The sequence below is a fragment of the Gigantopelta aegis genome, chromosome 1, assembly GCF_016097555.1.
Source record: "Gigantopelta aegis isolate Gae_Host chromosome 1, Gae_host_genome, whole genome shotgun sequence".
Classification (NCBI taxonomy): domain Eukaryota; kingdom Metazoa; phylum Mollusca; class Gastropoda; order Neomphalida; family Peltospiridae; genus Gigantopelta; species Gigantopelta aegis.
This window is the reverse complement of record NC_054699.1, coordinates 3,420,477-3,486,538: the sequence shown is the minus strand read 5'-3', so window position 1 is coordinate 3,486,538 and position 66,062 is coordinate 3,420,477. Positions and strand designations below refer to the sequence as shown.

General features: G+C 37.4%; 3 protein-coding genes and 1 non-coding gene across 5 annotated transcripts in view; 2 read left to right on the top strand and 2 right to left on the bottom strand.

Annotated features, from left to right (window-relative positions):
* LOC121386091 (lymphotoxin-alpha-like) overlaps positions 1-1,910 on the top strand; it is a 10,387-nt gene extending 8,477 nt beyond the window's left edge. For both annotated transcript variants that reach the window (XM_041516921.1, XM_041516987.1), the window contains one exon: positions 466-1,910. In XM_041516921.1, coding sequence (XP_041372855.1) covers positions 466-872 — 407 coding nt within the window. In that variant the 3' untranslated portion in view covers positions 873-1,910. The remainder of the gene's footprint in view (positions 1-465) is intronic.
* Positions 1,911-4,238: 2,328 nt separating this feature from the next.
* On the top strand, positions 4,239-19,010 carry LOC121385997 (lymphotoxin-alpha-like). Its single transcript, XM_041516825.1, has 5 exons — positions 4,239-4,646; positions 12,354-12,632; positions 15,276-15,312; positions 16,029-16,139; positions 18,478-19,010. The coding sequence occupies exons 2-5, from the start codon at positions 12,372-12,374 to the stop codon at positions 18,882-18,884; spliced, it is 816 nt and encodes a 271-aa protein (XP_041372759.1). The 5' UTR covers positions 4,239-4,646; positions 12,354-12,371; the 3' UTR covers positions 18,885-19,010.
* Positions 19,011-27,343: 8,333 nt separating this feature from the next.
* Trnaf-gaa lies at positions 27,344-27,416 on the bottom strand. The gene has a single exon. It is a non-coding gene; the product is annotated as a tRNA-Phe (tRNA).
* Positions 27,417-36,774: 9,358 nt separating this feature from the next.
* Positions 36,775-37,536, bottom strand: LOC121368598. The gene has a single exon (XM_041493340.1). It carries the CDS (start codon positions 37,534-37,536, stop codon positions 36,775-36,777), a length of 762 nt encoding a protein of 253 aa, XP_041349274.1.
* Between the last annotated feature and the right edge of the window lie 28,526 nt (positions 37,537-66,062).

The following is a 66,062-nucleotide window of genomic DNA, read 5'->3' as shown; positions in this document are numbered from 1 at the left end:
ACTATTGTCAGAATAAGAATCTTGGCACATTTTGTAAAAAAAAAAAGCTCCAATAACTAGTTATGCTCAGCTATGACAAAGGTGAGATTTAAAACGAATACAACGTAGTTTCGGTCTGTTTCAGACTGTTGTCACAACAACAATCTTGGTACATTCTGTATAAAAAGCTGCAATAACTAGTTACGTACAACGTAAACAAATGAAGCGATGTTAAAAGATACCAATAAATATCATTAATAATAACAATATATGTAGTATTACGAAATATATTATTTGAATAAGAACTATTTTGTTTGGTGTATAAATATAGGCAACAAGGTGGGCAATGTGCATCGATCTACTAGTCCGTAAAACGGTAAAGTTATTAAATAAAACGCTTCACTTCATTTATTTTACGTATTACGTAGAATTTCCTGAAATCCCCTAAATATATAATTTAATAATACTGGGTGGGTTTTTTTTCAGATAAACTTATCTCGACTCTCCGGTGGAAATCAGATGGGAAGAGATCGTTTGTGAAAGACGGACTCACTGTCGTTGAAGAAGGGATTCGGGTGGAGAAAGAAGGGAACTATTTCATCTACAGCAACGTCGTGTTTTACGGTAAACAGACTAAGGAACTCGATTTCGCCAGACTTTGTCATTACCTGTACAAACGCGTTCCCACGACAAGAAGGTCTAAAGTCCAACAGCTGTCGTCCAACCCCCAGTCGACGTGTAAAATCCGACGAGGGAAGCCCGCCTTCGCGCCATCCTACATCGGCGCTGTCTACCATCTGGAGGCCGGGGCCACGGTGATGGTGAAGACATCGTCGGTAGATAGACTTGTCAAACAGCCACAGTCGACGTACTTAGGAATTTACATGATTTAATAGTCTGAGAGTGACCTGAACCAACAACACTGTTTCCCAAACGGTGTTTCTCATCTCTGCTCTTCACCGATTCTGTTGTGTCATTTAACGTGAGTCGAAGAAGCGGTGCAATATTGCACATATATCTATTCATGGTGTCTGTCTTGGACGCATTCCAAGATGAAGAAATGAGACGATATGCGCCAAGACGACCGTGCTTGAACCTTCAGTGGATATAGGCACGTGCCAAATGATTGACTGATTGACACACTGCGCACAAATGTTGCGTTGATAAATGTATAAATACATCGCTTGAAGATCAAAGATAACGGTTTTGCCGTTTCGAATTATGCATATATCGTCAACATATGCCCTAGTATTATTTTCAAACAGCAGCAAGAAGAACATGCGAATGGTTATTTGCGACATACTTTATTACTGAAAAACCACTGCCGTCCATTTTTCGTGCAATAACTTGAAACTAGCTGTTGAAATATATCAGTTCACGTGTAAATATGTAGATATTCCTTCGTGGTGAAATATATCAGTCCACGTGTAAATATGTAGCTATTCCTTCGTGGTGAAATATATTAGTCCACGTGTAAATATGTAGATATTCCTTCGTGGTGAAATGTAACAGTTCACGTGTAAATATGTAGATATTCCTTCGTGGTGAAATATAACAGTTCACGTGTAAATATGTAGATATTCCTTCGTGGTGAAATATATCAGTCCACGTGTAAATATGTAGATATTCCTTCGTGGTGAAATATATCAGTCCACGTGTAAATATATAACTATTCCTTCGTGGTGAAATATAACAGTTCACGTGTAAATATATAACTATTCCTTCGTGGTGAAATATAACAGTTCACGTGTAAATATGTAGCTATTCCTTCGTGGTGAAATCTGTGATTTGTATTAAAGCCGGGTTTATTAGTTTGTTTTTGAGGGCAGGACGTAGCCCAGTGGTAAAACGTCCGCCAGATTCGTGGATCGATCCCTGTTGGTGGACCCATTGGCCTATTTCTCATTCTAGCCAGTGCACCACAACTGGTTTACCAAAGGCCGTGGTATGTGCTATCCTGTTTGTGGGATGGCGCATATAAAAGATCCCTTGCTTCTAATGTGAAAATGTGGCGGGTTTTCTCTCTAAGACTATATGTGAAAATGACCAAATGTTTGACATCCATTAGGCGATGATCAGTAAATTAATGTGATCTAGTGGTGTCGTTAAACAAACAAACTTTAGATTTTAGGAAAAAAATTACAGTTGTTTTCCTGTGTCTATTTCTACAATAAAATGTTTCACTTTCATCAAAAATGTAGTTTTACTGTTTATATATATATATATATATATATATATATATATATATATAGAGATAGAGAGAGAGAGAGAGAGAGAGAGAGAGAGAGAGAGAGAGAGAGAGAGAGAGAGAGAGAGAGAGGGTGGGGGTTATTACCAGAGTGTTTTTCGGTATGTCATTATATATTAGGAATAAAAATTGTATTATGCGAGCATAATACATTACGTTTATTCCTAATATATGATATTGACGATTCCGAAATACACGAGGGTAATAATATAATCTCAAGTTTAATACAACGTGTTTTTGTAAACTGTACAACGCAACTTTAATTACAGTCCGCCATTACTAGATATTCAAATGACGTAAGAATATGTGGCGCGGTGTATTTTTGAATGGAAATGACGTCAAACTCGAATGTCGTCATTTTGGAAGTCCTTACATCAAAACAAATTAGGGCTTAACGTTTTTTTTGTTTTCTGAACGCTGGACAGCTTTCAGTGTCAAATTGCCATTGAAATGTTTTTATTCGATGACTATGAATGCATACGTCAATTATGGAGTGTCACACAAGTACGTTTGCTTAAATGTCAATAAACCTAGTGCCGTGACCTCGATTATTTTACATCTAATTTGCAAAGTTATCAAATTCTTAAAGTATGTGATCTTAAAAATATCACATACATTCATTGCACTGAAAATGTAAAATATTATATGATAAATAAATAAATAAATAAATATATATATATATATATATATATATATTGGGAATGTATATAAAAATCAACACTCTTTGGATCCAGTTACAAGAATGAATTAGGAAACAAATATGGTAAGTAACCTGACAAAAGAAAATATTCTGGGAGTTAAGACAAATAATAATGAGCAGATTAATGTTACTATAATAAACATTAATTCTATATCTACTTAGTACCTATAGAAAATGTATATTGTATTGGTGTTGTGTATTACAAAAATAATGAAATAAAAACCGGGATATATAGAAATGTAGTTTTGTACTTGTTTACTTTCTCTGCTGTAAGGTTTATCTTTTAATTTTTATCGTTTTTCACATCCCAGTCCTTGTCTGTCCATAAGTAAAGTAACTGCTTGGAATTTGTGGTGATCTAAACATCGCTGCGGAGTCACCAACGGATACGTCCTACTTTATCTGAACGAAGTTTTATTTTCTAAACTAGTCTTGGGAATGGCAGTTGTCTTACAGGCGCTGCAGGTGGTATGTAACATCCTTGGACGGATCTTCTAGGGGAGTGGCAGACCTCTTTGTGGCGGTGCAAGAGGAATAAAATCTGCATTATGCACAGATACGGCCCTGATCATGTATTACGATTTGTCGTTCAGATTCTTACACACGTGCAAGAGATGACCCGTTGTAGATCAATTTTGTCCCCAAGATATTATGTTGGAGATCAATTCTGAAGCTACTAAATCAAAAATAGCACTGGACAGAGCTCATTAGAATACATACAGCTGTGGTGACATGCATTCATGAATCAGTGTCATATCAGTGATGACATCAAGTGTTCGCGAAATGTCGGTCATATCCTGCTCCACTAGTGGCATCCGCCATGAGTACTGCCACCACAGCAGTCAAGTCTGTCACTTCATCTAAAGCGATAAAACACTGTGTAAGAGTTTCACCAAAGAGCTGTAAAAAGTATCCAAATGATTTAATACATTCAAATGTGTCTTTTCAAAAAATATATTTTGTATCATATATATTATTACATTACCTATACTTTTGTTTCATTTTAGTTACCTATCCGTTTCTATCGTTTCCTATACTTTTTTTTATCAATCGGTGTTAACCCTGAAACATCTTACTATGTATTTACTATGAGATCAATGGATATAATAAAAAACCCACCAAGATATTGTGTTGTAAATGCAGTCGTCTGAAAGTGTGTTTGGCGACTGATTAAAACATATAACAGCTAAATAGGTTAGAGAACACTCGAGCTGGTATGTTATGTATAAGCTGAACGACCCTGTCTGTTGTATGTCTTGCATCAGTGATATGTTGCCTTTAGATCCCTAGACACGATGACATAGCGCTGAATTCATTCAATGATACGAGATCGACATTTTTAATTATTAGCATATCAAAACAAGCTACCAGACTCCCACCTCAGAATATTCTGCATGCCTTTGACACCCAGGTCAGCTCGAGTCTAACAACGAAGTAATGTTATTCATTGTTATTAGAAATAAGGCCCATAACAACGCGCTTAACGTACGCCAGGTGCGCATTCGCTAATTTAAGTTGAATTACACAACTCAGTGGAATACACACATATCTCTTTACGACTTGACAGGCAGTACGCGTCATTAGTCTATGTACGGGTAGGGAAACCTCAGTATGTGATACACCTTCGTCACACTTCAGTCGTCAGCTTCATTATCAGCGGGTATCGACTTCAAACTATTTGTCAAGGCCTAGATACACAAAGAAATAACATCTATATCGGTAAGTAAATATTACGATTTAGGGTCGTCTCGGTGGTGTAGTGGTTACGGTATCGGACTCGACGCTGGTAGGCTCTGGGTTCGTATCCCACCTGAGGCAACAGGGTATTTTCCAACCCATATACCGTTGTAAACGGAATGCAAGTCCGTAGGAACATTTGTCTGCCCAGACTTAATCTCCTAGGAATGCAGGTCCTTGGTCTAATATACCTCATCTTCATAAATCAAGGCTAATATTCGTTCCTCGTATTCAGCCTTGATACATGTAGTCAAGATTACTGATATCCACTACTAGCGCCCTCTTTTGGAAGAAAATTTGTAACACTGATTATGTCCCTTACACGATGACATCGCTGCCCAATCACAGCATCGGTAACATGTGACAATCTTGAAAGCAATATAAAAAAATAACCGTCGGACGCTGACGCTGCCATCTTTGTTTACAATAACAAGGGAATCTATAAGGAGCGTTGCGATTCGTTGCAATCAGATCTCATCGCATCCAATGAAATTTAAGCATTTTGTGGCACGATTTCTTGACGACATGTATCAAGGCTGAATACGTGGAACGAATATTAGCCTTAATTTATGAAGATGAATATACCTAGGAATGCAAGTCGGGCTGGATAAACAAAACAAAACAAAAGGTAGTTTCCTTTCTGGTTTATTTAATTAACTTAGGATAACGGCCCTCTCTTTATTTAAATATTTTCTAATTATTCAAATATTTTCCATTTATATAATTTTCAAGAGTAGGTACACATTTTGTTGACCTTATTACATGAGCAGAACCAAGGTCTTTATTTATTGCGTGTTGTTCCAACTAATAAATGCTTAAACATTTAAAAGTAATGTTTAAAAACTCGAAAACATTTTCCATAATTCGAAGCATGTTACATGTATTCGTACTCGCAAATAAGTATAACTTGCCCATATGATATACCAACAAAATTATCTGTCAGACATTATGTACTGATATTTGATAATAATAACTGAACTATAACAAAATTATATTTGCGTTATATAAATTATCATGTTATTATATAATTTTAAGTTTGTGCCTTTTTGTCAATAATGTTGCAGGCGCGTGTACAATAGGGTGCGGAGTGGGGTGGAGTGGTCTAAACACCCCTCTTCAAAGCAAATTTCTACTTGCCACAGTCTAGACCTCCTCCCGGCATAACTTACTGAACATGTGCCTGCTTTGTCAATTTTTCTCATTTTCAAACATGGTCTAACATATGAGATGTCAGACTCTGGGCTCTTTGCTATCTTAGTCCGAACTAACAGATAAAAAATCGATAAAAAATTATGTTAAATGTTTTTTATTAAGGTTTATCTTTTTTTTCTTTCAAACTCGGGGGCACAATATGCACAATATGAACTTACATTTAATAAGTGTCATTCCCCCCTCCTCCCCCTCCTCCCCCCCCCCCATCCCCAGTTGCCCGCCATCTTCCGACGCCTTAATTTAGTACTAACTACTAGAACTAAGTACAGTGTTCAAAGTTTTATTTCAGGGATGTTTATGAATCATATATATGTAATAAGCAAAATATCGTATTTAAAATTCCAGCAGACTATGAATACTTGGATTGAAAGTCCTGTGGACTAGGAGTATCTGGAATGTAAGTCCCATGGACTTAAATTCCTAGGAATACAAGTCCCACAGACTAGGATTCTGAGGAATGTAAGTCCGATCGGACAAAAATCACAATTAATCGGATTGTGACTTACAGTCAAAATATAAACTTATAAAACATATTATTAAAAATTATGTTGGTGTATTTACAAATTATCTTTTGCTGTTCGCCAAATGTTACGGGTTTTTTTTGGTGTTACCAGTTTTTATATATTTTTTGAAAACAATTTTGGACTTCATATTGGGTTTTTAAAATTTATATTTCTTCTTGTTGTTGAACACATGAACATATAGCCTACTTTATATCTGTAGTTGCATTATATACTTTTGAAAAAAGAAAGATAGTTGTCATACTTCAATATGCTAACAAACATGTAAGACAATTACAAAAATTTACTCACATATCTGATCCACAAGTCTATAACGTAAAAAAAATAAAATTAAGTTACAAACTTACAAAAATTTTTGACATGGAGATTTGAAGAGAATGATAAAAGAATCTTAAGACAATGGTACACTTATCCATCACACTATGAGGGAAGACTGCCAAAAGCTCACTTTTTTCTCGTGTCTTTCTGGCAGCTCGTGCAAATTGCAGAGTATAACAAACGGATATCTAATTTGCCGGACTAGTATTTCTGTCACTACTGTAGAAGGAAATTAATTCCGGTAGGAATAGAAGCCCAAGTTGTTGTTTTTTGTTCTTGTGTTTTTGTCCCACAATATATATATATATATATATATGTATGTATGTATGTATGTATGTATGTATGTATGTAGTATGTATGTATGTATGTTTTAAAACTATGCTTGAAAGTTAGGAAAACCAGTAGAATCTAAAAGATCTGGGTTGCCGACTGACAACAAACTTTAAATACGGAAAGTACCGAGTGTATTGACACAGGTAAAGTGTATCATAATATGTAAGGTTTACTCTTTCAATCCTAGTATATAGGTATAACGATAATACCGCACTCTAATGTAAAACACAACTATGTACCGCTTTATGTATTCACTATGTACGGTTTACTCTTTCAATCCTAGTATATAGGTATAACGACAATACCGCACTCTAATGTAAAACACAACTATGTACCGCTTCAATAAGCATGTGTATGCACTATCGAGGAATATTACCAAATGTCTTGATATAACATACACAGCCTACAGGTCCCAATGTGCCAAATCAGTTCCTATTACCAATAACGTTAATTTTTACTAATAAAACTGATATAAGCAGCGATCAACACACCCAGGCAGTACACTAATTGTATGGTTCCTGGAAGCTAAAACTATGTAGATTGTCATGACACATTTTACAAGAGAACTGCTGATGACTTTCTGTCCCCACAGAAACGGGACACGTTACTTTTGTTATGACTGTTGCGGGTCACCGAGAAAACCAACGTGGTGTCTCTTCACTATCTGCCATTTGTCTATAACAGTCACAATTCAGTTGCCTAAACTATCGAACGTTTTTACCACAAAGGTCTCAGAAGTCCAAATCCATAACTGGCTGTGATATACGGTTTTTGATACCGCTCCGTAACCTAATCAGGCGAGGGAGTCTATCTTTGATATCGGTTCTATTTTAGAAAACACCACATCGGGTGCTTTACTAGGAGGTGCCTCGGGAGAGTCAAACAAATACCATGCATGGTGGAGTAGGGAGGTGGGAGAGGTTAGCCACCCCCAGCAGTTTGGGATAATTGCTAAATATTTGCATTTACCAGCATTTGTCATGGAAATACATGGTAAAACGGTTTCAGGTCAGCTCATTTTGCTCGAATATCACTATCGTTTTTGCCCGAATGTGAGGATTTCTCCAGCCCTGTGAGGCTTTCCACCCTCTACACAACCACCCCCCCCCCCCCCCCCACCCCCCTGTCTCGTACGTTTATGTTTATCATGATAAATTGATGTTATATGTAGAATGCAGGAAATTGCATTTCAGGACATTTAGTTTAAAAAGGTTCCAGGGGAACTCCCCAAGAATTTTAGTAAACGTTACTAAATGAGTTAACCCAGTTTTAATTTAACATGTGTATAATGATATAAAATAATACATTACAAAAACATTTCCTCTGTTTTTTCTTTTTTCAATTATTATTTTCAATTAAAATTCATATTTGCGATTTTAATTGCAACACATTATTTGATTAGACCAAACAGTTGTTCGTTGTAGGTAATTATTTTGGCACATCGTCATGACTGTGGTGTCTATAATACCGATCTTCAGATTAAATAGTATAATACACATGTATATATATAAACATGGCAATAAAAGTGTAGCATTCACAACCATTTGTCACGATGAAGTTTACTTGTAGAAAACAGGAAATTGCATTACAGGATATAAAGTTTTAAAACTTCCCGGTGAAGCACTTCCTCGAATTCACCTAAATGCATGTGTACACACTCTGCCAATGTAGTGAAACCAGCTATATTAACATTTTATTTAAACACAATGTTCTGTATAGTACATTAAAAATAATAGATTGTTTTTTATTCATGTTCATATTTTCAATTGTAGACCTAATTGAAACTAACTATTTGTTTAGACTATACAGTTGTTCATTGTAAGGCCAGAGTGGGTATACCTAGATTTGGTTTTTTGTTTACGGTTTGTCGTTCAATTCCGATCAGCATCAGTGGGATATCCTCGGCTATCTCCGAGACCTGTAGCCTACGTGAATTGTTTCTTGAGCTGTTGATAGCAAGACGGCACAACGATCGAGACTGAGAAAACGTAAGGTGGTGTGGTCTCATCAGAAACCTTTTGCAACTCGCCTGTCGTGGGTACCTTTGCGTTTGTGTCTGTGTGCGCGTGCATAAATATGATATATTTGTGCGTGTGAGTGTGCTATCATACACACGCCAACATCTAATAAAATTTCGATAAAGAGGGAGGGGCACTATAATTAGAGTGGGCAACTCAAAAAAGGTTTACGGTAAAATGTGTTTATAATACCAGCGTATCAAATTACCGATGACAACACAGTCGCGCATGCGTTTTTATGCCGGGGCAGAATTTCTATCTATCGATTGCACGCGCCCTTCACTTTTAGCACGCCGCGCTCGTGCTGTATAAAGTTTAAACTAAACTAAACTAATCTAAACTAAACTAAAAAAAAAAAAAAAAGGAGATCCGCGGGGCCCCTGAAGGCGCGGGGCCCGTAGCATTTCCTACATCTGCTACGTTGTTAATCCCGCACTGACCATTAGTATACCATTCGCCTATATTCGCGTTTAAACAAAACAAATTGTCGATCAGTACAAATTTCACTTGTAGTATCCATAATTAAAACACATTTCATTTTCTTTAACTGTTTTAAAATAATGAAAACTGACGAAGGGGTCCGAAGATATACTGCTGTACCGATTATTTCATACCGAATACTTGGGCTACTTACCGAGGTACATACTGTAGGTTGCATTGTATCAAAGAAGAGAGTTCCGTGATAAAGTTCGAGGTGCACAGTGAAATATTTACGGTGTAAAAATAGACGTGGCTGTGTTTGGTGATATTGATTTTTTTGTACAAATACTATTATCCATTGACAATAAATAAATACACTTTTATTTGTTATACAATTGTTATGCAATATACACCAGAGGTTGAAACTAATGTAGTGTACCCCCAAAAATGGGTTGTGATCCCCGTGTGCATAAAATGTCCCTTAAGTGATTCTTCATATTAAATAAGTACACTCTGTGGGTAGACAGAAAAGTGAGGGTAGACTTTCTGTAACCCGGCAATAATTGAGAAAATGACGTTCAAAGATATAACCACCATGGCTGAATTTGAAAGAACATTATTTTTTGTAATCGTTTGTAATTTATATTGGTGGTTGAAAGTCTTGCATACTTTGATGTAATTTGCATATAATTAATGATTTCGATGCTTTGATCATGTTATTATAAACAATGTTAATGTTTCACTTTCCATATTTTAATTTGAAAAGATTCTGAAGACGTATTTTCATATTTACTAAGTTTTTACAGAATTATGGCAATAACATTGTCTGTTGGTCATTTACTTGTCTCAAATTGAACTAAATTTGTGTAATACAAAACTTATCAAATTTGTTCAATCATCATGACCTTTTGACCTCTGTGGACCTAATTAAATAACATATTTGCATACTGCTTATTTTACTACACAGAGAGATGTAATAGAAACATTTGGAGAGAGGGGGAGGGGTCGTGTGCTATGCTACGACCTTTGCTTACACAGTTATAACAATTTCATTGCCCCCCCCCCCCCTACACCTATTTTTATATTGGGCATATGTTTATATGTAAAAGCAGACCTACACTTTTTCATGGTGCAAAGTAGGCTACATAGCTGTACTTTTATTTATTTATTAATTACTGATTAATTTTTTTTTTTTTAAATCGGTCGCCAGGCGGGCAGACCTTACTGTGGGTTGCCCGAATGTGAGGATTTCTCCAGCCCTGTGAGGCTTTCCACCCTCTACACAACCACCACCCCCCCCCCCCCCCCCACCCCCACCCCACCTATCTCGTACGTTTATGTTTATCATGATAAATTGATGTTACATGTAGAATGCAGGAAACTGCATTTCAGGACATTTAGTTTAAAAAGGTTCCAGGGGAACTCCCCATGAATTTTAGTAAACGATACTAAATGAGTTCACCCAGTTCTAATTTAACATGTGTTCTACATAGTAATTTAAAATAATACATTACAAAATGAGATATTTCATTTTCTCCTCTGTTTTTTATATTTTAATTTAACATTATTATTTTCAATTATAATTCATATTTGTGATTGTAATTGCAACACATTATTTGATTAGACCAAACCGTTGTTCGTTGTAATTAATTATTTTGGCACATCGTCATGACTGTGGTGTCTATAATACCGATATTCAGATTAAATAGTATAATACACATGTATATAAATATATATATAAAAAATGGCAATAAAAGTGTAGCATTCACAACCATTTGTCACGATGAATTTTACTTGTAGAAAACAGGAAATTGCATTACAGGATATCAAGTTTTAAAACTTTTCCGACGAAGCACTTCCTCGAATTCACCTAAATGCATGTGTACACACTCTGCCAATGTAGTGAAACCAGCTATATTAACATTTTATTTAAACACAATGTTCTGTATAGTACATTAAAAATAATGATTGTTTGTTATTCATGTTCATATTTTCAATTGTAGACCTAATTGAAACAGAATATTTGTTTAGACTATAGAGTTGTTCACTGTAAGGCCAGAGTGGGTATACCTAGATTTGGGTTTTTGTTATTCATGTTCATATTTTCAATTGTAGACCTAATTGAAACTGACTATTTGTTTACACTATACAGTTGTTCATTGTAAGGCCAGAGTTGATATGCGATGATTTGGTTTTTTGTTTGTTGTTTTGGAGGGCATCTTTAAATATCTGCAAAGTCAGAAAGAGTTATGACTGTCATTTCTTAATAAAGTATAATGATGAAGAAAGCACTAAAATATATATCTAGGTGTGGTATAACGTGTTCACTAAAATTATACTGATGAAATGTATGAAATTTAATTTCCATCCGACACCAAACTAAAGTGCATATAGAAGATAAAGGGTTAATCAGAGAAGTACGTTAGTTAATCTAGATTTCAAACATGTTTCTTGGTTATGAAAACAAACATTGGTTAATCAAAGATCCCTTATATACTTTTGATGGAATGTTGCATTGATTCTGCTAAGTTGGTATCTTTGATTTCCATCAGTGTTCGACATCAAAACTATTTAAACTTCACTAAGTCAAAATTGGTTAATTAAGGGATTAGTTAACCATGGCATTAATGCAGCTCCTTCTGCCTCCTACAAAACTTTATTACTTTAGTTCCTAATGTGAATGACCTAAAAGGAATACAATGGCACAGTTTCAAATTCCTCCCGACACCAAAACTAGTATCAAAATACTATGTACTTGCTTGCACTGGTTACTTTCTAATTGTCTTCTTATCTTACTTATTTATGTTAAATATCTTATTTTACAGAGTAACTCCCTAGCTGCGAGCTAAATTCTCCTTTTTTTACAGTTTCATTCTACACGCAGAATGTTTCCATTTCGTCAGACTGTGGCCATTTTCCTGATGGTTACAAATGTGATGCTGCTCTCTGTCCTGGTGTTTAAAACATCACAGCTGTACACGAAACCGCACTCTACCATCTTCAGTAACTCGGAGATCTGTCACAAGGTCACATGTAAACCAGAAGAGACGTGCTGTGACGTCACTGCAACCAACAAAACCGTCAATGGTTCTTCGTCTTGCTGTTACGATGGCTACGGGGAACGTATTCGTAGTATTATGCGAAAGGTAAATTTATTTTGTCATAACTGTAACATTTATCGATACGATTCAATTATTCAAAATGCATTTCCATTTGAGAACATATTGAACTACTTTGTGGTTTTGCAAACCTACGAATAATGATAACGAACACTAGTCGAAAACAGTTAATCTTCTTTAATCGAAAAATGGCACTGATCGGTTTGATCGACAGTTTCCGGAAATATGGATGTTCACATTAGCATAAAGAGGAATCCTTAGCTCAAGCATGCAATGATGCTATATAGGAACTCCACACTTTTCATTTAAAGCAAAGGTGTGATGTAAATAATAAAAATGTTTACTGTTATTAAATGAAATATACTTGGAACATTTCATATGATGATTTGTTGTGAAATATATTAGGGTTTGCCTTCAAAAGGATGTAATGTCCAGTAAAGGATCACCTTGGGAGTGGCTGTCCTCCTATAGACGAGTTACTAGATATACTGGAGTGGCTGTCCTCCTATAGACGAGACACTAGATAGAGATACTGGAGTGGCTGTCCTCCTATAGACGAGGCACTAGATAGAGATACTGGAGTGGCTGTCCTCCTATAGACGAGGCACTAGATAGAGATACTGGAGTGGCTGTTCTCCTATGGACGAGGCACTAGATAGAGATACTGGAGTGGCTGTCCTCCTATGGACGAGGCACTAGATAGAGATACTGGAGTGGCTGTTCTCCTATGGACGAGGCACTAGACAGAGATACTGAAGTGGCTGTCCTCCTATGGACGAGGTACTAGACAGAGATACTGGAGTGGCTGTCCTCCTATGGACGAGGCACTAGATAGAGATACTGGAGTGGCTGTTCTCCTATGGACGAGGCACTAGACAGAGATACTGAAGTGGCTGTCCTCCTATGGACGAGGTACTAGACAGAGATACTGGAGTGGCTGTCCTCCTATGGACGAGGTACTAGACAGAGATACTGGAGTGGCTGTTCTCCTATAGACGAGGTACTAGATAGAGATACTGGAGTGGCTGTCCTCCTATAGACGATGCACTAGATAGAGATACTGGAGTGGCTGTCCTCCTATAGACGAGGTACTAGAGATACTGGAGTGGCTGTCCTCCTATAGACGAGGTATTAGATAGAGATACTGGAGTGGCTGTTCTCCTATAGACGAGGTACTAGATAGAGATACTGGAGTGGCTGTCCTCCTATAGACGAGGTACTAGATAGAGATACTGGAGTGGCTGTCCTCCTATAGACGAGGTACTAGATAGAGATACTGGAGTGGCTGTCCTATAGACGAGACACTAGATAGAGATACTGGAGTGGCTGTTCTCCTATAGACGAGGTACTAGACAGAGATACTGGAGTGGCTGTTCTCCTATAGACGAGGTACTAGATAGAGATGCTGGAGTGGCTGTTCTCCTATAGACGAGGTACTAGATAGAGATACTGGAGTGGCTGTCCTCCTATAGACGAGGTACTAGAGATACTGGAGTGGCTGTTCTCCTATAGACGAGGTACTAGATAGAGATACTGGAGTGGCTGTCCTATAGACGAGGTACTAGATAGAGATACTGGAGTGGCTGTTCTCCTATAGACGAGGTACTAGATAGAGACACTGGAGTGGCTGTCCTCCTATAGACGAGGTACTAGATAGAGACACTGGAGTGGCTGTCCTCCTATAGACGAGGTACTAGATAGAGACACTGGAGTGGCTGTTCTCCTATAGACGAGGTACTAGATAGAGATACTGGAGTGGCTGTTCTCCTATAGACGAGGTACTAGATAGGGATACTGGAGTGGCTGTCCTCCTATAGACGAGGTACTAGATAGAGATACTGGAGTGGCTGTTCTCCTATAGACGAGGTACTAGATAGAGATACTGGAGTGGCTGTCCTCCTATAGACGAGGTACTAGATAGAGATACTGGAGTGGCTGTCCTATAGACGAGGTACTAGATAGAGATACTGGAGTGGCTGTTCTCCTATAGACGAGGTACTAGATAGAGATACTGGAGTGGCTGTCCTCCTATAGACGAGGTACTAGATAGAGATACTGGAGTGGCTGTTCTCCTATATACGAGGTACTAGATAGAGATACTGGAGTGGCTGTTCTCCTATAGACGAGGTACTAGATAGGGATACTGGAGTGGCTGTCCTCCTATAGACGAGGTACTAGATAGAGATACTGGAGTGGCTGTTCTCCTATAGACGAGGTACTAGATAGAGATACTGGAGTGGCTGTCCTCCTATAGACGAGGTACTAGACAGAGATACTGGAGTGGCTGTTCTATAGACGAGGCACTAGACAGAGATACTACAGTGGCTGTCCTCCTATAGACGAGGTACTAGACAGGGATTCATGGAATCACTAGTTTGCCAAATGCCTATTCGACTCTACGTTGTACAGAGATACGGTTTTGTAGTTCAGATTTCACGGGTATGTCAAGAAAAACAGATTTAGAATAGGTAAAATATGTAGGGTGTATCCTTATAAACACGACGTTAATAGCCTATAATTAAGGAATGTGCTGACTTATCGGTAAGCAATCCTTTCATTTTATACTAGACGTTATTTGTTACAAGACTAAGCATATCCCTACACAATATGCACTCCATGCGTCTGACATTATAAGGTGGCAATTGCATTGTTGTAATTGTATATTTTCAGCACCTGGAAGATAACTATGAAAGAGATATAAAGCATGGTAAGTTACGTCACCTGTTAACATACACATATACACAGGCAAACACATACACACACATGAACGTATGAATGCACACACGCGCACCCGCGCATACATGTGCACTCGCGCATACATGCGCACCCGCGCATACATATACAGACGGAGAGGGGGTAGGAGAGAGAAACAGACGAACGGGGAGAGAGCGAAACAGACAGGGTGAGAGACAGATCGAGACACAGAGATGGAGAGAGACAGATACAGACAACGAAACAGCGAGTGACACAGAGAAAAAGCGAGAGACAGAGAGAGAGAGAGAGAGAGAGAGAGAGAGAGAGAGAGAGAGAGAGAGAGAGCATGATATAGTAAGACTGATACAACACTGTATATTGTGTGTATGTGTCTGTGTTTGTGTATGTATGTGTGTATGTTTGTGTATTGTGTGTGTGTCTGTGTGTCTGTGTATGTGTGTGTATTTGTGTGTGTGTGTGTGTGTTATGTCTTGTTTTAAAAAAAAGTATTATAGACCACGTATTACACTTAGTTCGTAACGTTATTTCAGACTACCATCTCCAGAGGGTGAGGAAAGTTGCTGCTGTTGTATACGTATTATAGACCACGTATTACACTTAGTTCGTAATGTTATTTCAGATGACCATCTCCAGAGGGTGAGGAAAGTTGCTGCTGTTGTAAACGTATTATAGACCACGTATTACACTTAGTTCGTAATGTTATTTCAGATAACCATCTCCAGAGGGTGAGGAAAGTTGCTGCTGTTGTAAACGAAGACAAAACTCAACAGAAACCCGCTGCTCATCTTCAGATGGACCCTGATGCGCGGTACGACAAAGGTGGGATTTAAAACAATGTAGTCTCGGTCGCTTTCAGACTGTTGTCAGAATAAGAATCTTGGCACATTCTGTAAAAAAAACGCTCTAGTAACTAGTTATGATCAGCTATGACAAAGGTGGGATTTAAAACAATGTTAGTCTCGGTCGCTTTCAGACTGTTGTCAGAATAAGAATCTTGGCACATTCTGTAAAACAATAACTAGTTATGATCAGCTATGACAAAGGTGGGATTTAAAACAATGTAGTCTCGGTCGCTTTCAGACTGTTGTCAGAATAAGAATCTTGGCACATTCTGTAAAAAAAAGCTCCAATAACTAGTTATGATCAGCTATGACAAAGGTGGGATTTAAAACAATGTTAGTCTCGGTCGCTTTCAGACTGTTGTCAGAATAAGAATCTTGGCACATTCTGTAAAACAATAACTAGTTATGATCAGCTATGACAAAGGTGGGATTTAAAACAATGTAGTCTCGGTCGCTTTCAGACTGTTGTCAGAATAAGAATCTTGGCACATTCTGTAAAAAAAGCTCCAATAACTAGTTATGATCAGCTATGACAAAGGTGAGATTTAAAACAATGTTAGTCTCGGTCGCTTTCAGACTGTTGTCAGAATAAGAATCTTGGCACATTCTGTAAAAACCCGCTCCAATAACTAGTTATGATCAGCTATGACAAAGGTGGGATTTAAAACAATGTAGTCTCGGTCGCTTTCAGACTGTTGTCAGAATAAGAATCTTGGCACATTCTGTAAAACAATAACTAGTTATGATCAGCTATGACAAAGGTGGGATTTAAAACAATGTAGTCTCGGTCGCTTTCAGACTGTTGTCAGAATAAGAATCTTGGCACATTCTGTAAAACCCCGCTCCAATAACTAGTTGTGATCAACTATGACAAAGGTAGGATTTAAAACAATGTAGTCTCGGTCGCTTTCAGACTGTTGTCAGAATAAGAATCTTGGCACATTCTGTAAAACAATAACTAATTATGATCAGCTATGACAAAGGTAGGATTTAAAACAATGTAGACTCGGTCGCTTTCAGACTGTTGTCAGAATAAGAATCTTGGCACATTCTGTAAAACCGCTCCAATAACTAGTTGTGATAAGCTATGACAAAGGTGGGATTTAAAACAATGTAGTCTCGGTCGCGTTCAGACTGTTGTCAGAATAAGAATCTTGGCACATTCTGTAAAACCGCTCCAATAACTAGTTATGATCAGCTATGACAAAGGTGGGATTTAAAACAATGTAGTCTCGGTCGCGTTCAGACTAGTTATGCTCAGCTATGATAAAGGTGGGATTTAAAGTGGCAGACCCTAGTTGTTGATGTCTACACGGCGTCGTTTTCACTATTAGATCCGCGTTTTTTATTGCTGAAATCAGACATTACTTAAATGTTATCCATTTCCGTACATCCAAAGTGTTTGTGTGCCATATTGGTGTTTGTAATTCCAAGAAATAAAATGCAATTTTCATAATGCTAGTTAAACCCCGAACCCCTCCGACCCCCCCCCCCCCCCCCACCGTACACGCGCCTGGAAAGACAGACTTTTGTCGAAAGTCCTAATACTTTTTAGCATCCAGCTCAAATTCAGATATTAAAAGTATAAATGATGAGGATACTGTAAGTAAAATATACAGATCCGTTGAAAATGCTTGTCATGTATTGTGCGAATACCACAGAAAGCACTCCCAGTTAAAAATCCAGAAAATCTGGAAAGGTAACGCCTGTAATAGATTTTACGATTTTACGTTTTCTTAGCATAATACATATTCGTTATACCCCATCCATCCAGACTGTCTATGTGTCCGTCTGTATGTTTATCTGTGGGTAAGTATCTATAAAAGATCCCTTGCCTCTAGTGAAAAAAAATGTATCCTCTTCAAGACTGTCAGAATTATCAAATGTTTGACATCACATAGCCGACGATTAATAAATCAGTGTGCTCTAGTGGTGTCTGTTAGACAGTACAAGCATCAACTTTTAACTTTGTCTATTTACATCGATAAATGCAGCTGAATAACAATAAAAACAATGTATTATTTTCAGATGCACTGCTCTGGACTACAACAATCTTGGTACATTCTGTATAAAAAGCTGCAATAACTAGGTACATACAATGTAAACAAACGAAGCGATGTTAAAAGATACCAATAAATATCATTAATAATAACAAGATACTTAGTATTGCGAAATGCGCATGGATTTGCTACTCTGTAAAACGGTAAAGTTATGAAATAAAACGCTTCATTTCATTTATTTTACGTATTACGTAGAATTTCCTCAAATACCCTAAATATATAGTTTAATAATCCTGGGTTTGGTGTTTTTTTCAGATAAACTTATCTCGACTCTCCGGTGGAAAACAAATGGGAAGAGATCGTTTGTGAAAGACGGACTCAGTGTCGTTGAGGAAGGGATTTGGGTGGAGAAAGAAGGGTACTATTTCATCTACAGCAATGTCGTGTTTTACAGCAACCAGACTAAGGAAATCGAGCACGCCAAACTTTATCATAACCTGTACAAACGCGTTCCCACGACACCAATGTCCACAGTCCAAGAGCTGTCGTCCAACCCGCAGTCGACGTGTAACGTCCGACGAGGGAAGCCCGCCTTCGCGCCATCCTACATCGGTGCTGTCTACCATCTGGAGGTCGGGGCCACGGTGATGGTGAGGACGTCGTCGGTGGATAGACTTGTCAAACAGCCACAGTCGACGTACTTCGGAATTTACATGATTTAATAGTTCCCACTAGAGACTATTACTGTTCGCTGTTCATCTAATGTTTGTTTTGTTTAACGACACCACTAGGAACGAAGGAAATGTTTTATTTAACGACGCACTCAACACATTTTATGTACGGTTATATGGCGTCGGACATATCGTTAAGAACCACACATACATTGAGAGAGGAAACCCGCTGTCACCACTTCATGGGCTACTCTTTTCGATTAGCAGCAAGGGATCTTTTATATGCACCATCCCATAGACAGGATAGTACATACCACGGCCTTTGTTACACCAGTTGCGTAGCTCTAGTTTGAACGAGAAATAGCTCAATGGGCCCACCGACGGGAATCGATCCTAGATCGATCGCGCATCAGGCGAGCGCTGTACCACTGAGCTACGTACCCCCGCCCCCACCCGACACCATTAGAGCGCATTGACTTGTTTGAATATTTTACTCGTAGTCTTAGAGAGGAAACCCGCTACATGTTTTTTCCAGAAGCAGCAGTTGATCTTTGGTGTGCATTGTTCCAAGACAGGATAGCTCAAACCACCAGCCGTGGAAGCTATTCCCCTAGTGTAACAATGAACACTGGTAGTGGTTGCAGTGTTTTTGCAAACATATTTTATTGTACAAAGAACAAAAGAATTGGGCACAAGTTTGACAACTTACGAGGCCCTCTTCTATATTCATACAATATATATGGCGACCTATATTACATAGCTGTAAATATAAACTACATGTATACATTCATGGATAACCAGTGTAAGAAAAACAAATATGATACAAAAGATTACACAAATAGTACATCACGTGCAGTTAAATTCGCTATCACATTTACAAATAATCCTTTTGGTAATTTAAATAATACTTTATTAATCAAAACGATGAGGGGTTTTTTAATATATATTTGAACATAAGTAAATATTTCCTTATTATTGGCATCGCTTAATGTGCTTCTACCATATAACAGTAACTGTAAAACTATTGGTTGCAGTGTTCACCGTTAGCGTCCTTCTAATAACCGATAGTGTAACAATGAACACTGGTAGTGGTTGCAGTGTTCACCGTTAGTGTTCTTCTAATAACCGTTAGTGTTCTTCTAATAACCGATAGTGTAACAATGAACACTGGTAGTGGTTGCAGTGTTCACCGTTAGTGTCCTTCTAATAACCGATAGTGTAACAATGAACACTGGTAGTGGTTGCAGTGTTCACCGTTAGTGTCCTTCTAATAACCGATAGTGTAACAATGAACACTGGTAGTGGTTGCAGTGTTCACCGTTAGTGTTCTTCTAATAACCGATAGTGTAACAATGAACACTGGTAGTGGTTGCAGTGTTCACCGTTAGTGTCCTTCTAATAACCGATAGTGTAACAATGAACACTGGTAGTGGTTGCAGTGTTCACCGTTAGTGTTCTTCTAATAACCGATAGTGTAACAATGAACACTGGTAGTGGTTGCAGTGTTCACCGTTAGTGTTCTTCTAATAACCGATAGTGTAACAATGAACACTGGTAGTGGTTGCAGTGTTCACCGTTAGTGTCCTTCTAATAACCGATAGTGTAACAATGAACACTGGTAGTGGTTGCAGTGTTCACCGTTAGTGTTCTTCTAATAACCGTTAGTGTTCTTCTAATAACCGATAGTGTAACAATGAACACTGGTAGTGGTTGCAGTGTTCACCGTTAGTGTCCTTCTAATAACCGATAGTGTAACAATGAACACTGGTAGTGGTTGCAGTGTTCACCGTTAGTGTCCTTCTAATAACCGATAGTGTAACAATGAACACTGGTAGTGGCTGCAGTGTTCACCGTTAGTGTCCTTCTAGTAACCGATAGTGTAACAATGAACACTGGTAGTGGCTGCAGTGTTCACCGTTAGTGTCCTTCTAGTAACCGATAGTGTAACAATGAACACTGGTAGTGGCTGCAGTGTTCACCGTTAGTGTTCTTCTAATAACCGATAGTGTAACAATGAACACTGGTAGTGGCTGCAGTGTTCACCGTTAGTGTTGTTCTAATAACCGATAGTGTAACAATGAACACTGGTAGTGGTTGCAGTGTTCACCGTTAGTGTTCTTCTAATAACCGATAGTGTAACAATGAACACTGGTAGTGGTTGCAGTGTTCACCGTTAGTGTTCTTCTAATAACCGATAGTGTAACAATGAACACTGGTAGTGGCTGCAGTGTTCACCGTTAGTGTCCTTCTAATAACCGATAGTGTAACAATGAACACTGGTAGTGGTTGCAGTGTTCACCGTTAGTGTCCTTCTAATAACCGATAGTGTAACAATGAACACTGGTAGTGGTTGCAGTGTTCACCGTTAGTGTCCTTCTAATAACCGATAGTGTAACAATGAACACTGGTAGTGGTTGCAGTGTTCACCGTTAGTGTCCTTCTAATAACCGATAGTGTAACAATGAACACTGGTAGTGGTTGCAGTGTTCACCGTTAGTGTTCTTCTAATAACCGATAGTGTAACGATGAACACTGGTAGTGGTTGCAGTGTTCACCGTTAGTGTTCTTCTAGTAACCGATAGTGTAACAATTCGAACACCATAGATTATTACATTTAATTGTTTTAATTGAAGAATTTTCTTCATTGTTTTGGAGGGCTGTTAATCAGCGGTAGAACGTTTGCCTGACATGCAGTGGATTTTTCCATTCCAATCAATTCCTAGCTAATTGATATATCAAAGGCAGCGACGTGCTGTAAGTCTGTGGAATGTGCAGTCCCGTGGGGACGATATCTGGAGAGGGCACGATTTCAAGTGAGGGTTCGTGGCCTCTAGTGGGGGAAAGGGGTACAAGCTATAGTTTTACCTCTATTTACACAGAGTAGGACCAAAACAAACTGTACATTTTCGTCCTCGAGTAGGGGAGGGGACAGTCATGCCCCCACCCCCCGGTTACTGCGGGCCTGAGTATATATTAAAAGTTTTTGCTGCTACTCTGTATGAGTAACCTGTGTGGTGATAGCGGGTGTCTTCTCCGACTACCTGGACGTAGTGACGTCATATATTAGACACGAATAGCTATAGTCGAAACTGTTGAAGTCTCGTCAAACAAACATTAATTTCCTGACCTTTTAATTGGCTAAGTGATGGGTCTCGTTAAACATTTCTTTCCTGACCTTTTGTTAGCGCAGTGTCATTGTGGGAGTTTTAATTGCAAGATCATGTCAGTGTCATCGTGGTCACCCGCTTTAAGGCTAGGAAATAGTGTCTCAGAATCTCACCCGAGGCAATATGGGAGGGTTAGTAAAATCCTAATATTGACTCCAAACTTCAAATTGGTAGTCTAACCCAGCCTTCATGAACTTTGTGTTTTGTAAATAATTTCAGTTTGAGTTGACGGAAGAAGAAAAGTAAAAGTGTTTTGAAAAAAAAAGAAACCCACCATTTGTGTGTGCAAATTAGAAAACAAACGGCTTAAAAATAAATAACGTTTAGTCCAAACTATTGTGAGAAAATTTTGTAATTGATATTGATAATTGTCTTTGTAACAAACCAAGATAATTTTCTAAATTAACATTATGTTTGATAAGGCGATAAAAGAGACACTAGGAGGAATCGGATACTAAAATGTGACAGTTTTGATACAGTTGGTAAAATATTCTTTAATTTGTTTAATAATAGATTTTCTATCATGTCTGTATTACTAAAACCCCACATATACGTAAGAATATGAAGTATTTTATCAAAAACTAACAACTGAAAGACCACAGGTAAAAAGAGATTTTTAACATTAAGTAAATACATTGCGGTTTTGCCTTATTCACTATAGCCGTTTTAGCAGAGAGGAAATGTCTGATTTTTAAAAAATACAATACCTAAATAGTCATACTGATGAACTATCTTCATATTATTATTATTATTTATTTTCAAATTCACATTGTGTCTCTTAGATCCAAACTCTACAATTGTTGTTTTACCAACATTCACTTGCAATTTCCACAATTTACAATACTTGGCGAAATAATCTAGGTTCTTCTGTAAATGGTCAGCATTAATCATACAAACTATCAATCGAGATTTTATCAGAATATTTTTACTATTGCTTCTACAGTTAAAATCCATTTTCACCCGATGTGTTGTGCCTGTACACATTTGTCGCAGTGTGATACTTTTTTCATGCAACTTTCTATTCCATACCATACCATGACTGACGCTTAGACTTGAACCTACAAAGGTACCGAGCTACGTTTTAATCCCGTATTTAGGTGAGTACGTCTATTGTTATCCCAGAACACTTTGATTAGGATTTTCAACGGGACATTAAACGTGATTTTTGCCCGAATTTAACCAAATTTCACGAATCTGAATAAGAACATTTATTCCTATTAACATTACTTCCAAGCAGCTAAATAGAGTTGCAAACGAATTTACGAATATTTACATGGATTACAACTAATATTGTGGGTAGAATGATGGAAATACATGAGGAAACGGTTTTAGGCCGTCTCCTTTTGCCCGAATATCTCCATCGTTTTTCCGCGATTTTAAGGATTTGCTCCAGCACTGGAGTTGCCCCACCTCCACACCTCACCCCCCCCCCCCCCCCCACACACACACCCGCTTCGTACGCGTATGTGAATATTGTAATAAACCTGAGCTCCTGACCACTTGTCTCTGACGTTTATGTATTTTATGCTATATAATATATTATGTATAATATGCATGTATGTTTTACTAATATTAACGTGATTGTTTAGTCTCCCATAACTCCATAAGGAGTGGCCTTTATATTGTTTATTAAGAATGTTTGTCGTGTATTTTACTGTGTATATATCGGGTGAGATTTTAATAAAATATCTTTAGATCGCCTATTCGCTGGGTGAATTTTTGTTTTAATTAATTTGTAGGCTTGAATATGTTGTGTTTTAATAAAATGATCACTAGAAATCCAGTGTTGTGAAGTGATGTACTGTACACACCTTTTCAAAGCGTAGTAGTCATTACCTGTCACTATTAATAACTAGTAATGGAATTTTCATACATGTGACACGGCGTTGATCCACGTCAGGTATTTCCGTTATGTGAGCGTGTGTCTATTTTTAACCAGGTCGGGCACGAGACGAGTTCCCGAGAGTGCGAGTGCGAATACTTTTTACATGCTCATATACCACTAGAGTTTCGAGCATGTCCGTCCCGGGGCTTGTCTCTGGATAGCCAGGGGCTTGTCCCGGGACAGAAAAAAATTCAGCGGACAATTTTGAAATTTACACCCAAAAATTAAATAGTGGGCCTTTGATGCGAATCTCTAATTAATATAATTAATTAAGAAAATTCTACTCATTAAATTTGTTCGCTAGATTAGATCGGGTGGTCAAAAAGAAATTTGTTAAGATCGGTGGCCTGACTCGGGATGGAGGGTGGGGTGGGTGGGGGGAGTGTAGAGTTAAAAATGGGCAGAATTTTGAAAATAGCAATTAGTAAAAAAAAGTTACAAGCCAAAAATAAAAAGAATTGACTGCTCGGTCGAATATTTATATAATTTGGAGCATTTTAGAAGGATAGTCCAAATATAAATAAGAGAAAGAAGAGAGGATCGGACTATTTAATAATATTAAAAAAAAAACCGAAGTAATTTCGACATCAACTTTTGAACGAAGGTCTAAAAGTTTAAAGTCCAATCTATATTTCCACATGAGTGGCCTCGTTAAGGCCGTTAGGGTGCACAGCTTGTAGGGACGAGATGGGTTGCATCCCGCCAAGAAAACCCCTATATTGACAGTCAATAGACGTTGAAGGTGTAGTGCTGTGCTGAAATACAGATCTTGAGAAGCCAGATCCGTCTGAACGAGAGAGAGAATCAGACTAGGGTATAGTCCAGTCCTCATGGGTTGGTATAGTAGTGCGGACGGGCCCCGACTCCGGAGGATACGAGATGGTATGAGTTCCCGAGAAACAACGCAGAAATCCTAATTTATTGATTACATGGTTGAAGTGTGTTTTGTTCAACGTCACCAGTGTCACCACTAAAGCATTGATTTATTAAACATCGGATACTGGATATCAAATATTAAGTCGTTTTTGACAAGTAGTCTAAGAAGAAACCCGCTACATTTTTCCATTAGCAGCAAGCAAGGTTTCTGCCAGAGGTTACAAAGGGTAAAATTACGTACCCTAAAATCTTGAAAATTAATGGATGCAGTTTTATTATTTTTAAAAAGGTTATAGAAAAAGAAGTGCTGTTTAAACGTTGTCAAAGTACATGAAAAACAACTGTTTTGTTTAACAACACCACTAGAGCACACTGGATGTCAAACATGTAGTAATTTCGACATATAGGCTTAGAGAGGAAGCCCGGTACCTTTTTTCCATTAGTAGCAAAGGATCTTTTATATGCACCATCCCACAGACAGGATAGTACATACCACGGCCTTTGATATACCAGTTGTGGTGCACTGGTTGAGATGAGAAATAGCCCATTGGGCCCACCGACAGGGACCGATGCCACGCTGACTGCACATCAAGCGAGCGCTTTACCACTGGGCTACGTCTCGCCGCTTCCCCCCCCCCCCCCAGTACATACAAATCAGTGTGGAATTTCAAAAGATTTCAAACCCATAACCACTTAGTAGGGCATTTATTTTTATTACGCACCCTCAAATTATTTTCTGGCAATGGATCTTTTATATGCACTTTTCCACAGACAGGACTGCACATACCACGGCCTTTTGGTATACCAGTCGTGGGGCACTGGGTTGGGCGGGTGAAAAACGCAATCAATGGATCCACTAAGGTGATTCCATCCATAAGTGTACGGGCTCCCGTATTTGTTGGGGGACAGGCTGGCTTTTGCCCGAAATAAATGAAAATGTCCGAATCTGGATAACAGCATTTATTCACATTAGCATTTCCACTAAATAGATATATATGGTTGTAAACGAATCACTACGCATTTTGACATGGATTACAACTACTTTTGAGGGTAGAATGATGTTCTTTATGCATGGTTCATATAAATGAATAAAACAAATTTAAACAGGTTTTCTTTAACCACACTGCCAATTTTACTCTCGTGTCGTAGAGTTTAATGGATAGTCAAGGGGAGGCAACCTGGTCGAGAGATGAACATAGGTGGATCTGTTATTGTCTAACTGCCACCGGCCTCGTGGGCGCATTTTCAAAACACACGTGTGTTCGTTTAGGGCGAGATTGGAAGCGTTCCAAGCTGTGAATATAGGTCACGCTCCGAGGTCATCTGACGCTGCAGTCTAGTCGAGACACCGTTCACAATAAAAAGTATTTGTTTGATGACCCCACTAGAGCACATTGATTTATTATTAATCGGCTATTGGATGTCAAACATATCGTCATTTTGACCCGTTACATTTTTCCATTAGCAGCAAGGGATCTTTTATATGCACTATCCCTCAGACAGGATAGCACATACCACGGCCTTTGATATTCCAGTCGTGGTGCACTGGCTGGAACGAGAAATAACCAAATGGGTCCACCGACGAGAATCGATCCTATACCAACCGCGCATCAGGTGTGTGTGTGTGTGTGTGTACACATACATATATATATATATACACACACACACACGCGCGCACACACACACATACACATACACACACCCAGACAGAGAGAGAGAGAGAGAGAGAGAGAGAGAGAGAGAGAGAGAGAGAGAGAGAGAGAGAGAGAGAGAGAGATACGCACACACACTCACACACATACAAACATACATATACACACACAGACACACACATAAACAGAAAGACAGACACATACACACACACACACACACATACACACAGACATACACACACATACACACACAAAACACACATATATACACACACACAATACACACACATACACCCACACACAAACACACATACATACACACACACACACAGCACACACACATACACCCACACACATACATACACACACACAACACACACACGTGCACGTAAGAACAAAATACTGATTAATAGTAACTGAAGATTGAATAGCATTTAAATAATTACCTGCATTGCAATTATTATTAAAAGCAACCTAAAGTTTGTTTTGTTTAACGACACCACTAGAGCAAATTGATGTATTAACCATAGCTTTAGGATGTCCAACACTGAGAGAGGAAACCCACTACATTGTTGTCCTTCTTCTTCAGCGATTCTGGCCATTTCAGATGGGTAGTGGACGAATTCCGCCGTCTGCCTTAGCGATGTCGCCGGTCCCCACAGCTTCTCTCTCAGGTCCACTGCACTGGGCGCTACGTTGTTCAATTAGTAGCAAAGGATCTTTTATATGCACCATCCCACAGAGAAGATAACACATACAACATTCTTTGATATACCAGTCGTGGTGCACTGGCTGATAGCCCAAGGAGCCCACTGACAGGATCGATACCAGTAATGTACATATAATAAATAATCATTAAATCTATTATCTATTTGCTTGCTTCTTTTAAAATTAAAATTCTTGTCGACCGCCAGAGTCCGACTTGCTCTGTGCCGGAACCCGGGATTGAACCGGGGGCCTTTAGATCTTCAGTCTAACGCTCTCCCAACTGAGCTATTCCGGCCGACAAGAAAATAAGCTATAACCTCAGAACAGATCCCAAAAGCTTCCAAGCTTCAATTTGGCTCGAGTGACCTCTAGCCCTCCCCTCACACGTTGTGTATTATGTTGTGGCGAATAATACAATTTTTTATTCCTAATATATGATATTGACGATACCAAAACACACTCTGGTAATAACCTCTATATATCATATACTAAGTATTAGCCTGCCTTTCCAGTGTAATCAGAGCAGGCATACGTGATATTTTTCAGATCATATACTTTCAGAATTTGATAACTTTGTAAATTAGATGTAAATTAATCGAGGTCACGGCACTAGCGTGACTACGTTTACTGACCTTTAAACAGACGTGCTACGATGACTCTCCATAACTGACGTATGCATTCATCATAGTCATCAAGGGGCGGGATTCAATAGCCCAGTGGTAAAGCGCTCGTTTGATGCGCGGTCGGTTTAGGATCAATCCATTGGGCTATTTCTCGTTCTAGCCAGTGTACCACGACTCAGTGGTATATCAAAAGTCGTGGTATGTGCTATCCTGTCTGTGAGATGGTACATACAAAAGATCCCTTGCTGCATTCCTCTGATGACTACTTGTCGGAATTACCAAATGTTTGACATCCAGTAGCTGATGATTAATTCATTAATGTGCTCCAGTGGTGTCGTTAAACAAAACAAACTTTTCATAGTCATCAAACAATAACATTTCAATAGCAACTTTACACTGAAAGCTGTCCAGCGTTCAGAAAACAAACAAACGTTAACCCTGGCCCGTAACCAGTGGTGTCGTTAAACAAAACAAACTTTTCATAGTCATCAAACAATAACATTTCAATAGCAACTTTACACTGAAAGCTGTCCAGCGTTCAGAAAACAAACAAACGTTAACCCTGGCCCGTAACCAGTGGTGTCGTTTAACAAAACAAACGTTTCATAGTCATCAAACAATAACATTTCAATAACAACTTTACACTGAAAGCTGTCCAGCGTTCAGAAAAAAACCCCGTTAACCCTGGCCCGTAACCAGTGGGGGGATCGGGGGATCGGGGGATCGGACGCCCCACCCACCCCCACCCACCCCCTGCGGAAAAGAGAGTTCCGCTCCAAGAGGAAAAATAATACGGAATATTCATATAAAAGAAGAGGTCTCCTGTAAATATGAAGCTATTATTTTAAGAATAGCAATATTCTTCTATGACATCTAGTATGTCAAAATAACATTTATAGGGTAAATCCATCTCAAATATTTAGGGTCGCCCACGCACTTCAGTCTCAGATTCACTTGAAATTTGTAACAAATATTCCAAACATCCACATGGGCTCTGTATTCCAAACCGTTTTTGAGAAATGGTCATTTTGCTAACTGGCATCATGTCCGTGCTATATGATTTCAAGTCCCGTTATTTCAGGACATAATGTACATAGAAACATGAAACTAGTAGGTTTTAGTATTTACACTGGATACTTAGAGACAACTGAAGAATCTTTAAAATGCCATTTCATGTTACGAGCAGCCAATTGTTTAGACACCAAGAACGCTGTTTTACATTCAGTATTACACACATTTATTTACTGTTTGTTTGTATCTCTGTCAAGTCCACCTCGGTGCTTCGTCAGTGCTAAAATCATTCATAATTTAAAAATAAATGTCCTAAAAAGAACTTCTATGGAAAATGAGATTTAGTACACATAAACTACATGCCAGTAGCTATAACATGAGACAAGTTTCGGGATTTTAACAATCTACCCACTTTGTTCTCGTGTGTTTTCATTGAAAAGAAGTCCAGAACGATGCTTCCGATTTCAGAAGGATATTGTTCCAAAATTCATCATCACATAGTTGTAATAATTAAGATTTATTTAGAAAAAGTTAAATGTGTGTAGGTCTAATGAATATAAAATTGTTTTTGTAAAATAATATGGAATTTTAAAGATTTTTCAGTTGTCTCTAGGCATTCAGTATGACTAATGAAAACTGGCAGTCTGCTATATCAGACCTTTATATTTAATTCCTATACAAAATGTTAGATTTCTATCTGCATTATTTGCTGGGATAATTGCACTTGAAACAGGATAGAAATGATGGCGGCAATTTTCGAGCACAATTTTACACCTACTATGGTTTGCAAAATATCTTTAAAAATACTTGAAATACAGAGTCCATAATTGAGATTTATTCATGCAGATGATTGAGGCATATTTGATACAAATTAAGTGAATTTGAAACCGAAGAGCGTGTGGCATTTGTTTATGTGAAGTGGACTGACCCTATAGTATGTCTCATCCTCCTACAAAAATATTTTTTTTGTAAACAATTTCGGTTTGGTTTGACGTGTGAACAGACACGGCGGAAGCAAGTATACATGGGGGGGGGGGGGGGGGGGGGGGGGGTGACAGACCGAGGGCGCAAAACAAAGTTTCTAATGGGTTAAGGGGTCTGGTTCTCCGTACAAGTTTGAAAACTAGATGTCCTGAAATGCAATTTCCTACATTCTACAAGTAAAATTCATCGCTGCCTTAAGATTTACTACCAATAATATTTTTGATTCAGCAACCCCCCCTCCCCCCCCCCCCTCCGCCGTTCCTGAAAAAGAAAAGTAAAAGTATTTTGGATATAACAAAAAAATCAGAAAAACAATAATGTGCAATTTAGAAAACAATCAGTTCAGAAATAAATAACTTGTAGTAAATTTCGTAGTATGAAAGAAACGGCAACCTTGTGGGACGGAGTATAACTGGTTACGCTGTCTGCAGTTCATTTCACGGTATGAATCTAATAAATGTTATTAACGAAACAAAAAGCGTGATTTCAAAAATCCTTTAAAAACAGCAGAAAACGCGCCAGGCTAGCACCAAAAAGGGGTCAATATTCCAGAATGTTCTTGGGGAGGACGCCATACCCCCGTCACAGGCTTTTATGGCGCTCGTCTCGTCAGACTACGCCCTCCACACTAGTTCCGTCTGATACAAAGTCGACCCCCCCCCCCCCCCCCCCTCACTTTACATGCGGGCCCAATAGAGTCTGAGACACTAATGTCATGACAACGCCATACAAATTGAATCGTGTGACGTTATTTAAGTATTGTCTGTTTCTTTTACGTTCATCGGGGTATGAACAAAAAAAATCATCCGCAAACTGTGTGAATCGGCGATTTTTTTTGTTCATACCCAGATGAACGTAAAAGAAATAACAGACAATACTTATAATTAAATTTGAATGATACATGCTAATAATAGCACTAAAACGTCATACTTTATTTTGAATTATTTTTTATCCATAAACAATAACGCTCATTAAGACAACTTGCCCATATAAAATGACGTCATCACATATGACGTTCCCTGACGACGTAATTTTTACGTTCATCGAAAAATGAACAAACTCCCGTTGCTATGTCTGGACCATTCGGATGACGTTATGTTGTAATGAATGTAACAGAAATTTAATTATTTGAGATTGAGTCTGGACTCTTAAAAGTTTTATAAGCACGGGCGCTGGTTACGAGCCAGTAGCTACTAGTTATCTAAAATGACGTCATTTGGACGGTCTCGACAAAATGGGACGGAGCGACAAATTCATCAAGGCAAATATTGGCAAATGCTAATATTATAAGTATGTAAAGCTAACACATACTTTAACTGACAAATATACGTTAAACAAACTTAGATCTTAATTCAGGAAGGGGAAGGTGTCTGCAAGTTCAAAGAAATGTTAAAAAAAAAAAATTGTCGACAGCCAGAGTTCGACTTGCTCTGTGCCGAAACCCGGGATTGAGCCGGGCGATTTAAATCTTTAGTCTAACGCTCTCCCAACTGAGCAATTCCAGCCGACAACAAAATATGCTTTTGCCTGAACACTCAGTCTGATTAAAAAAGCATTTAAAACATAATGACTATTGCAAATTACTTCAAAAGAATGAGCAACCAGTATCAAAATGTACACACTCAAGCACGTGCGAACGCACACACATTTTTCTTTCGTTCTTCCTGTTTACCCAAATGAAGGAAATGTTTTATTTAACGACGCACTCAACACATTTTATTTACGGTTATATGGCGTCAGACATATGGTTAAGAACAATACAGATATTGAGAGAGGAAACCCGCGGTCGCAACTTCATGGGATACTATTTTTGATTAGCTGCAATGGATCTTTTATATGCATCATCCCACAGACAGGATAATACATACCACGGCCTTTGTTACACCAGTTGTGGAGCACTGGCTGGGACGAGAAATAGCCCAATGGGTCCACCGACGGGGTTCGATCGTAGACCGACCGCGCATCAAGCGAACGCTTTACCACTGGGCTACGTCCTGCCCTTTACCCAAATGATGGATTCTTATAACATCAGACGAATTTCGTGATCATTTAAAGTACACTAAATCATTGGCGTATAGGCCTAGAGGTAGCACTAAACCAAATAACTTCCGGCTGGGTCAAATTTCGAGGTGCACCCAACTTTTGATAGAGAGCTTAACACTACAAGTAGGTTTTTCACGAGTACTCGTGTACTTGGGCACGTGTCGACTCTAGCAAGAGTATATACGGCACAACAACTGTATAACAAATAAAGTGCATTTATTTATTGTCAATGGATAATAGTATTTGCACAAATGATCAATGTCACATATTAATATCAATCACAGCCACAACTGCTTTTACTTCGTAAATATTTGACGGTGCACCTCGAACCTTGGCACGGAACTCTTTTCTTTGGTACTATGCAACTTATATGATCATGCGCTAGTTTCTTTTTTTAAACTGGCCGTCCGTCCGTCCGTCACTGCACTTCTAAATACAATTCAGTGACATGATTTGGCATCCATGTTCAGCGCTGGTTTAAGATGCATAATGCTATTTTACTTTATTCCTTAATGTCATCATCTAGTGTAAGTGTCGGGTACTCGGGTCCGGGTCAAGTTTTACATTCGAATACCCGAGTCCAATATGTTGGACTATTGGAGGCCCTAACCACAAATTTGTTGGTTGCAAAAAAAAATTAAGTTTCATCTCGGCAAAAAATGTATGCAATATTATTTTATCTAGTACTACTGTGTCATGTAGCCTTGTGCTTGAAACATGTATGGGGTACCTGTAAAAGAAAGTACTCAAATTATGCGCGGAACTAGGGTAGTCATAGACGCTACCCGTTATTTCTGAAATGAGCAGCTTGACCCCCAATTTTTTCTCATTCACTTTAAGGGTGAGGGGTGTTAGTATTTATATCTGTGGTGTTTATGTCGATTGATACGCTGCAGGTAGGAGTTTTACCCACTATTGTCGTCTATGGGATTTGATTTGGAAGTATACACCCTATTGGCCTATTTGTAGAGGGGGTGGGGGCAGGCTGATTTTTGCTGGAATTAAACAAAAGTGCCCGAATCTAGATTCAGGGCGTCTAACCTAATGGAAATATTTTTCTGAAATTTTCTGATATTTTAATTTTTATGCGCGTGAAAACCCTTTTCAAAACAATAATTTAAAGCACGCGAAAACATCATTTTCATAAAAGTAATTTTAAACAGTGTGAAAAATGTTATGTTGACATATATTTGTAAAATGACAATACAAATGAGTATATCATTATTTATATGTGAATTGAAACTTCTTCATAACCCCACCACCACCACCACCACCACCATCACCACCACATACAGGGTGTATACTACCAAATCAAATCCCATAGACGACAATAGTAACGTATGTGGCTAAAACTCCTACCTGCAGCGTATCAACCAACATAAACACCACAGATATAAATACTACTACCCCTCACACTTAAAGTGAATCAAAAAAAAAATGGGGGTTAAGCTGCTCATTTCTGAGATAACGGTAGCGTCTATGACTACCCTAGTTCCGCACAAAATTCGAGTACTTTTTTTTACAGGTATCCCATACATGTTTCAAGCACAAGGCTACTTGACAGTGGTACTAGATGAAATAAAATTGCATACATTTTTAGCCCAGATGAATTTTTTTTTTTACAACCAACACACTCACATTTACAACCAATCACAGGACTTGTGGTGTTCACGTCTCTATCAAAAGTTGAGTGCACCTCCAACTTTGACCTAGCCGGAAGTTATTTGGTTTAGTACTACCTATACAAACCAAAAATCATCAAGAAGTTCACACAAGAAACCCCACTTTATTAGCAAATATTGTATTACAATTTAAGACTCCCACCTACAAATTAGCAATAAAGTGACAAACAAACTTGGGACCAATGTTCTTTTTATGTAGGTACATTGCTACATATGCACTATTTCATCATATGCATGTAGTGGAGTCGAACTGATTTGTGGCGAACTGGTTCGGGGACGAAACGTCTGCTATCCGCATTAATGTTTGTTTTATTTAACGACGCCACTAGAGCACATTGATTTTTAATCTTATCATCGGCTATTGGACGTCAAACATATGGTCATTCTGACACTGGTTTTTTATTTTTAGGGGAAACCGCTGTCGCCTCATAGGCTACTCTTTTACAATAGGCAGCAAGGGATCTTTTATTTGCGCTACCCACAGGCAGGATAGCACAAACCCAATCTGATTAAAATTAGCTCTACTGGTCTCACCAGTAGATCTAACAGCATTGCATGGAATCCCGTGTCCAGGTGACATTTCATCTATAAATAACAATTCAAATATCGACCAATTACACTTCGCCTTTTATAGCGTTATTCGGGAGCATACAAATTCTAAAAATATCGGGCGAGACTATTTATGCAATAGGCGAACTTGTTGGTCTTTTTCAACAAGTGAAAAACCTGGGGGATTGTAAACAGATTTTATGGCTATACCATCACGTTTTTGTTTTTGTTTTTTGTCTTGAAACGAATTTTATATAAAAATTTATATTTAAATTAGTTTCCGGCACACTTCGTAATTCATCCGATTCATTTCGTATACCCTCGGCATAATCCCGAATGTTTTCAAATTCTTTTCAAATCACCGGCATGATTTTGCAAGTAAGGTTTTGATTGGTCGAATGAAAGGTCAACTGGACATGAACTCCAACGGGCTGCTGTTAGATCCACATGTAATAGTGGAGCTAATTTTAATTAGATTGGCACAAACCATGGCCTTTGTTGAACCAGTTATGGATCACTGGTCAGTGCAAGTGGTTTACACCTACCCACTGAACCTTGCGGGGCCCTCACTCAGGGTTTGGAGTCAGTATCTAGATTAAAAATCCCATGCCTCGACTGGGATCCGAACCCAGTACCTACCAGTCTGGAAACCGATGGCTTAACAACTGCGCCACCGAGGCCGGTGCTATCCGCATTAAGACTGGCTCCCGTTTTGCATTACGCTTACATAATTACTATTACGTGTACACAAAAAAGTCGCGTTATTATTTAACTTGAATAAAATAATATCGGTAGGTATATTAATGTCATGGATGCATCATATAATAAATTAGTGGTGGCAAAATATTATTTAGTTAAATGTTGCATGTGAAAGCCAATGGATAGAAGACAATTGTTGATTCGGGTTTTTTGTTTTTGTACGATCGTAACGTTCTTTGTTGTATAGTCATGCTTTCATCCACGGTGGCAGAATTGCATACATCACCATATAACCGATGCCTGCCCCGTAGGAACATAAGTCTATGATATTTAAAATATATTTAAAATGAATATATCAACTATTCGAGTATAAAAAATAAGAAAGAAAATTTTCATATATGGCTTCAGTTTACTCGACATTTTCATTGGTCGGCTGTTGACAATAGACACACGCCCGCGGCCTTGGTAATGGCACACAACTAAACAAAACTAAGCTTAGGTTGAAATGAGTGATAAAAATATTTAATTCTAAGAATGTAGAATGTAATAAGAATTAGTTGCTTAAAAAAAAAAAAAATTCGAGTGAATTTGAAAATGTTTCCGGATATTGGACATCAAATCCGGAATTCCGAGTACATGATTCCGGATTTTTCGGAAGATTCCGGAAAGTTGGTCAGCCTGTAGATTACAACATTTATTCATAATAGCATTAGGTCAGGTCTGGTCCTAGGTTTTTACGCACGCCTGTCATGGGCGCAGATGCCGGCCTGGGTCGTCTCGTCCATCCAGGACAAAAAAAGGGTTCGGGTGGGTGGGAGAAGGGACCGCCCGCGCTGGCAGGTGCAAGGGAACATCAGCAACCCGACCGGTGTCGGTAGCGGGTCCGGACAATTTTGGTATTATTGAATTTTTAATATCCCGTAGGATTAAGTCAAAAAGGAAAATATTGCACACATTTATTGAAGTAATTTTGGCGCGTTTTGGAACGTTTCATCGAAAGAGATATGGAGAGGTAATTTTGAACTTTGAAGTTTGCAGACAGTGGCTCCCTAATATGGTTGCAAACGGATCGCCACGCATTTTTAAATGGAGTACAACTAATATTGTGGGTACAATGATGGAAATACATGGTGAAAAGTGTTCAGGCCAGCTCATTTTGCCCGAATATGTCTTATCTTTTTTGCCCGAATTTGAGGGTTTTCTTTAGGACTGGGCAATTACCCGTCTCGTACGCTTATGCACTAAATTGTCAGACATCTGGAAGATTTCCTAGGAAATGTTTTTAAATTGGCGTAAGTACAATATCAGCCTATTATATTAGGGGTTACGGGAAAATGTGACAAAAATGTCCGCTAGGTTAATATTCAACACAGCTAGAGCACATTGATTTTGTATATATTAGGACATCTGATGTCAAAGAAATAGACATAACACTCTAGATTTGCGTTAAAATGTATAATATTGGTTCATTATAAAATTAATTTTAATAAAATGTGCCGAGCGCCAGAGTCCGACTTGCCCTGTGGCGGAACCCGGGATTGAACCGGGAGCCTTCAGTTCAGCACTTTCCGAACTGAGGTAATCCGGCCGACAATAAAATATGCTATAACCCCAGAGCAGATCCCAAAATCTTTCAATCATCAGTTTAGCTCGACCGACCTGTAGCGTAGCTCTCCCCTCAGGCTTTGTTTAGTATGTTGTGTGTAGGCTACAAAAAAGAAGAAGTTTGTTTTGTTTAACGACACCACTGGAGCACATTGCTTAATTAATCATCGGCTATTGGATGCCAGGTGTCCTCCCATTTTGCCTACAAACCCACTTTGCCTACACCCATTTTGCTTACAACCCAGTTTGCCTACAGTCAGTATGAAAAGATGATACCCCCAGTTAAAAGTGGAACATTCCATGTATGGTCCATATGTATAAAATAACATGACAAAATAATATGGCAAACACATATTTTATTATAAAAACGATTAACATTACACAACAAATACGATTAAACTATTAAAATGACCCAGAAATGTTAAACAAATATTTTGTACAAAGTTCAAAGTCATATTTACAACTGCAGTTTTAGCAAGTGGCTGGCAGCGTCTAAACACTCTAAAGGAGTGTTGCGGCCTTGTTGAAGTTGATTCTTCAGCCTCATAAGGCGTGTATCAATATCACGATACACCCGCTTTCGTGGTACTGGAGCTGCCCCATGGTCAAGTTGGATCAGTGTCCTTCTGGTTTTCTCTTCAACGTCCTTCAGTTTATTTATGAACTCATAAATGTTAGGGTGAGCTTTTGTAAGAGAACGGTTCAGCTTGGAATGCCACCCTTCAAGGTGGTTATTGGTTCTAGGACCAATGTTGCCATGCTGGTTCCACATAGCTACCTTGAACAAGGAGTCATCATCAACCCACGTTGTTGTCACATAGTCTGTAAATTCAGTTACATGGGGCAGGTGATCAGGTCGCTCATTCATAATGTCTATCCACACATCTTGAACATGATCGATAGGCAGCAAAGGCAAACTGGCGGCATGTCTAACTAGAGTTTGTACCCCTTGATCAGCACGATACAGTCTCATAAGTCCAAGCCCCTGAACTTTTCGCAGCATGCACTGACTGAAATGAAACAAACAATCACGTGTATCGGCATCTGGGAAAATCTCCTCGATTGCTTGGATTGCTGCAATCTCAAAGTCAGTCTGTACAACTTCAGGTGACAAGTCAAACCCCGTCTTTTCCTCAACCACAGAGCTCAGCTGGTTAAACAATCTGACATATGTTGCCCTTGTTCTGTTCGGCATTAGGGCAAATGCAACAGGAACCATCGTAGCACCAGATAAACAGTGAATCGAATACAGCTGATCCCACAAACCAGGACACGCATAAAACGTACCATCTATGAATAGGGTTTCAGCTTCCTGCATTCTAACAAGCATTTCATCGGTTGCAAATACAAGTAATTTGTCGTCATCTTAATTGTTTATATAATACAATGTTACCCAATGTTTTTATGTTGGTTTGAGACAAAAAGTAATAGGGATTGTCCCACTATTAACTGGGGATGTCACGTTGTCATACTATAGGCAAACTGAGTGTAGACATACTGGGTTGTAGGAAAAATGGGTGTAGGCAAAGTGGGTTGTAGGCAGAATGGGAGGGAACCAAAATAAAGACAACAAAAATAAAAAGATTGGAAGAAAAGTGACGTAAAGCGAGGAATCCGTGTGCACGTGGTGCGTAATGCGTAGTGTGTAGTGCGTAAACTACAGTTTATATAGAAATCACAGCACTTCTAAATGCAATACAATGACATAATTTGGCATCCATGTTTGGCGCTATTTTACTTTATTCCTTAATCTCATCATCATCTAGTGTACGTGTCGGGTACTCGGGTCCGGGTCGAGTTTGATATTCGAGTACCCCGAGTCTAATAGTTTGGACTACTGGAGGCCCTAACCACAAGTTTGTTGGTTGCAAAAAAAAAAGTAAGTTTCATCTCGGCAAAACATGTATGCAATATTATTTGATCTAGTACCACTGTGTCAAGCAGACTTGTGCTTGCAGTGTTCGAAGCGCTTGTCCGTTTGTTAAAAATACTCAGTGCAATTTCATTTTTAGCAATCACAAACACCTTCTGATAACTGAATAAAATAAACCATTTATTTGGACAAGTCAAAATATTGGCGGACAAGTAGATTTCTAGATGCATTTTTCCGTTGGACTGCATATTTCTATCACTGTTTTATTCTGTTCTGGCTGAAAGGGAATTCTCCATTCTTGCCTCCACAGGATAAAATTGATATCCTACCTAATTAACTATTTTGTAAGTATCTGTGTGCTCTAGCGTACATATACCGTAACAGAATACCGCTAGAGGGCACTCGAATCAATAGTCAGAGTACCACATTCTGTAATATTCGCGACTCGTGACTGACAATTTTATGGTGAACCAGGGTGTATTCAGTTTAATTGGCGATAAAATCAGCCTAGTCTAAAAACGAAAAATATAAAAAGGAAGAAAGAAAATAAAAGAAAGGAAGAAAGCTTGTTGAATGAAGATTTCAAGTGGAAAGTTAATATACTTCACCATTCAACTCTACACAATTTCTGCAAAGTTGAAGTATGGTACATACATATTTAAGAAACAATTATCGTATAGGCCTACTGTATAATTCCTAGTAATTTTTCAAGAGGTGTGTTGTATCTATAATGATCACACGTAATTACTAGATAATTAAATATTTGGCCGTTTAAACGGTATCGTTTCGTTTAATACTATAATAGGTTCCATTTAAAAATTTACAAAATTCAGGGGCGTAGGCTGGGGGGTTCTGAGTTCGGAAGAATCCCCCCTCCCTCCCATGGTCCGCTTTCAGAACTAAAACATACAGATTTATACATATCATATGGAGTTTTTTATATTGTCAGCATAAAATAGAAAATCAGTTAACAATTGACAAATCCCGAATATATCCGAACATTCCCGAATGTATAATTTCTGGAAAGACTGACAACTTACAGTTAAAATTTGTTTTGTTTAACGACAGCACTAGGGCACATTGATTTATCAATCATCGGCTATTGAATATCAAACATTTAGTAATTTTAACATATAATCTTAGAGAGAAAATCTGCTACATCTTTTCATTAAGGTCAGGTCAGGTCAAAGACATAGGTATTTCACGTGCACATTCAGAACAATCTATTCATAGCACGCGCCTGTTATGGACGCAGGTGTCAACTGTCACCGGCTCCTCCGTCCAGGACAGGAAAAGGTTGGGCGGGTGGGGGTGGGGGGGGGGGGGGGGGGGGGGGTCGCCCGCTCTGGCATGTGCAAGGGAGCACAAACAGGCCGACCAGGGTCGGTAGTGGGTGAATGTTGGTTTTGGTTCTATAGAATTTGAAAATGTCCTGTAGGATTAAAGTCAAATAGAAAATGTTGCGTAATTTTGACGCATAATTTAGAATGGTTCATTAAAAATTAAAATAGAGCTAATTGGTTGATTTGACTTAGTTGATCGAAAGGTAGCTCCTTGCTATTCTTTTGGGGTTTTTTTTTTCATTAGTAGCAAGGGATCTGTTATATGCACAATCACACAGACAGGATAACACATACCACGGCCTTTAATATACCAGTTGTGGTGCACTGGCTAGAACGAAACATCGGATCATGCTCCCCGATTCGAACTTTTTTATTACTGTATTAATTTTTTAATATATAAAATCATACATGCATACATACATGGTGTGCGTTGCACCCCCACCCCACCTCCCACCCACCCAATCAGTGATCACGACGTGTGCTATTTTCTTTGATCCCAGACCGACCGTGCACCAAGCGAGCGCTTTACCACAGGGACCGGCCTCGGTGGCGTCGTGGTTAGGCCATCGGTCTACAGGCTGGTAGGGACTGGGTTCGGATCCCAGTCGAGAAATGGGTTTTTTAATCTAGATACCGACTCCAAACCCTGACTGAGTGCTCCGCAAGGCTCAATGGGTAGGTGTAAACCACTTGCACCGACCAGTGATCCATAACTGGTTCAACAAAGGCCATGGTTTGTGCTATCCTGCCTGTGGGAAGCGCAAATAAAAGATCCCTTGCTGCCTAATAGTAAAAGAGTAGCTTATGTGGCGACAGCGGGTTTCCTCTTAAAAACAGTGTCAGAATGACCATATGTTTGATGTCCAATAGCCGATAATAAGATAAAAAAATCAATGTGCTCTAGTGGCGTCGTTAAATAAAACAAACTTTACTTTTTTACCACTGGGCTACGTTCCGCCCCTGTTACAAGGCATTTGTATTTATGTTACAAGGTTTATTCTTATTATTAAAAAATATACATCTTATTTATACTCAGTACTATTTGTATCTGATTTCTGAACTATAAAATGCATCATTAATATATATAGTAATTTAAGAAAGCTGAGAGGGAAGTATTTGAATTAGCCCTAATATATGAATATTTTATATATGCATTAAATTATTTAAAATAAAACGATATATTAATATTTTTACATAATATTATGTAGTGTTCATATATTATACTGATATATTTTGTTTTGATTTTTATGAAAAATTCATGTTTTTGTACCACCTCTGCCTAAATCACTACTCCAGATATGTTCCTACGGGCCTGTAGTCGACTGGACCATAGCGCCAAAATATTCTTGCAAAATGCGACATCGGCTAAATATATATTTTTTTAATGCTATTAGCAGTGCATATTTAAAGAAGCGAGGTGATCTGAAAGATCGAAAACTATTAAAAAGACCATGTGTATTATATTATAACCCTCAATTAAAAGGAAATGAATGTATACATGGGAAATAACTCTGCAAACCCTATGGATATGTAGACACAGACGTCTGTAGGAAAAATGGGTCACAGTAAGAAAAAAAGAAAGAAGTAAAAGTGGGGTGGGTTTATAATATATATATATATCGAACTGTTAGTAATTATAAAAATAATTTTCATTTACGTGTGTGCGTGCGTGTGTGTGTGTGTATGTGTGTGTGTGTGTGTGTGTGTGTGTGCGCGCGCGCGCGCGATTAAAACTAGGTTAGTAAACCCACGATTACTCCCCTACAACCTTCCGCAAACCCACTGGCGTAGCCATTATTTTTTATTGGAGAGGGCAACCCACTATTGGAGGGGAGTATGTATGGTTTTATAAAATTTAATACAGTGGGGAAAAAAAGTTTGGATGGGTGTGTATGTACATTGCTTTCACAATATTTAAAACATAACACAAATTCGTCCCTACCATGATCCATTTCCCGTAACTTATGTAATTTTGTGTAAACAGAGACTGGACAGAATTTGGTCCCCAATCATATACATAGTATTAAGTCTCCCTCTGCCCCCTCCCCCCCCCCCCCCCATGCCTGTGCCCATATGCTTTGGTGGACAGTAGGCCAACTTCTTCATGCAAAGAGTAATTATATATATATTGTAGATTTTAAACCTTGTTGACTGTGTATATCGACAGGACAAGACATACAAGACAAGATATTTATTCACTTATTGAGGCCATATTATGACCAATATAACTGCTTTTAGAACAAATGAATCGTGCGCTACGTGTGTACAAATTACTATACATGTATATTCAATTTAAACTGGCAGATTTCTTTTTAAAAACAAGGCTATTCCTTTCATACACTTTATATTTTGGGTGGAAATCAATAAAAAAAAAAAAAATTCTCTTGAAGGATTTACTATAAAGTATTCTGATATGAAATATTTCCTGCTCAAAGCATAATATGGACATACTAAAAGAAAATGATATTAATCTTCAACTTGATTCAGATTACACTTTAAACATATAGTTTCATTTCTTTATATTACTGGATTATATCTGCTTTTCTGTACTTTTAATGTATGTAACAAACACATAAATTTAGAAACAATTCGCAAGAGATCCTAATATTGTGACAAATATAATATAGACTTTTCTGTTTCTAAAAGAGATTTATAAGAAGAATATGCCTTTAAGAAATGAGAAGTATTAATTTTATCATGCCAGTATTAAAAATGAATGTCTTTACATCTCGGTACAAAGGTGGACATAAATAACTTGATACTGCCATATTTTTTAGCAATCCAGACATGTCATACCCAATTCATTTGACCAGTTTCATCATGTCATTTCAACATATCATAATCCATATATAACAATTTGCAACCATATTGTATACAACGGCTAAAGTATTTCACACACAAATGATCTCTACCTGTTTCATCAAGTACAGCATTTGATGATACTCTCTTTGAAAGTCCTAAAAACCTTTAAAAAAAATTACTTTATACATTTTCAATAGATTCTCGATAAGTAAATCCCCATATCTCAGAGCCATATAATAAAATAGGAGCTGTTTTAGTATCAAATATATTCTGGACAATACTGTATGATAATGTAGGGTGTCTCTTAAATACAGTAAAAATAGGAAAACAGGCGTTTCTCGCTTGAATAGATGAAGTCTCGCAATCCTTAGACCATTTCAAACGAGAAGAGGCTGTTATACCAAAATACTTATGACACAGTTGTTAATTGAATGCCCTTATAAAACCACTTCTCGTTACGTCTTAAGTACCCACCATTTCTAAATACAGTTATATTAGATTTATCAACATTAACTTCTAATCCCCATTTTACACAAATCTTATTTAGTACATCAAGCTTTTTTTTTACAAACCTATTACTGTACCATCAATAAGTACACCATCATCAGCAAAGAGAAGCATTACCCCTGTAGTATATCATTAATATTTTCATTCACAAAAATTCCTCTAAGATTACTATTATTCATCTCATTTATAACTTCATTAATAAAAATAATAAACAAAACTGGACTTAACATACACCCTTGACGGACACCACTAGATGTTGTAAATGGATATATCCTAACATTCTTTACTCTAATACAAGCTTTTATTTTTTCATACATATCTTTTAAAATGTTAAATATTTTACCTTGAATACCCCTCATATGCAACACATACAGTAACTTATTCCTATCTACCAAGTCAAACACTTTGCGAAGATCAATAAAAACAACATAAAATCGATGTCTTGGCTTTCTAAGGTAGTTTTCACACAACGCCTGAAGTGTAAATATATGATCTATTGTAGATTAATCATTTCGGAAACCTGCCTGTGCTTCATGGATAATATTATTAAATTCAAGCCAAGTCCTAGTCCTAGTTTCCAAAATAGAAGTAAATAATTTTCCAATACTATTTAATAAAGAAATAAAACATGTACCTCTAAAATTATTTGTATCTGTAATATCTCCTTTCTTAAACAATCGAATAATTAAGCCCACATTCCAAGAATCTGGGACCGTAGCACTATTTACAACAGCATTAAATAACATATTTAGATAATGCATTCTTAAAAAAAACTCTGATGGTAAACCATCCACACATGGGCTTATACCCAACTTAAGTGATTTTATAGCACGTATTACTTCTTCTCCCTGACGCCATATAACAGTAAACAAAATGTGTTAAGTGCGTCGTTAAATAAAACAATTCGTACCTTCCTCTCATCTTCGTAGAATTATATATAATGCAGTCAACAATCAACAGGATCATCATAAATAGCATTTACCTCAAAGGTTGAACTATGACAAACATATTAAGCAATGCAGTCAACCATCAACAGGTCATGATTAATAATAAAATCATTTACCTCATCATCAAAAGTTGAACTATGACATACAAAAAAATCTCTTAACATGAGCGATATTTATTTTGTTTAGCTCATAACCAGGTTTACATTACCTATTCCCATTGGTCCAACATATTTTGAAATACGTCGTCAATACCACTTCTCTAGATATATGCCTGATTGACTACCTTTGCAAAATAATGGCGACTTTACCTTTTTTCCAGAATGTTTGACCATCCTTCTATATGTACAAGTGCAGAATCAATATCATTAATAAAACTGTCATCAGACCACTTATACAGTACTGTTCTGTATACACTTCTGTAACAATTTTCGACTAAAAGTCAGTTTCTGTAAATGTTAAAAACACAGGAAACTAATGATCTGATTCGAAATGAATTTATCAGACATTCATTCTTTAAAGTATGAAATAAACATAAAATTTATTTTGTTTAGCTTCAGTTACAATATACACGTTTTATTAGGCTAATAATACGAATGACTAATTATGTTAAACCTGTTTCTGTTACCGTTTCATTACAATATAACAAACGTCGCGGTTAGTCGGGGATTGATGCCCGTCGGTGGGCCCATCCCATTGGTCCAAAGGCATATCCTTTCTGTTGGATGGTGCAATGGGAAAAAATGTTGCGTTTGTTCCCAATGTGTCCGACAATAGCGATGAAATATATCAATTTACTCGTTGTCGTTAACAAAAAAACTTTACGTTTACATATCTGATGACGTCTTTTCATGTTTATATGGGCAAGTTTCTTATTTTTAGCGTTATTGGCCCATTTTGTGAACTGAGGTCAGTAAAAATAATTAACATAAAGTATGAATTTTTTTTGTTTCAGTTTTTACACTGTGTTTTAAATTTAACTCTTCAATGTAATATTTTATTTCACAAAAGAAATAGATTGGCAAACAGGCCATACTTTTGTTACATTGATGTTGATTATGATTAATGTATAAATTTACTAGTTTGACACCCAGTAGCCGAAGTAATTTTCGTGCTGGGTGTCGTTATTCTAATTTTCATTCATAATCATTCATTCATTCATTCATTCATTGTCTACTAGCTTAGTGTTAGAGCACTTGAGTCGACAGATGCTTGGTCACAGAATCGAAATCTCCAGTGGACCGAACCAGTGCAATATATGCTGTCCTGTCTGATAATGTAGCAAGTTTCCTCTGACGCATGTACGGTACACTTACTACTCTAGATGCTTTGCAAAAATTCAGGTTTGAAAATTATTCTAAATCTTGGCAGAAAAAAATTCTCAAATGAAGTCTTTCATCATACTAGATGGAAATTAGAATGGGGTTCAGCTAAGTTTACTTTATTGGGAATTCGCTTCTCTTTAAATCTAAAAGATATAGTTAAAGATAACTTTGAACCAAAAGTATTAGAAATGGAAAGTACAATGAAAATGTGGAGTGCACGAAAATTGACGCTATTAGGCAGCCTCGCTGTTTTAAAAACATTAATAATACCCAAAATAATAAATTTACTAATCTCATTACCAATTCCATCTGAACAACTAGTCTAAAAGTTAAATAAAAGATTTTATAGTTTTATATGGGAAAATAAACCAGAAAAAAATAAAATGTGAAACTATAATTCAAGATGATCAAAACGGAGGATTAAGAATGATTAATATTTCAATCTATGGATAAGAAGACTACTTACAAATGATTCAAAATGGATACATCTTTTTTTATCTATTACAAATGTATCAATACATGATTTAATTATATATGGGGATCAGTTTGTTAGCAAGAAAATGCAAAATATCAGTAATCCTTTTTGGATAGATGTTCTTGAAAGCTGGAGAAAAATTCAATGTGAAGAAATCATTGAAAGTATAGACGATATAGTTGGTGTCAGTATTTGGCACAACAGTAAAATATTAAAAGATAAAAACCCCATTTTCTACAAAAAGTATGCCGAAAAGGGAATTATTTTTATAAATGATTTAATTGGGGTACATGATGGCTTTCTAACTGTTGACGAATTTATGGTGAAATATAATATAATAACGAATTTTTAGATTATACGTCTTTAATTAAAGCAGTAAAATGTTTCATTGAAAAATGTGGAAAATTAAATTGTCAAACTCTGAATTTTTTCCATAATTATAAACCAGTTTATCCACAAAAGTTAAAACAGATTTTAAAAGAGAAACAAGGTTGCAAGGAACAATAAAAACTGCTATGCAAAACATCACAAATTCCAAAATCACAATTAAAATATCAGGAAAAAGGTTTTAACTGTTCATTAAGGGAATGGAAAATATATTATAGCATACCCTTTAAATGTACCAGAGATACAACTTTGCGGTGGTTTCAGTACAGAATATTGCATCGAATACTCGCAACTAACCATTTTTTATATACTATTCACTATATAGATACCAATAAATGTACTTTCTGTAATCTGCTGCCAGAGACAATGGAACACTTATTCTATGATTGTCATTTTGTTAAGAAAAACTATGGAAATCTATTACAAATTGGATAAAAAATACTATGGGTGAACATATTACTTTTGTTAAACATATAGTTATCTTAGGTTTGCCTAATGAACCAAACAGCAGTGTAGTAAATTGGATGATTATTAATATAAAATATTATATTTATTCTATAAAAATGCAAAAACAAAATTGAACTTACGATCATTACAATGGACAATTAAAAACAAATTAGAAATTCAAAGGTGTATTCTGCTTAAAAACTGTGAATACAAATATTTTGAAACATATTGGAAGAAATGGTATAATTTATTTATTGACAATTTTTCATGAACCATACTGGCTTAGAGACAAACATTAAAAGATAAAATTTGCAACCCGTTATTCCTTTCTGTCACTTCTGATGTTTCGTTTTTTCCCCTTTTTTCTTTCTCTTCTTTCTTGCTCCCAGAAATAATTAAAAACTAATTACCGACATGTATGCAAACTGATGTACATGGGTATTTGTGTGTGTGTGTGTGTGTGCGGGGGGGGGGGGGGGGGGGGGGGGGGGGGGGGGGGGGGGGTAAGTAGGTGAGTGGATGAGAGATTTTTTTTAATGCAGTATATGTTTTAAACATGAACATTGTGTACAAATTGTGTATATGAAATATATTTAAAATATGTGTAAGTCAGTGAGCTCCAGGGCTCCTCAACCCTGACACTGCCAAATATTTCTGGGGACAATAAAATTAAAAAAACAAAACAAAAAAAACGTTTCCTCTGACGCTATATGTCAGAATTATTAAACATTTGATAGCCAATAAACGGTGATGAATAAATCAATGTGCTCTAGTGGTGTAATTGAACAAAACAAACTTCAACTTTTAACTCTCACTAACCACTAACCATTAACGACTTTCCTAGAGAGACCGTCTAGATAGATGATTGGTGTGTGTGTGTACCCAGGACGAAAATAAATCAATATGAAATGTTCGTTTTAACAACTCATTGGGCTATTTGTCGTTACAACCAGTTAACCAGTGCACCACGACTGGTATATCAAAGGCCGTGGTATGTGCTATCCTGTCTGTGGGATGGTGCATATAAAAAAAACCTTTGCTATTAATGGAAAAATGTAGCGGATTTCCTCTCTAAGACTGTACGTCATAATTACCAAATATAGTCGATGATTAATAAAATCAATCTGCTCTTGTGGTGTCGTTAAACAAAACACATTTTAACTTTAAGCGATTCCAAACATCCTCTTTGCATAACAAATATTATAACTGTAATGTGCTGCGACTCGGCATAAACAGTGGTTTTCTTGAGAATCCTTTGGAAAAAAAAAGTATGCAGAAAATATTCATCGCATATCCAATAAAATAGAAGCCAGGTGTTTGTATCAATAAACAAATGCAATTCAAATTGAAATTAAAACTGCTACATAACGTGTTAATATGGATTTTGCAATAATATAAATTAAAAAAATAGTATTAAAAGGAATTATTTTGATGAAATGGTTTTACATTTCACACGAAAGATATATTAAATTATAAATTGTTTGGTCATTGTGCAACTTTAAGACTGCCCTACAATTTGTTTCAATCACAATGACATAACAGAATGACACGAGCCCTGCTATTTTCATAGAATTGGGTTTTCCCGGAAAACTGTTACAAATATAGATCGTCATCAGACGACAAAAGGCCCAGTTCTAGTATTGATTTCCGCGAAATACAGATTTACTTTCTGTATACTAGATACGGAGAATTATCGTGGGTCTTATTTCCTGGTACAATAATTTCTCGTCCCAGCCAGTGCACCCACGACTGGTATATCAGATGCCTTGATATGTGCTATCTTGACTGTGCGGTGGTGCATATAAAAGATACCTTGATATTAATGGGAAAATGTAGCGGGTTTCCTCTCTAAGACTATATGTCAAAAGTCCTAAATGTTTTACATTCAATAGCCGATGATTAATAATTCAATGTACTCTAGTGGTGTCGTTAAACAAAACAAACCTTTTTTCTGATATTCACCCGAAAGAACCTTTCTTGGTGCTAACCATAAAATTAATTTCAAACAATGGTAAAATATGTGGCTAAATAATTTTGCTGTACAATCTTTCAGTCAAGATATACGCTATACATATGAATACTACAAGCCAGTCTTAGATGGAACTCTCTGGCGAAGTCAGAGGTTGTGCCCACGACAGGCGTGTTTGAGCAGTGTTCTAATGGAAGCACTCCCAAACCACCCTATACCCTATACAAGAACAGGTCACCACTAGAATTAAGCAATGGAAATGGGAGCTTAACTTTCTGGTTTCTTGCCTTTCTGGTTTCTGTTATAACCAGCCCATTGGGCTATTTCTCGTTCCAGCCAGTGCACCACGACTGGCATATCAAAGGCTGTGGGATGTTGCATATAAAAGATCCCTCGCTGCTAATCGAAAAGAGCAGCCCACCAAGTGGCGACAGCAGGTTTCCTCTCTCAATATCTCTGTGGTCCTTAACCATATGTCTGACGCCATATAACCATACATAAAATGTGTTGAGTGCGTCGTTAAATAAAAGCATTTCCTTCCTTCCTTCCTGTTATAACCAAAAGTTAAAAAAGAAGTTTGTTTAAAGTTTGTTTTGTCTAACAACACCACTAGTTTACATTGATTTATTAATACAAACATTTGGTAAGTTCGACATATAATCTTAAAAAGGAAACGCGCTACATTTTTCCATTAGTAGCAAGGGATGTTTTATATGCACAATCCTACAGACAGTGTAGCACATACCACGGGGTTTTGATATACCAGTCGTGGTACACTGGCTGGAAGGAGAAATAGCCTCTAGAGCACATTGATTTTTATCTGATCATCGGCTATTGGACGTCAAACATATGGTCATTCTGACATATTGTTTTTAGAAGAAATCCGCTGCCGCCACATCGGCTACTCTTTCCGATAAGCAGCAAGGCGACCACGTATCAAGTGAACGCTTTACAATTGGGCTTTCAGATACAACTCCACAGCTTCCCCTGAGTGCGATTAGCCTGAAATGCAGATATTAAGAGGTTAATTGATCACAGGATCGAACCCCCTCAGTGGACCGAACCAGTGCCCCACGACTGGTATACCAAAGACCGTGGTATGTGCTGTTCTGTCTGAATAATGTAGCAAGTTTCCTCTGACGCTATATGTCAGAATTATTAAATATTTAATAACCAATAGACGGTGATGAATAAATCAATGTGCTCTAGTGGTGTAATTGAACAAAACAAATTTCAGCTTTTAACTCTCACTAACCACTAACCATTACCGACTGTCCTGAAGAGACCGTCTAGATAGATGTGTGTGTGTGTGTGTGTGTGTGTGTGTGAGTCTGTGTGTGTTTGTGTGTGTCTCAGTGTGTGTGTCTGTGTGTGTGTGTATGTGTGTGTGTGTGTGTGTGTCTCTGTCTGTGTCTGTGTGTGCGTCTGTGTGTGTGTCTGTCTGTGTGTGTGTGTATGTGTGTGTGTGTGTGTCTGTGTGTGTGTCTGTGTGTGTGTGTCTGTGTATGTGTGTGTGTGTGTCTGTGTGTGTGTGTGTCTGACTGTGTGTGTGTGTCTGTGTGTGTGTGTTTGTGTGTGTTTGTGTGTGTCTGTGTGTGTGTTTGTGTGTGTCTGTGTGTGTGTGTCTGTGTGTGTTTGTGTGTGTCTGTGTGTGTGTGTGTGTGTCTTTTGTGTGTGTATCTGTCTCTGTGTGTGTGTGTGTCTGTGTGTGTGTGTGTGTGTGTGTCTGTCTCTGTGTGTGTGTGTGTGTCTCTCTGTGTGTGTGTGTGTGTGTGTGTGTTTGTGTGTGTGTCTGTCTCTCTCTGTATGTGTGTGTCTGTCTCTCTGTGTGTGTGTCTGTGTGTGTGTGTGTCTGTGTGTCTGTGTGTGTCTGTGTGTCTCTGTGTGTCTGTGTGTGTGTGTCTGTGTGTGTGTCTGTGTGTGTGTGTGTCTGTGTGTGTGTCTGTCTGTGTGTGTATGTTTGTGTGTGTGTGTGTGTGTCTGTGTGTGTGTGTGTGTGTGTGTGTGTCTGTGTGTGTGTGTGTGTCTGTGTGTGTGTGTCTGTGTGTGTGTGTGTGTGTGTGTGTGTGTGTGTGTGTGTGTGTGTGTGTGTGTGTCTGTGTGTCTGTGTGTGTGTCCAGGACGAAAATAAATCAAAATGAACTGTTCGTTTTAACAACTCATTGGGCTCTTTCTCGTTCCAACCAGTGAACCAGTGGACCAAGACTGGTATATCAAAGGCCGTGGTATGTGCTATCCTGTCTGTGGGATGTTGCATATAAAAAATCCCTTTGCTATTAGTGGAAAAATGTAGCGGATTTCCTCTCTAAGACTATACGTCAAAATTACCAAATGTCGATGATTAATAAATCAATGTGCTCTTGTGGTGTCGTTAAACAAAACACATTTTAACTTTAAGCGATTCCAGACATACTCTTTGCATAACAAATAATAGAAATATTAAAACTGTAATGTGCTGCGACTCGGCATAAACAGTGGTTTTCTTGAGAATCATTTGCAGAAAATATAAAGTATGCAGAAAAATATTCATCGCATATCCAATAAAATAGAAGCCAGGTAAAGAAATGCAATTCAAAGTCAAATTAAAACTGCTAAACCACGTGTTAATATGGATTTTGCAATAATATAAATTTAAAAAATAGTATTAAAAGGAATTATTTTGATGAAATGGTTTTACATTTCACACGAAAGATATATAAAATTATAAATTGTTTGGGTATTATGCAACTTTAAGATTGCCCTACAATTTGTTTCAATCACAATATTCAATGACACAACAGAATGACACGATCCCTGCTATTTTCATAGAATTGGGTTTTCCCGGAAAACTATTACAAATATAGATCGTCATCACACGACAAAAGGCCCAGTTCTAGTATTGATTTCCGCGAAATACAGCTTTACGTTCTGTATACTAGATACGGAGAATTATCGTGGGTCTTATTTCCTTGTAAAATAATTTCTCGTCCCAGCCAGTGCATCACGACTGGTATATCAAATGCCTTGGTATGTGCTATCCTGTCTGTGCGATGGTGCATATAAAAGATCCCTTGACGTAAGGAAAATAGAAAAAAAATGAAAATAAGTTATTAAAAATTAATAAAAACATGTACTGAATGATAATAAGCTTATACATTAATTTATTTTAGGAACAGAAGCATGTTAAACGTCGACAATCCCGACTAGTTGGGCTTTTGCATCTGTAGGTAAATTTATCGTTTAAGTCGTACGCGAAAAAATCTAAACATCTGGATCACAAACACCTTCATTTTCCACCTTGTCAAATTCATTATTATGCAAAATATGCCATAACAGCTGACTTGGGATAGGAATTGTTACATTTTTAAAGAATAGCCTGAACTAGACGTTGTTTATATTTAGATGTGACTATATATACGACGGCCGTGTATATAGTCTCCGCTAACGAGGGCTGGCTATATTCACAGCAAAAATGTATACAGGCGGTTAATAAGTATTTGATTGATCCGTATTACCGAACCATCTGAAACAGGAGGAATACATACTAAGTACTGTACGAACAGTGCGTTTTCTGAACAGGGGAGGGGGATTGTATATGAATCTAGCGGACCCTTTTGTGTACGTTTTCCATAGACATATGAATAGCGTAATAATGCCCCTACAGTACTAAAAAAAAAAAAATATATAAAAATATATATAAACAAATAAACCATACCCACCGCGATGTGATTTTACCAACATTATAATACATGAAATAATAATAATAATAATACACAATTATTACTATTATTAGCCTACTACTACCTTTTTGGGTGGGGGGGGGGGGCGGTGTTTTATTGGGGGGGGGGGGGGGCACACATACACACACACAAAGGGCAGGCTAAATTGCGGTTGTATTGTTTTCTGTTTCTTTTATTTTATTTTGTATTTGTTTGTTTCTATTGTGTAGACTCCTATATTTGTGACAACAAAAAACCGCCACAAACATTTAACACAGAGACAAAGACATTTTCTTGTTATAAAAATGCAGGTCTAATTGGTAGTAACATGCGACACTGATTAGTTGTACTATTATCTTTTACGTAGTATCAGGCACGGCGGAGCAGGGGTGGGGGTTGGGGGTCTACTCAGTCAATCCCCTCACCCATGTCTACATTTGATATGCGGTGTACACTTGAGGTTGAAACCGGTACATGGTAAAATCTTTTTTCTTAAATGGACTGCGATTTTCAGCTAAAATGAAGGTTACTAACAAAAATACTTTAAATCATAAATACCATGTGACACCTTATTTTGTTGCAGGTAGATTAAAACTATTATGAGATGACATACTTTTTATGTCGGTGGGCCCATTGGGATATTTCTTTCCAGCCAATGCTCCACAACTGGTGTGACAAAGGCCGTGGTATGTACTATCCTGTATGTAGGATGTTGTCTGTATGAAAGGTCCCTTGCTGCTAATCGAGTTTTCTCTTTCATCATTTGAGACGCCATATAACCCCCATTAGAATGTGTTGTGTGCGTCGTTAAAGAAAACAGTTCTTTTTTCCTTCAGTTAGGTCTCGCTTGGTTTCCTTTGGACAGTGGAGTCACCAAAAGTAGACGAACAAGATATGAATACGAGTAAATGTAGATGGAAACTGGGTGCTCATTGTACTCACAGCCGTAATTGTCCGTCAGCTACCTAGTCTGTCGCGCAACATCCTGGTTTATACAAAGTAGTTATATTAGGTTGATGAAGACAGACATTTGAAAAGGGATGTGTGAACGGTTACTGGGCTAAGCCTTAAATGTGGACAGTGCATGACAAATATACCGATGGAAAGAAATAAAGGAACACATCAAATTATAGACAAATTTAATTCCCAACTAGCGTAGTAATGTCTGTATTTCATACGAAGTTGTAATGTTGGATTGAATGTCTGTAGTGTTGAATGTGCTGCCTATATGTTCCCAGTCAACTTCTGACAGTATGAATTGATTTTAATGCAGTCATTATTTCTTGTTGCTATCTGTGTGATCCTTTATTTCTTTCCATCAGTATACTATTGGCACATTTTGTATTTTTACATCGTTTTAGATGAAGTGACGGTCTGTTTATCACGACTTATTTAGAACATAACAGAAGTACTGTATAGTATTAGTTATGTCTATTTAGTACCTATAGAAAATGATATAATGGGAATATATACTGTAATGTTGTTGTGACCTCCCCCCCCCAAAAAAAAAAATGTGGGAAAAAATATATATACACACAACACACACACACACACACACACACACACACACACACACACACACATACATACATACATACATACATACATACATACATACATACATTGATGTCTGGATAGCTCAGAACGCATCGTGATTAGTCTGCAATTTGTGAGTCCCAGCAACGGCATGTAGCAATTTGTGAGGCCAGAAATGATATAATTACCCCTTGCGCCAGTGCGTTAATATCTATGTATGTAACAGTCATGTAACTAAACGTGCTATGGCGACACTACAGAATTGACGTATGCATTCATAGTCATAAAACAAAAAAATGCTTAATAGAGCAACTTTACATTGAAAACTATCCAGTGTTCTGGAAAAAAAGTCATGTACTAGTTGATTTTAATATAAGGATATTCCTTTTGAAAAGACATGGCACCATTCATTCATTTGAATATCGAGTAAAGGCTGATTGGAATTAAAGTTGTGTATGCAGTTTACAAAGACACGTTGTATTAACTTTGAGATTATATAATAAAGAGAATATTACCCTTCTGTGTTTCGGTATCGTCAATATCATATATTAGGAGTAAAAATAATGTATTATGCCAGTGGCTCACATAATACAACTTTTATTCCTAATATATGATATTGACGATATGTAGAGAGAGAGAGAGAGAGAGAGAGAGAGAGAGAGAGAGAGAGAGAGAGAGAGAGAGAGAGAGAGAGAGAGAGAGAGAGAGAGAGAGAGAGAGAGAGAGAGAGAGAGAGAGAGAGAGAGAGAGGAGAGAGAGAGAGAGAGAGAGAGAGATGAGGAGAGAGAGAGAGAGAGAGGAGAGAGAGAGAGAGAGAGAGAGAGAGAGAGAGAGAGAGAGAGAGAGAGAGAGAGAGAGAGAGAGAGAGAGAGAAGCTAGAGAGAGAGAGAGAGTAGAGAGAGAGAGAGAGAGAGAGAGAGAGAGAGAGAGAGAGAGAGAGAGAGAGGGAGGGGAGGGATGGACCGGTATATCATCATGTGGGATGCTAGACAGGTAAGACGTATAAATATAAGTGAAAGTCAACATTAATGTATCGCCATAAGTGGAACATAGCTAAATATTCACACGCAAACACATTTACATAACCAGATACACATACAGGCAGACATGGACACACACACATACATACATGTATTCATGCTTGCATCCATCCAACCGAGACGGGACGTAGCCCAGTGGTAAATAGTTCGCATGATACGCGGTCTGTCTAGGATCGATCCTCGTCGGTGGACCCATTGGACTATTTATCGTTCCAGTCTGTGCGTCACGAGTTGTATATCAAAGACTGTGGTATGTGCTATCCAGTCTATGGGATAGTGCATACAAAAGATCCCTTGTTACTAATGTGGGGAAAATATAGCGGGTTTCCTCTTTAAAACTCTAGCCGATGATTATTAAGTCAGTTAATATGTTCTTGTGGTGTCGTTAAACAAAACAAACTTTAAACCATCCATCGATCCAGCCATAGGTACGTACGTAACGTACAGACCACCCACCTACCTGCCTACATCCATTCATCCATACATACATGCATATACACAGATAGTAGATACACGCACACACATACATGTACATACAAAGTACATACATATTTACACAGCATATTTCATACTATTTCCTATGATATGCCATTCATGAATCACTGGTTGGAATACGAAAACTCAATAGTTTCACCCAGATAATCGACCCTTCATTGTATTCCATTTCAAACGAACGGATTGCAACCGAGCGAAAATCCCACTCGTTTGGGCAGGCACAGCTTCAAAATGTCCACATGCTTTTAAATTGTGTAACCAGAGCCCTACGTCTGTTATATCTTTGGGAAGTGCATGTAAAAGACCCTTTGCTGCTAATGGCAAAATGTGACAGGTTTCCTCTCAAGACTACATGTCAGAATTGCCAATTGTTTGACATCCAATAGCCGATTATTAATTCATTAATGTGCTCTAGAGGTGTCGTTAAACAAAAAACAATTTGAAGATTTAAGCAAATGTAACAAAAGTATATGGCATCTCTAGGATACAAGAAGATGTCCCAAGGACATCTTGGATCGAGCACTGCTCAAGATGTCCCATTTGGGACATTTTGGGCTTCAACATGCCCCTCCATATTCGATGCATATCAGCAAAGCTACATATGGATCATGATATCTGCTACAGATACTGACGTAGCTATTGCAACAGTGGGTGTACTTGAGAGATGTGAACAGTGGGTGGCTTTTAGTACAGTGTATACATACCTGCTCACCTCATCCCGACCAAATTGGTAGGGCAAAGGGAATGGGGATTAGTTCTTCTCCAGTTTGAGAAAGGAAAAATGTGGTGGCCTGTATTTATGTGATGGATGAATGTTATAGTTTTGTTGATATATTGCATATAGTGTTTTTAACCACAAACGTTAACGTTGTTGCTTATGGGATTTTATATGGTATAGTATAACCTATAACGGTATCCCAGTCGCCTATCTTGACGCAAAGCCTCGAGTTCGAAAGTCGATCGATGGAGATAGTAAGTCAATCGATCGAAATAGAAAGTCGATCGATCGAGATATTAAATCGATCGATCGAGAAAAATAATTTGATGTGATGTCCTTTCCCAGCCACCGTACTATAGCGTTGTAACCGTCTAGACTTTCTCCCCTGCTAAATTCCATGCACACGCGCCTGATAATAATAATAATAATAATAATAATAATAATAATAATAATTGTTTTGGATCATAAAATAACTAGGTTTGGTATTCCAAATGAATGTAATTTCCATTTATAATCCATATTTAGAGAAATAAGGCCCACTAAATCCGTGATCGTGTGCCTTTAAAATTAAATAAATATTCTAACATTATAGCTGCGTGCATTCAGCGTGAGGATAGATTCGTAAACTGAATCCCAAACCACACGTCTAACATGCGGGTGGTTTCTAGTGGGGGGACATTTTCACGTTGATCCCCCACACCAAAAGTGTGTGTGTGTGGGGGGGGGGGGGGGCATGTTACCAAGTGACGCTCATGAGTTCAATCATCTCCGTAGACCTATGACAGTTCTTTGGAGGAGTAGAAAGGCTATGGAGTTAACAAGTTTTATTTTATTCTTAAAAATAAAATGTTAGGAAAATTCCATTAATATCAAAACGAATAATACGCAATAGTAATACATTTTCTTACACACCAGTCGGTGAGAACATCATTCGATATTTTTGGTAACACATAATGTCAACACATATATGTGTGATAACATTTTAAAGTCATACTTTAACAATATGCAACTGAAAATGTTAGATATTTATCAAGGGATAGTCCTCCCGATTTTGTTGCATTTTTCACAGAATGTATCCTGACATAGAAACTGTATTGAATAACATACAGTAATTAATGGTTGTGTGTAACCTAAATGTAATTCTATGTAAATATCAATATTTGTGTCAAGGTAGTCGGCTTATCCAATTCTCTCCTCCTTTTATTACAGAAACCCCTATTACTATATCATCAGTTTTAGTCTGTACTGGAAGAGGGAGACATATTTACTGAATACTCACCTGTCATAAAAAAAAAATTCGCCAACAAACATTATTGTCACAAAATATTACTCGTGTATCCTTGCAGTCCGAGAAAGGGCCACGCTTATCTAGTCGCATTGTAGCAATAAGTCTTTTAGTTGTAGTGCCTCTACACCTTGAATTTGCAAATGCATGTATATTTTACCTGTCAGGTATAAAATATATACAGCTGCACAGAAATAGAGAGAGAGAGAGAGAGAGAGAGAGAGAGAGAGAGAGAGAGAGAGAGAGAGAGAGAGAGAGAGAGAGAGAGAGAGAGAGAGAGACGGATAGAGAGACGGATAGAGAGAGACGGATAGAGGCAGAAAGACTGAAGAGAGATGGAGAGATAGAGGAGAGGAGTGAGAAGCAGAGAGAGAGAGAGAGAGAGAGAGAGAGAGAGAGAGAGAGAGAGAGAGAGAGAGAGAGGGAGGGAGATTTATATATATATAGAGAGAGAGAGAGAGGCAGAAAGACTGAAGAGAGATGAAGAGAGAGAGAGAGGCAGAAAGATTTAAGAGAGATGGAGAGAGACAAGAGGAAAGAGAGAGAGAGAGAGAGTGAGAGAGAGAAAGAGAGAGGGGGGTGAGGTAGATATGTGAGAGGGAGGTAGATATGAGAGAGACAGACAGATAGAGACAGAGCGAGAGTGACTCACTCAGTGTAATTTGTAGTCTGATTTAAAAACACGTCTGGCCTGGTGCTTATAAAGCTTTTAGAGTCTAGACTCGAGACTGATAGAGTCTGAGACACTAATGTCATGACTACGCCATACCAATTGTATGCGTGTGACGTCATTAGAGATGGAGTATGGACTCTAAATAAGCACGGACCCTGATGTTATTGTATTAGTCTCTCCAGTTAGCCAGTGATTCAAAATATCACTGTTACCCTTGCTCGCCGCGGGGAGGCCAGAGAGATTTGAGCAAGATACCGAGTTTGATGTTGGGGGAATTGAATTTGAAGTGTTATGCCGAACGTTTACAAACTGTCATCATAATTGTGGCGAATGATTCCTTTATCCATCGGATCGATGAGAACTGATTAATAGATTCTCTGTCTAAGTGAACGGTCATATACAACGGTGTAGTTGTCCATCTCATGGCAGAGGAGCGCTTGTCGGTAAATACCATCGCGGCGTGACGTGACGACTAGTGCCGGTCCCGTTCCCCGTAGCTCTGTCTTGTGGATGGCGATCTCGTTGCCATCCGGAAATGACTTGAAAGAGTCCTCGACGATGCCTTCAGGAAGATCTTTCGGGTCCGAGACGTCGCCGACCAAGTACTTAGAGTACTGACTTCTGAGTTTACCGGCTGCAAGCTGCCAGGTGTCCCGGGTGGCAGTGGAAGGCCGTGTCTTGGCTGGTTGGTCACTCGGGGGAGTGATGGCCTTCCGCTTAGCAGCAACAACATCCATGGTCGTCACAGCGGAGTCCTCCGTGGGTGGGGGCCTCGACGTGGACGGACGACGAGCTGGAGCAGGTGACGTTGGCCGCGTTGTATCACACGTAGGTTGGTCCAAAGGCGGCGTCATTTCAGCTGGTCCTGTCGGTCGCTTGGTCGCTTCCTGTCGGGCTGGCTGGTTTGGTCGTGGTGGGGGCGGCGACGCAGAAGGGACCGCCGCTGGTTCTCCCCTGAGACGCCCCTGGCGCACGTTTCCTCTTCCTTGTACCTCTTCTCCTCGTCTTCGCTGGGACCGCGTCGCCATACACCAAAGTCACGGTTGCCCGGTGTAAGCGACGGGGTACTCTAACAGCTTCCCGTAGCTGGCGAGAAGCCCCCTCATGGGCAAGTCGAGAGCACATAATAGTGCGTCTAGTTTCATCGCTGGCTGAACTGAGAATGAGCGTAGAATGATCGAACGGAGTCTGTTGTGCTAATTATGTGAACAATTTCTTTTACCATCCGCATACATGACCACTCACTTAGACGAAGAATCTAACAGCTCTCCTCGCAAGAATGAACAATGACACCATTCGCCATAATTATTCTAACCAAATACACTTCTAGATTACGTGGAGTTAAACAAAACACACTTTATCTTTCTAAATTACGTATAAGAAACTGCGGTATTTTTTCAAAACGGGTCAAAATTTTAATGATTTCCCCCTTTTTCCTGATTTCAGAGCACGTTGACAGATCTAGTTTAGTTTAGTTTGTGTATAAGTTTTTTTTTAAGTGTTTAAGTTTATTATATACATAGCAATGAAATATGTAGATCTACAATTTAGTTTAGTTTAGTTTGTGTATAAGTTTTAATAGGGTTTTTTTTTTTTTTCATATAACCGTAAATAAAATGTATTGAGTGCGTCGTTAAATAAAGCATTTCTTTCTTTTCTTTTTTAATATTGTTTTTAAGTGTTCAAGTTTTTCTTTGTTTTGTTTTTTTACTTCTTTATTTTTTGTTTTTTTTTAATTCTTTATTTTTTTTAATTCTTTATTTTTATTTTTATTTTTTTAATTCTTTATTTTTATTTTATTTTTTTAATTCTTTATTTTTATTTTTTATTGGCAAAGATACAGTTTATAAAACATAAATTACAAAATACAAGAAAAAAGAACAATACACTATACACACAGATGTAAATACTAAACAGACCATTTCACTCGTTGACATAAAAATCGTATGGGAAGAAATGACACTATATATTTTTATTTAATGTCATTAGTAGAAAAATTTCGGGATGCAAAATCTGCTTTATTTAGTTTGCCTGGAATGTAGCCGACAGTAAGTTCAATATTTCGACTGTTACACCGGGCATGTATTTCTTTAGTTAACTTCAACATTTCTGGAAAAATTTTACGTGCTGTTCCATTAAGATAATTAACAGCAGATTGATTGTCATTTTTAATATTTACACGACAGTTCCATGGGACACATTTCAAAGCATAAGATATTGCCGACAATTCACGATAATTTGATGTACATTTTTTATAACGTTCATTGGCTGGCCACCTGGCACCAAATGGAAGTTTGCAATTTTCCAGGAAAGCACCCCACCCTTGTTTTGAAGCATCAGTATAAAGAGTTAGTTCCGGAAAGTACAAGCGGGGTTCTTGGCAAATACCTTTTTTTATAGTTAACTTATATATTTTGAAAAGGAAGTAAAAACAGATAAAGCGCAGATTGTCCACCGCTAATATGTCTATTGCTAAAGTTATTTTCACGATGCAAGGAAATTGAACCAGTAAGTCGTACGTGTAGTATATCAGTAGCCTGATGCAATAAGCGTTGTAATTTTTGAATTTGTCATTTGTAAATTCCAAAACGAAACGAACTTTTAAATCTTGAATTTTTAAATGTTTATTAAAAAATAATAAAGGGTTGCTACATGTCAACTCGGTTATAAAAGGTACAATTCTCGAATCGGTTAAGTGTTCAGAAAAAATGTCCAACTCCTGACCAAATGACACATACTTGATATTATTAATTAATGGTTTTGTAAATACACCTAACGTAAACTCACGTGAGTTCTGTCGACTTGCTCTGAAATCAGAGGGCAACTTTAAACTTTTGTTCGGCATAATGTTGAAGCCCGCCTACTAACGTTTGTCCAGTCCTTTTATACCGTCTTAACTGAGCCTAACGTATTTCTATTGGTTGTCATTTATCGAACGTGTTATCGTGATATCTTCCTGCGCAAACAAACTCGTGACAAATAAGTATGACAAAAGCGTAGTTATTAAGGGTGGGCATTGTGTAAATGTATATCGCGATTAAGTGCTCTGTATTACAATATATTATTAAACAGGGGCGGATTATGGGGGATTTCCCAGTTGCACGGACACCCCCCCCCCCCCCCCCCCCGGCTAAAAAAAACAACAACCCCACCACGTAGATCTAAATTGATGTCCACGTAAAATGTATAATTTCAAATTATAAACATTTACATATTGTTTCGGACACACACACACACACACACACACACACACACACACACACCCTTACTTAAAGCATAATCCGCCCCTGTTAAATGAACTGTTGGCTAATTTTAAAGAAGGCTTGTGATAAAATAAAGACAATACATGATAGAAGTTGAAGTATATCTTATTTAACTGATCTGGAAAAAGAATCCGTTGCTTATATAGTTGCTGTATTTTATTCCTATATCCATTCGACCTGATTTGGTTACAAGGAAGAGGTAATTAAACCTATCCAATAAATACTTCACACATCAATAGTGAAATAAGTTAGGATGATTCTGTCCTATTCGGTCTCTCATTCAGTTGAATCGGCTAGCTTTCTTATTCTGAATCTTCTACCTCTAAAAATATTTCACCCTAAACCCAAAGGTCTTTAGAACAAAATAATCTACATTAAAGAGACTGTCCTGATTGTTTGCTGCCATTTAACATGTTTTGAACTAACAGAGTATTTTTAACAAATAAAATTACATATTAAATATAGTTTCTTCCTTAAAATCTCAGTGTTTGTATATATAATGTGTTTTGTGTTATCCTAATCTTTGTTGATATCCCAAACTATACTTTACCTCCAATAATTTCTTACGTACGAATTTCTTTTTCTAGGAAATAAAACGAAATTTGTGTTACATGTACTACAAATATTTGGAAACACGTTCGATATACAGAAACCTATTCTAAATAATAAACTGTATTCAAGATGTAATTTCAGTTGTTAACGGTCGCCCGATCGCCCCTGGCGACTGAAAACGACGACGGGCGACTGAAAACCCACAGTAAGGTTGCCCGCCTGGCGACCGATTTTTTTTTTTTTTTTAAATCAATAATTAATAAATAAATAAAAGTACAGCTATGTAGCCTACTTTGCACCATGAAAAAGTGTAGGTCTGCTTTTACATATAAACATATGCCCAATATAAGAATAGGTGTAAGGTAAGTTAAGTGGCATGTAAAATTGGGCACAAATTCATGTCGACAAGATTCAGCCCTGGTTATGTGTACACGTCATAGATCGTATCCACTGAACATTATATTTTAGGTTTTTTTTAAATAATTATTATTTCATTGAGATGGGGTGGGGGGAGGAAGGGGTTGTGTCGGTTATACCAGTGCTTAACGTGTTGTGAACGCAAGCATCTTTGTTTGTTGGAAATTATATAATCGGGAATTATATAATCCTATTATCTAATTTAATATGAAACGCTAAGCGATTTCGCAAACCTAACACGTGCGTAGCTCGTGTTCTAACACGTGCATAATTCGTGACAAATATTATTCGGGCAAGTGAAAATAGAACCGGGCAAGTGAAAGTGCTGTCACCACTTGCCTGGATGGCAACTAAAAAAAAAAAGTTAAGCGCAGACACTGTATGTATATATATATATATATATATATATATATATATATATATATATATATATATATATATATATATTAGCTTATTCAATACACTGTGCACAAAAAGGTGTGATAGAGCCGCAAGGGCATGCAACCATGACTCGCTGTCAACAGTTTGAACATCACAAATTAAATATTCAGAATAAGGGAGTGGTTTTACCTTTACGGAATGGGCAACGTATGTTTTACAATTTACCATTTAATGTTTTTTTTAAATACTCAATACTGTTGTGGTTCTAGACTCTAGTATTAAATTGTACATAGAATTATACAAAAAATAAACCTTTTTACATAAAATAAAACTGATTGTTAAGAGAACTGAATCACAATTAGCTACGTCCCGCCTCTGTATATTTATCAAGAAAATTAAATAAAACTGATTGTTAACAGAACTGAATGACAATTAGCTACGTCCCGCCTCTGTATATTTATCAAGAAAATTAAATAAATATGATTATTAACAGAATTGAATCAAATAAATATGATTATTAACAGAATTGATTCACAATTAGCTACGTCCCGCCTTTATATATTTATCAAGAAAATTAAATAAAACTGATTGTTAACAGAATTGAATGACAATTAGCTACGTCCCGCCTCTGTATATTTATCAAGAAAATTAAATAAAAATGATTGTTAAGAGAATTGAATGACAATTAGCTACGTCCCGCCACTGTATATTTATCAAGAAAATTAAATAAAACTGATTGTTAACAGAATTGAAAGACAATTAGCTACGTCCCGCCTCTGTATATTTATCAAGAAAATTAAATAAAACTGATTGTTAACAGAATTGATTCACAATTAGCTACGTCCCGCCTTTATATATTTATCAAGAAAATTAAATAAAACTGATTGTTAACAGAATTGAATGACAATTAGCTACGTCCCGTCTCTGTATATTTATCAAGAAAATTAAATAAAAATGATTGTTAAGAGAATTGAATGACAATTAGCTACGTCCCGCCACTGTATATTTATCAAGAAAATTAAATAAAACTGATTGTTAACAGAATTGAATGACAATTAGCTACGTCCCGGCTCTGTATATTTATCAAGAAAATTAAATAAAACTGAATGTTAACAGAATTGAAAGACAATTAGCTACGTCCCGCCTCTGTATATTTATCAAGAAAATTAAATAAAACTGATAGTTAACAGAATTGAATGACAATTAGCTAGGTCCCACCTCTGTATATTTATCAAGAAATGTAAATAAATATGATTGTTAACAGAACTGAATGACAATTAGCTACGTCCCGCCTCTGTATATTTATCAAGAAATTTAAATAAATATGATTGTTAACAGAATTGAATCACAATTAGCTACGTCCCGCCTCTGTATATTTATCAAGAAAATTAAATAAAACTGATAGTTAACAGAATTGAATGACAATTAGCTAGGTCCCACCTCTGTATATTTATCAAGAAATGTAAATAAAACTGATTGTTAACAGAACTGAATGACAATTAGCTAGGTCCCACCTCGGTATATTTATCAAGAAATTTAAATAAATATGATTGTTAACAGAATTGAATGACAATTAGCTACTTCCCGCCTCTGTATATTTATCAAGAAAATTAAATAAAACTGATTGTTAACAGAACTGAATCACAATTAGCTAGGTCCCACCTCGGTATATTTATCAAGAAAATTAAATAAATATGTTTGTTAAGAGAATTGAATGACAATTAGCTACGTCCCGCCTCTGTATATTTATCAAGAAAATTAAATAAATAGGTTTGGTTATTGGGGGCATGATTGTTTTTGTCTCGTTCCACCTAGTGCACCATAACTGGACAAAGGCCGTTGTTCCTGTCTGTGGGAAAGTGCATAAAAAATATACCTTGCTGCATTAGGAAAAATGTAGCGGGTTTCCTATGATGACTACGTCTCATATCTACCTAATGTTTGACAACCAATAGCCGATGATTAATTAATCAATGTACTGGTGTCTTTAAACAAAACATAAGCTTTTGGTCATTATGCAACTTTGACATTACACCTTTAACTGAACAGAATCACACTGGTCAATGACTCATAAAGTAAACTCAGAGACACTGTAAACGAATGACACGACGTCTGCTATTTTCTAGAATTGGGGTTTCCTGGAAAAAGCTGGTACAAAAATAGATCGTCACCAGACGACAAGAGAGACGTAACTTGTATCGATTGCCTCGGTATAATTTCTGTATACATACTATATACGGGTTATACTATACCAAATTAACTCCCATATGCGACAATGTTAACGTATGTGATTAAAACACTATACGCAATATATCAAGCAAACTATGAACCATACATATGAATACTCCAACCCCTCCAAAAGTATTAACTAAGAAAGTGATACCTTTCATGGTACATTTTCGATGTAACCGGGTGTTTTTACAACACCTCCAGTTTCACACAAAATTGTTTTACAAGTCCCAAAACCTGTTTCAAGCACAAGGCTACTAGACACGGTGGTACTAGATGAAATAAAATAGCATCCATTTATTGCCCAGATAAAATTAATTATTTATTAAAAACAATGTCACATTTATTACTAATGGCAGAAAGTGTGGTATTAACTGCTCTATCAAAAGTTTGGTGCACCTAGAAGTACTTAGGCTTAACAGTCGCAAATAATGCAAAATGAATACATTTTATTCATAATATATGTAAATCAAATTCAATTATGATTTCTGTACTGATGAATATAAGTATTCTGTAAATCGACTACTACTGTTACAAATATATACATACACCATTCACACGTCCAGTAGGCTATTAGAGGTTGCATGGTACCAAAGAAAATAGTTCCGTGTCAAAGTTCGAGATGCACCGTCAAATATTTACGGAGTGAAAACAGTTGTGGCTGTGATTGTTAGTGATACATGACATCAATTATTTGCGTAAATACTATTATCCACTGGTAATAAATAAATACATTTTTATGTGTTATACAATTACTATGCACTATACACCAGAGGTTGAAACTAATGCATTTTACAGTTTCCAATAAAAACATTAATTAAATATCTTAAATGGTATGTATGTCACCCCCGATTTTCTTGCAGGTAGATTAATTAAATGTGAGTTGCCACACTTTTTATTGGTGTACTGCCTGGATGTGTTGATACGCTGTTTATATCAGGTTTATGTCAAAATTACCAAATGTTTGACCTTCAATAGCCGATGATTGATTAATCAATGTGCTCTAGTGGTGAGGTTAAACAAGACAAAACTAACTTTCACATTCACTCACATTATTTACTTGGTTTGCTTTCTTTTCTTTATGTGTTTATTAGAAGTCATTAGCATGCAGTAGGTGGAAAGGTTCTAGGTGAATCCATTCAGCTAATAAAGTTAACGGCAGATTCAATTTCAAGACGGTCCACACTTATTCAGGAATTATATTAAGTTAAGTTAAATATATTCTTCTGTCTAATTGCCCCTTATTGGAACAAAGGGGTTTATTTGGAAATTGTTTTATTCCTAAAATACTAAAATGTTTTACTTATCCTTTCTGGAAAAACTTTTTAGAAGCAAATATTAATTTTTTTAAACAAAGTGCCAATTGACACTTTTCAAGTATTTATA

Bases quoted from the DNA above. Each gene is read 5' to 3' on its own strand.
- LOC121385997 (XM_041516825.1), top strand. From the start codon at position 12,372: ATGTTTCCATTTCGTCAGACTGTGGCCATTTTCCTGATGGTTACAAAT. The intron at 12,633-15,275 runs GTAAATTTATTT...GTATATTTTCAG, and splicing joins TTCGTAGTATTATGCGAAAG to CACCTGGAAGATAACTATGA. The intron at 16,140-18,477 runs GTGGGATTTAAA...TGTTTTTTTCAG, and splicing joins TGATGCGCGGTACGACAAAG to ATAAACTTATCTCGACTCTC.
- LOC121368598 (XM_041493340.1), bottom strand. From the start codon at position 37,536: ATGGTTCCTGTTGCATTTGCCCTAATGCCGAACAGAACAAGGGCAACA.